The 72089-nt window shown below is 40.6% G+C and overlaps 1 protein-coding gene across 4 annotated transcripts; it reads right to left on the reverse strand.

The window, feature by feature from the left end:
• Nucleotides 1–9097: 9097 nt before the first annotated feature.
• On the reverse strand, nt 9098–56501 carry mxd4.S (MAX dimerization protein 4 S homeolog). 4 transcript variants are annotated; one of them, NM_001090987.1, is given in 7 exon segments: nt 10081–10276; nt 12638–12797; nt 13916–14030; nt 16171–16200; nt 23557–23652; nt 53931–54033; nt 56104–56319. In NM_001090987.1, coding segments are annotated over 7 exon segments (711 nt in total). In that variant the 5' UTR covers nt 56168–56319; the 3' UTR covers nt 10081–10133.
• Nucleotides 56502–72089: the final 15588 nt, after the last annotated feature.

The raw sequence follows: 72089 nt of genomic DNA on the forward strand, positions 1-72089 counted from the left end.
ATGATTCTAGCTTGTTTGTGAATGTCCCCATTAGCACTCATCACTAGAGGATGGCAGTCTATAAATTGCGATTGTGTACTAAATGAGCTAGACAGAATTAAATGTGAACCCATGAAAAACATTTCTAAGGACCAGATTCTTCATGTCTGGCAGTTTCCTTTCCCTATGTTGTAATGTGTATAATGGCATTATGCAATAAGTGCTTTTCAATTAAAAGTAAATGTATAATTCTTTAAAATACATTAAAACCTGACTGTCACTTAGATCAGGTGCACTGGCCCGTGCTTCACTGAGCAATCTCAATCATTGTGATTATGCTAAGAATGTTTGATTTTATACATTTATAAGAAGCACATCGAACCCAACTTCTGTCCATAATAATCAATTTTCTCAATAAAAAAGGTGCCAGGGCTGTTGTGGAGTAACCTGGGGAGTTACAGACTTAGCAGGTGCCCATTATTTTTATATAAAGGAGGAGATTTAACAAATGATCCTTTGGCTGCTGATAGAAGCTGGGCGTTGAATATGCAAATCAGCAGCACTGATAATAAGAATTATTCTCCTGCCCTAATATAGAACCCACTCTTGACAACTACAAGTGATGTTACAGTATGTAGGACCCCAGCATGTTCAAGATGCGAGGTGGTCAGCAGTATTCATACCTTTAAGACAGCTCTGCGGAGTATATTGCAGTTTAGCAAAATCCTAACAAATCACACACACAAGATTTACTGAAATGAACTCCTTTGAGAAATGAAATCAGACTGATGGTAGAAACATGAACACTGGTTGCCATATAATGGAGCCTCAGGACATGTACAGATGTGCTAGACAGAAAACAAAACTCTAGGATCTTATTAATTGGTCCCGAGTAAGGACAACATCAATTCTTTATTATATTTTCATGTCAAAGCACCATTTTATTGACAGCTGTGAGCGTCTGCCAGCACATTGTTGTTACAGCTATAGGCCTTGTGCACACCAGAAACACGTCACAGAGAGACGGCAGTTGCAAATATTGCAAGCAGTTCTTCCCCTGCTATTATAATGTGATCTGCTAAACTGTGTGCAATGAACATTTCGCTTGAATAACAATCACTTATTTAAACTTTTTAAAAGCCATATTATGAAGGATTACTATCCAGCTGGCTAAGCAGCTTTCAAATCTGACCCTTCAGACCAAGACAGCAGTTAATCTGCCCATGTATGGATCTTCCCCAAAAAATCAGGCAGGTTGATGCAGTCCTCTCCCTTTGGACCTGTATAATAAATGATTATGATCCAATCGTTGGCCCAGGTGCCAAATGATTGGATCAGGCCAACTTGGACCAGCGGATCTCCCTTTGGACCTGCATAATATACAAGTGTGATCCGATTGTTGGCCCAGGTGCCAAATGATTTGATCAGACCAATTTGGACCAGCGGATCTCCCTTCGAACCTGCACAGTATCCAATTATCATCCAATTGTTGGCCCAGGTGCCAAATGATTTGATCAGACCAATTTGGACCATCGGATCTCCCTTTGAACCTGCACAGTATCCAATTATGATCCAATTGTTGGCCCAGGTGCCAAATGATTGGATTCAGGCAACTTGGACCAGCAGATCTCCCATTGGACCTGCACAGTATCCAATTATGGTCCAGTTGTTGGTCCAGGTGCCAAATAATTGGACCCGGGCAACTTGGACCAGCGGATCTCTCTTTGGACCTGCACAGTATCCAATTATGATCCAACTGTCGGTCCAGGTGCCAAATAATTGGATCTGGGCAACTTGGACCAGCAAATCTTAAAGTGTATGGCCAGCTTTAGATATGTGGCTCATTTTACCTGGATTTATTGGGCCAATGAGCAGATCACTTGGGGAAGATGTACAGTGTGATTGGCTGCAAACCATGTGCATAAGAATGAAGTAGTAATAACTAGCTAAAATAAAAGAATTTCCCAATTTTTGGTCCTAAAAATCAGTCAAGCATCCCATACTCCATATAGAATTGCATGTAGCTGCCACGTAAGGTCGCATGTGATTAGTCACCAGTGTACACCAGTCCTTAAAATGGCATTTGCTCATTCAGTGATGATTGATGGTGGTGATATGATTGACACAAACTCAAAATAACTTGCATAGTAATATGTGACAATAAAACAATGCTAGCAGTATGCCTTGCTATGATGTGCTTCAGCTCTGTACAAAATTGTCCTCTTTAGTCTACATATAAGTCTTGCACACCCTTGAAGAAATCAGTGCCTGGGTATTTCTGGTTTGGCATCAGAAAAGATACATTTTCGCTTGCAGTAGTGCAACAGTGCATTTGATTCATGATCTCCTGCTAAATCTACAGATCAATTCCAGCTGAAGGAAACCCAAAACTCCCTACGTAAGAATAGTGCTTTTTTTTGTTTTCACCTCGCACTTCTACCGACGGTCTCCAAGTAAACATAGCTGTTCAATGATCTGGAATGAGACGTTATCGCATGCACCACGAGAAATAGTGATTTCTGCTTTAAATATTGCTATATGCCCCGACGAGAGGGTGACTTTTGTAATAATTTAGCATAACACCAGGACCTGGATCAAAGACGGTAACGAACCCCATTAGCATAGTCACTAACAAGGTGGTTGTTCAGCTGCCAAATGTAATGATTGGACACCTTGGTTACATAGCTGAGAGGTGAACCCGAAATTAGGACAAGTGACTATGAAAGGAAAAATAAAGTTATTTTTAGGGATGCACCGAATCCAGGATTCGGTTCGGGATTCGGCCTTTTTCAGCAGGATTCAAATTCGGCTGAATCCTTCTGCCTGGCCGAAACGAATCCAAATTTGCATTTACAAATTAGTGGCGGGGAGGGAAATCACGTGTTTTTGTCACAAAACAAGGAAGTAAAAAATGTTTCCCCTCCCCATATGCAAATTAGGATTCAGATTTGGTTCAGTATTCGGATGAATCTTCCGCAAAGGATTCGGCCAAATCCAAAATAAAGGATTCGGTGCATCCCTAGTTATTTTCTTGTTGGCAAGTTCCATGCCAAGGTAAATGCAAACAAGGTCCTTAAACTGCCACATATAATTCTGACATTGGCAAGCACCAACAAGTTGGTAGAGTAGGAACTACCTTGGGCATTTTTTTTTAAACAGCTAAACATGGCACTCAAGTACAAACAAAAACGCCCTATCAGAATCCAGGATTCAAGACCCAAGAGTACATACTACAGCTACTGGTGAATGGAGATACTTGCAGAGAAGGAAGTGATCGTTAAAGGGGTTGTTCACCTTTAAAGGGATACTGACATGGGAAAACATGTTTTTTTCAAAACGCATCAGTTAATAGATTTTTTTTTTATTCAATTTTGAAATCTGACATGGGGGCAAGATATATTGTCAGTTTCCCACCTGCCCCAGTCATGTGACTTGTGCCTGCACTTTGGGATGGAACTGCTTTCTGGCAGGTTGTTGTTTCTCCTACTCAATGTAACTGAATGTGTCTTAGTGGGACCTGGATTTTACTATTGAGTGTTGTTCTTAGATCTACCAGGGAGCTGCTATCTGGTTACCTTTCCATTGTTCTGTTGTTAGGCTGCTGGGGGGGGAAGAGAGGGGGTGATGTCACTCCAACTTGCAGTACAGCAGTAAAGAGTGACTGAAGTTTATCTAAGCACAAGTCACATGACTGGGGGCAGCTGGGAAACTGACAATATGTCTAGCCCCATGTCAGATTTCCAAATTGAATACTAAAAAATCTGTTTGCTCTTTTGAGAAATGGATTTCAGTGCAGAATTCTGCTGGAGCAGCACTATTAACTGATTCATTTTGAAAAAAACAGGTTTTCCCATGACAATATCCCTTTAAGTAAACTTTTAGTATGCTGTAGAGAGTGGTAGTCAGACAATTTTCAATTGGCTTTGTTTTTTTATTATTTGTGGTTTTTGAGTTGTTTAGCTTTTTATTCAGCAGCTCTTTAGTTTGCATCTTAAGCAATCTGGTTGCTAAGATCAAAATTGCCCAAGCAATCATGCATTGATTTGAATTAGAGACTAGAGCAGGGGTCCCCAACCTTTTTCACCCTTGAGCAACATTCAGATGTAAAAAGTGTTGGGGAGCAACACAAGCATGAAAAATGTTCCTGGGTGCTGCCAAATAAGGGCTGTGATTGGCTATTTGTAGCCCCTATGTGGACTGGCAGCCTACATGAGGTTCTGGTTGGCAGTACATCTGGTTTTCATGCAACCAAAACTTGCTTCCAAGCCAGGAATTAAAAAATAAGCACCTGCTTTGAGGCCACTGAGAGCAACATCCAAGGGGTTGGGGAGCAACATGTTGCTCGCGAGCTACTGGTTGGGGATCACTGGACTAGAGTATGAACAGGAGAGGCCTGCATAGAAAGATGAGTAATAAAAAGTAGCAGTAACAATAAATGTGTAGCCTTACAGAGCATTTGTTTTTTAGATGGGGTCAGTGACCCCCATTTGAAAGCTGAGAAGAATCAGAAGAAGGCAAATCATTCAAGAACTATAAAGAAGAAAAAATGAAGACCAATTGAAAAAGTGCTTAGTATTAGCCATTCTATAACATACTAAAAGTTAAAGGTGAACCACCCCTTTAAGCCATATATTTTGTTAAAATAACAATAATAATAAACCCCAAGAGAGCTCTTCAACATTAACGTTTCCTGTTGGCAGCCAAATGATATCTATCTATCTATCTATAAGGTTGGCATTGATCCCCTAAATAGCAAGACAAAAAAAGATTGGCAGTCAGCGAAACGTTATACAGTGAAGCAGGATGGGGTTCACATGAAGCTAACTGAATGGAATTTAAATTGCAAGCTCTTAGATCAAATGTTCTCGGTCCCTTCTTTAGACATGGTTATCGGACAGGCAACTAGTAATGGTTCATCTCACACAGTCAGGGAAGAAGTAGTAAGAGGCAGATGGAAAGCTGATACAAGGAACACGGGATCAGAGTGTGGCCTCTAAAAAAGAATGGGAGAGTCAAACCAAGTACAGAACTAAAATGATCAATCAAGGCCTTTGCTGGAGCTGGAACATGTACCAACTGGTATTAAATTCATCCTTGGACACAGCATATTGAGAAGCCAAATCAATTCAATAACAGCAGCGATACAATATTGTAGGGCATCTCTTGGGATTCTATTTTAGAGACTGCGCTGAAAAACAACAGCCGACATGACTGATAAGATTGAGTGACAGAAGAAACAAAACAAAGTCATTTGGGGAGGCATATGAAAATGGTACCAAGGCACAATATACGACAAAATTAGAGAGTCCCTGAGACTCTGATTTGGATCTGTCCCATCCCTCCCAGTCCCAAGAAAATGAGAACATTTAGGAAAATATAATAGAAAATCTTTTACATTAAATATACACTACACTTGCTGAATCACTTGTCAGAAAGGTGTTAGTAGCTTCTTCTGCCTTTTTTAACCTTCCTTTGCAAGAGTGGCCTGAAGCAGACTTCCCTAATGAACAAGCCTTAAAGGAGAACTAAAGCCTAACTAAAGAAGTAGCTAGAAATGTTGTACATTATGTTTTGTGCTTCTGTACCAGCCCAAGGCAACCACAGCCCTTTAGCAGTAAAGATCTGTGTCTCCAAAGATGCCCAAGTAGCTCCCCATCTTCTTTTCTGCTGATTCACTGCACATGCTCTGTGTTGCTGTCACTTACTGAGCTTAGGGAGCCACTCACAATATACAGTACACATAGAATAGAAATGTCACAATATAAGGCTGATTAGTAATTAATACAGATAATTACTACATGGCAGCACAGAAACCAGTGCAATTAGCATCAGAATTTAATAATCAGCAAACCTGTAGCATCAGCTTATATTACAGCCAGGGAAGCTCATTTTCTGCTGGATAATTAGTGACGAGCCCTAAGCTTAGCTTCTCAACAGCCAATCAGAGCCCACTGAGCATGTGAGTATCACAGACACTTTCCAAGATGGTGACCCCCTGTGACAAGTTTGAAGTCCTGGATCATTGCTGCTATTGACAAGCTCAAACTTTAGCCTCGTGCAATAAGTTCAGTATATAAAATATGGCAGTTTAACCACATTCATTTTTAGGATTTAGTTCTCCTTTAAGTGTTTGAAGGTCATTGCCCTACTCAACCAGCCTGGCCTGAAAGAACCAGCTTGACTGAAGAGTCTGACGGTTTTTTGCCTAAAACAATGAGCCAAGCCGAAATACATGAAGGTTATTCCATTAGAAATGACAAAAGCATCTCCTTAAAAAAAGTGAGCCTAACCAAAGTGTTTGGAGGTTGTTATGACACATTCGTTACTCCTCTTACCCATTCAGCCTTGCTCTAGCAGACTTCACAAGAGAAACGAGGCCTCGTTACACAAAGACTAAACGACGACTCCATAGTATTGCTACAATTATCATAGATACACATATTAAAGTATACAAAATAAACAGTGCCGCTTCACAGCATTTTTTTTTTTTTTCGTTTTTTCAATAAAACGTAGTTTCTAGTGTGCAGAGGAAACGCAATGAAATATTCTGCAAAAACTGCTGCAAGTTGCAAGCCATGCTTTTGGGAAGATTCAGTGGAAAAGAAACGAAGCCAAAAAAATAACGAATTCTGCTTGTAGTCAAGGATCTAAGGGATTTTTGTTGCTGGAAGAGCATCTCGTGTTTTGGAAAGGAGTCTGGGGGGGTTATGGCTATGGCAAAAATTAAGACGTAATGACGCGGTGTCTTGAATCGAAAACAAAAGTGAAAAAAAATTAGTTATGTTACGTACGAGTTCATTGGTTTTAGCCAAAAAACTGAACTTGGTTAAAGGGGTTGTTCACCTTTAAATTAACTTTTAGTATGATGTAGAGAGTGATATTCATTTTTTATTATTTGTGGGTTTAGAATTTCGATTCAGCAGCTCTCCAGCTTGTAATTTCAGCAGCCTAGTTGCTAGGTTCCAAATGACCCTAGCAACCATTCACTGATTTGAATAAGAGACAGGAATATGAACAGGAGAGGCCTGAATAGAATGAAGAGCAGTAACAAGTAACAATAACAATACATTTGTAGCCTTACAGAGCATTTGTTTTTTTAAGATGGGGTCAGTGACCCCCGTTTGAAAGCTGGAAAGAGTCGGAAGAAAAAGGCAAATAGTTCAAAAACTAAAAAATAATAAAGACCAATTGAAAAGATGCTTAGAATTAGCCATTCTATAACATATTAAAAGTTACCTTAAAGGTGAACCACCCCTTAAATATAAGTAAAAAAACTCAACTCAAACTGGGCCCATTTACAAACATAGGTGCTCAACAGAACTAAAGTGCCTCTTTAAAGGGAAAGTAAACCTACAATTTGAGTGTGTTTTCTATTTATTTTCCCTTAAAAAGATATTGAGGTCTTGGCTTACAGAATGCACGGAACATTTCGACATTTCTGCACATTTGCATTTATATATAATATATGTGGGGCAGTCATATAACTTGCAGCAGTAATGCTAGCACTAGAGGAGCAATTATTGCTGTGCATGAATTCTAAGCAAGCATGGGGCCAGTACCACCTGTAAGTATGAATGCAAATATGAAGAGAATGAATATTCGGAGTGCACAGTAAGCTACAAATGGCCTGAACCCTAATGGAGTGTAGTTGGAGCGATGTGCATTTCTGCAGCATAGCAACACTCTCAGTGCACTTGGCACAGAACAATGTGGGTGCTCTGCACAATAAAAGGGGTTGTTCACCTTTAAATTAAATTTTAGTATGATGTAGAGAGTGATATCCTGAGCCAATTTGCAACTGGGTTTAATTTTTTATTAGGGATGCATCATATCCAGGATTCGGTTTGGGATTCGGCCAGGATTCTGACTTTTTCAGCAGGATTCAAATCCAGAGGAATCCTTCTGAACCGAATACGAATTTGCATATGCAAATTAGATGCGGGGAGGGAAATCGTGACTTTCTGTCACAAAACAAGGAAGTAAAAAATGTTTTCCCCTTCCCACCCCTAATTTGCATATGCAAATTAGGATTTAGATTCGGTTCTGTATTCGGTCTAATTTTTCGCGAAGGATTTGGGGGGTTCGGCCGAATGCAAAATAGTGGATTCGGTGCATCCCTATTTTTAATTATTTAGCTTTTTATTCATCTGCTCTCCAGTTTGCAATTTCAGGTTGCTAGGGCCCTAAATACCCTAGCAACCATGCATTGTTTTGAATAAGAGACTGGAATATGAATAGGAGAGGCCTGAATAGAAAGATGAGTAATAAAAAGTAGCAATTAGGGATGCACCGAATCCAGGATTCGGTTTGGGATTCGGCCAGGATTCAGCGTTTTCAGCAGGATTCGGGCAATCCTTCTGCCCAGCCGAACCCAATCCTAATTTGTATATGCAAATTAGGGGCAGGGAGGGAAATTGCGTGACTTTTTGTCTCAAAAGAAGGAAGTAAAAAATGTTTCCTCTTCCCATCCCTAATTTTCATATGCAAATTAGGATTCGGTCCTGTATTCGGCCGAATCTTTCGGGAAGGTTTCGGGGGTTCGGCCGAATCCAAAATAGTGGATTTGGTGCATCCCTATTTTTTATTATTTGTGGTTTTTGAGTTATTCAGCTTTTTAATCAGCAGCTCTCCAGTTTGCAGTTTCTGCAATCGGGTTGCAAGGGCCCTAAATACCCTAGCAACCATGGATTGATTTGCTTTTTGATTTGAGTGGAATACGAATAGGAGAGGACCTGAATAGAAAGACGAGTAATAAAAAGTAACAATACATTTGTAGCCTTACAGAGCATTTGTTTTTAGATGGGGTCAGTGATCCCCCCCCCCATTTGAAAGATGGAAAGAGTCAGAAGAAGAAGGCTAATAATTAAAAAACTATTAAAATGAAAACCAATTGAAAAGTTGCATAGAATTAGCCACTCTATAACATACTAAAAGTTAACTTAATGGTGAGCCTCCCCTTTAAAGGTCCCTCCATCTGTTCGCATAATGCGACATTTATGTGGACACCATCTCCAAACATGAAATGCAAATTCTCTTCCCTTGACCATAAATGCACAATAGAGAACTGCATGACTGCTAGATGGGTAATAACTCTAATGGAATAGAATAACATCCCGTGAAGTCTTAAGAGCAAACACTTTTTTTTTTTACAGTAAAAATAAAATCTCCTATCAAAGATCACCTTGACATACAAAAAGTCATAGAAACTGAACTTCTTTCTTTTCCCCTCCGAATCCAAGTGCTTAAAATACTGACGCTACAAAATTCGTTTACCTGTACTTCAAGAAAATGTAAATTTTTCATATAGATATATATATATATCTTTGTATATTCTTATGTATAGCTATGAAATCTGACCAGCATTGTACAAATTCTTCTTCATTCTTAAAACTAAATGGTTCTCTGGTAATCAAAAATAATCCGACCCGCGCCTTTTTCTCTGTTTCTGCGTAATACTATATAATGGAATGATATGATTGTAGAACTGGGATGTGTTGAGCTTCTACTTTCTATGTTGTTTATGTCCCCCCCATGATGTCACACCAAAACTCACGGGAGAAGTTAGAGAAGGGAGGGGGGCTCCAAAGCAAGGCCAGTAATATGTAGGGCCACCAATTTAATGGCTCTGTCATAAATCAAGGATGTTCTGGAGTTTGACATCCCTGATAAATATGCTGAGAATATTTTACACATTTACTTCATTGCCTTAGTGCACTATACATAGCAAAGTGAGCTTGGATCAGTCTGCTGAAGGTAAAATGCAAATATCTGATCTGGTTGCTATGGTCTATTGCACATAGGCAACAATGCCCAGCGCTAGTAAATGAGCTCCAGTATAATAGATATTTTTCTGCCCCTGTAGCAAATGCCCTCTCTACCCTTTGCAAAACTGTCAGTTCCACAATGTACTTTTCCTTGTTTTCCCTGTGACAGAATGCTTTGTTGCCATCTGCAGTGGTGTGGTTACATTGCAAGGGGCCTCAGCGAATAAAAGCTCCGTGTCAGGACTGAGCATGTGCAGCCCTTGCCAAGTGAAAGTTGATGTATCAGTAACTTTCTTTCTTTTTTTTTTTAAGTTTTTTTTTTTTTTCTTGTTTTCTCTTTATAAGTGCCTTCAGCTTGGTGGTCCTGGGTTTGGTCCAGTGATCAGGCCACTATGAAAGTCTGGAATTGAGCCTCAGGGAATGTGTATATCCACCACTGCTGGAGCCGCTTTGCAAACTGTAGTTGTCTTCAACGTCACTGCCAATACTGTCTATTTCCCCTGGCGTGAACTCCATGCCTTCAATGTCTACCTCTGAGGAGAGAGGAAACGGAACGTTTCAGGAGTCAAATTTGCATGCATCATTCGTAATATTTGATTAAAGGAGAAGGAAAGCTACCGAGGCAGTTTATTGCCAATAGATTAGCCACAATAGTGCAAGCTATAACACTATATTTATTCTGCAGAATGCTTTACCATACCTGAGTAAACAGCTCTAGAAGCTCTGTTTGTTAAGGATAGCAGCTGCCATATTAGCTTGGTGTGACATCCCTTCCTGCCTGAGTCTTTCCCTGTTCACTCATAGATCTGGGATCAGATTACAGCAGCCAGGGAGGGGGAAGAGGAGGGAATAGGGAGAGAGGGGGAAAGAGAGAGAGGAGCAAACTGAGCATGCTCAAGCCCTAGCCCTGGAGGTTTAAACTGAAAACAGGAAGTCTGATACAGAAGCCCATGAGTACACAATAGAAGGAAAGAAATGTGGTCTTTTGACAGAGGACTCAGAGCAGCATTACTTTGAGGGTTTACTGGTATATTTAAATAGACCTTTCTGATAAAGCTTACTTAATTTTAGCCTTTCCTTCTCCTTTAAGGTAATAGTTGTTGGCAACAGTATAATGTACTCTTAAAGGGGATCTATAGCAAAATGGAAATGTTATATAAGCTTCCTCATACTGAAGTAAGAAACTTTTTGAATACAATCAATTAAAAATTCTGTACTGTTTCTGAAATAATCAAGTTTATCTTCACTATTCCTCTCTTGGGTGTCAGATGAATGATCCAATATATCTTATATGGGGGCTCCTTTCCTAGCAGATGAATTAGAGCTCACTCAAATAACTGATTCCAGTACAAACAAAATGTAACAAAATAACTGCCTTTTGCGCAAATTCTGCATGTAGAGAGACATGATGTCTGGTGATTTTAATAGCGTGAGCTCTAATACATCATCTATGTATTAGATATGTATTAGATATATATTAGATATGTATTAGATATTATAAGATATATTGGATATCTGACATCCAGAGAAAACAGATGCTGAGAGAGGAATAGTGAAGATAAACTTGATTATTTCATAAATGTTACAGAATATTTAATTGATTGTATTTAGAAATTTTCTTATTTCGGTATGATGAAGCATATATTAAATTTATATTTTTGCGATAGTTCGCCTTTAACCTGAGATCTGAGACTGGGGGCTGGCACTTGGTGTTTTGCAGGAAAGCTGAAAAAACACGATGCTGAAGGCTGATTGCGATGAACTGGCTGGCTGCATGTAAATGATTACAGGGCATATTATTAAGTAAAGCAAATCCCCCACATCTGTCATATAGGTATTTTCTCAGTAAAAATTATTACTGGGGTAACACTGCTTGCAATGATTACAAACACATGACTTACAATTGTGTGAAGATGGGTCATTTTTTGCACTCCAAAATGGCTGCTACCAAAATTACAGGGCTGACTGCGTTCATCAGCAATGTATTGCAATGAGCAGGAGTGAAATCATGTAGGTGCCTGTCCCCATATTCTGCATCATTTAGAAGTTGAAGAGGAATTATCATGAAAATTTAATATAAGCTTCATCATACTGAAATAAGAAACTTTCTAAATACAGTCAATTAAAAATTCTGTAAACAAGTTTATCTTCACTATTCCTCTCTCAGCATCTGTTTCTCTTCATTCAGGAGTTGGATGTCAGATATTCATTGACAGTTAGATCCAATATATCTTATAGGGAGGCTCCTTTTGCCTAGAAGATATATTAGAGGTCACTCTATTAAACTCACCAGACATCATGTCTCTCTACATGCAGAATTTGTGCAAAAGGCAGTTATTTTGTTGGATTTTGTTTGAACTGGGATCAGTTATTTGAGTGAGTTCTAATTCATCTGCTAGGAAAGGAAAATATATTGGATCTAACTGTCAATGAATATCTGACACCCAACTGCTGCATGAAGACAGAATGAAGAGAAACAGATGCTGAGAGAAGGATAATAAACATACATTTAATTAATTCAGAAACAATGCAGAATTTTTAATTGATTGTATTTAGAAAGTTTCTTATTTTAGTATGATGAAGCTTATATTAAATTTTCGCAATAGCTCCCCTTTATGATGCAGTGGAGGAAGCAGGCCACAACAGGGTTCTTCTGCCAGAAGTCTTGTCTGTACCATATAACGCCGCATTTTGTACCTAGTGCTGGATTTTCAGTTAGGCAGGTAGTGCAGCATTCCGTTGGGGACAAGTACTTTTTAAAAGAGCGCTTGTGCACCTTAGAACTCTAGCACTTGTAAATTTCCCCCAAATGTAGACTTAGCAACAGCCATAATTCCAAGCACTGTCAGAATTATATAGAGCTACAAATAAGCAGGTGACTAGTTCTCCAGTACCTTGCTCCGAATCTGTGGATATAATGGAGCCCATGCTGTCAGTGCGCATACGTTCCATTCCGTGAATAGAGAGCTGCTCCAAACGGCGTTTGAGGTAGCGATGTTCTCTCTGAAGCTGTTCCTTAACAGTGAGAGATTTTCGGTCCTGTTCTTCTAGTTTCTACCAAAAAAAACAGAGGCAGAACATGATAAGCAGCATATACTGCCAATAGAAGAATAATATAACAAATAAACAAAAACAAAGAGTGGGTGTCATATTTTAAAAAAAAAGCTCCAGGCCTAGTAACACATAGGAACCAATCAGATGTTTGTTTTCAAATTGTGGATCATTAAAGGAACAGTAATACTAAAAATCAAAAGTGTTTTGAAGGAATGACAATAAATAGTACTGTTGCGCTGCACTAGTAAAACTGTTGTATTTGCTTCAGAAACACAATGATAGTTTATATAAACAAGCTGCTGTGTAGCCATGGGGGCAGCCATTCAAGCACAGGATACACAGCAGATAACAGATAAGTACTACTATAGTTTATATAAACAAGCTGCTGTGTAGCCATGGTGGCAGCCATTCAAGCACAGGATACACAGTAGATAACAGATGAGTACTACTATAGTTTATATAAAGAAGCTGCTGTGTAGCCATGGGGGCAGCCATTCAAGCACAGGATACACAGTAGATAACAGATAAGTACTACTATAGTTTATATAAACAAGCTGCTGTGTAGCCATGAGGGCAGCCATTCAAGCACAGGATACACAGTAGATAACAGATAAGTACTACTATAGTTTATATAAACAAGCTGCTGTGTAGCCATGGGGGCAGCCATTCAAGCACAGGATACACAGTAGATAACAGATAAGTACTACTATAGTTTATATAAACAAAGTGCTGTGTAGCCATGGGGGCAGTCATTCAGGCACAGGATACACAGTAGATAACAGATACGTTCAGAAGAATCCCATTGTATACTACAGAGCTTATCTGTTGTGAGTCCTGTGCCTTTTCTCCTTTTTCAGCTTTGAATGGCTGCCCCCGTGGCTACACAGCAGCTTGTTTCTATAAATCTAGAGTTTCTGAAGCAAACAAACCAGTTTTACCAGCGCAGAGCAACACTACATTATATTTTCATTACTTTCAAACACTTTTTTTCATGTTACTGTGCCTTTAAATCCTAATTTCATTTCTAAACCTTGAGCAAACCTCAAATGAACTACTCTGTTACCCGCCCAAGCCCAGTTACCCATCATTCTATCTGAATGCACGTCTAGCTGAAGTACCTTTATGTGCATTTTGGCTCTTTTCAGGAGGCTTAGAGTAGTATGTCTGTTGCTATCTGGCCCAAGAGGCACGAGTTGCTTTAGCTGCTCCAAATATAATCGTAACTTTGCTCGCCTATAAAGAAAACATAAAACAAGAAGACAACGGTTTATCAGCAGGGAGTGCAGAGCAACATTCTCCTAGCCAATGGCATGTCTGGCTGACATTATAAATATACGCTTCATCACAGCACAAGTAATGAGACAGTACAACTGACTGATCTTGCTGCTTGATCTGAAAACCTGTCAATCAGATGGAAAAGGTTATCATGTGGGCAAGTAAGTTGCTAGCCAAGCGACCATTATGGGCAGAATAAGTTCCCTGCTATATGAGCCAAACATTAGCACAATTGGTGGCGAGTAAAAGTCCTGCTTTGAATAAATCAAGCACAACTGGTGTCTCCTAAGGCCCCTATCCTGCCCACATTATAGTGATATGTGGGTCGGGAAAAATCCGAACCGCATCCTACCCTAAACCGCCCTCCCTCCTCAGCCAGCACTCAACTTCCTTTTATAGACCCTCGCCTGACCCACCCTGCCGATGACATCACAAAAGGGGTGGGGCAAGCAGGCGTGCGTCTATAAAAACGTAAGCCGGCAGTGCAAGGTGGTGGGCTGGGAAAACAGGAAGAAGAGCTCAACCCGGACCCGTCCGCAAATGGGGGTGCAAGGTCGGACAAATCCACCCGACCCTTCCCGCGGGTATCGGGCCGGCCCACACATCACTACCACGTAAGGATTCACCCATTGAAAATGAATGAGATTAAAGCAAACCTGTCACCCAGACTTAAAACGCTGTATAATAAAAGTCCTTTCAAATTTACCATGAAATCCAAATTCTTTTTTTAATTAAAGCATTCATAGCTGTTGTAAATTCATTTAAAATTCTCAGCTGTCAATCAAATGTTCACGCCCCTCCTCTATGCCTAAACTTTCACTTTCCATTCAGCACTTCCTAGATGTCACTGCTCTCCCCACATTCCCCCGTTCTCTTTACCATTTAATTGTGTAACCAGGGCATGGGGATGGACATCAGGTCTCCCATTCTGGTGCACAAACAGGATTCTGAGATGATACAAGACTTGCCTTAATAACAGTGTCCACAAAATGGCTGCTGCCTGCTTGCTATAGTTATACAGAGTTTCCAGACCGAAAGAAACAAGATTCAAATAATTTATATAGTGTAATGAAAGTCTATTTTGCTTGACTAATGTGATAAAATAGGATTTGGAATATTTTTTTCGGATAACAGGCCCCCTTTAAGTAATGTTTTTTTAAGCCACTCTATTTTGGGTTGCTTTCCCATTTAGCAGAAGCTGTTGCGGCTTTTCCCGGACAGATTATACCACTTGCTGTTTAACCTGTTAATATATTGCACTGGGATTCATTATAACCCCCCTCCTCTCAGACAGCGAAGGGATTACTTTCTGGTGCCGTAATCCTCTGCCTGTTCAGTGCGTTTTGTCTCTCTCCGAAATGAAACACAAGTCTGAGTGTGAGATGCAAAGGGCACATGAGTCATTCACATGCTGGGAGTGGGGACCAAAATAGATCTGGGAGCAGGAAGCTGTGTGTGTGTATGTGACATTTATAGAATAATATATATACAGTATAATATATATACAGCTATGGGACTACGGAGTCTGAGACAAAATAAAGACTCTATACCAGGAAAGGAAGGCTTTGCAGATGTTGGACTACAATTCCCATCATTCCACTGTTGCTGGCTGGGGAGCAGCCAAAAACTGTCCCCAATTTCCAGACTTCATTTACAGGAACCAGTCTGTCTCCCAACCTGTAATGCAATTATTAGGGTCACTGACCCTAGATAGCAACCAGGCAGCGGTCTGAAAGTTAGAATGGAAGCTAAGATGTAAGAAGAAGTAATAACAATTCTGCATGGGAGCTCATTTACATCAGGGTACTGAGTGGAGCCAAGACAACCGTCTAATTATATTAGACGGATACCCTGTGATGAGATTAAACTGTTCAATAGCTGAAAGAAATTCCCTTCCCTTTTAGATTGTAAGCTCTTTTGCTCAGGGCCTTCCTCACCTTTTGTACTGGTACTGGTTGTTATGTATGTAACTCTGTATGTTATATGTATGTAACTCATGTGTTTTCTTTGTATAAGCACATGCATTTTACAGCGCTGCACAATATGTTGGTGCTCTAAAAATACTTGTTAATAATAATAAATAATAATAATAACATACCTGTGTTTTTCTAATTCATTGTGCGATGACCTGTAGAAAAAGGGAGAAAGTATTATACATTGCAGATTAGGTGAAGGAGATGTGCATGTGTGTATATATATATATATATATATATATATATATATATATATATATATATATATATATATATATATATATATATTGCTATTTATTTATTATTTTCTATTAGATTCTTCTCATCGTTATGTGGCAGTTGGTGTGGCTGGAATGTGGAGTGCATTCCTGTGTATGGACTCAAAGCATGACATTAGAAGGCAGGCATAGGAAGCACAATAAGACATCTAGTATATTATTATAATATTATTAGAAATGCACCAAATACCAAATTGCCTTGCCAAATCATATCTGAACCCTTTAAAAGAGAACTAAACCCTAAAAATGAATATGGATAAAAATGCCATATTTAATATACTGAACTTATTTAACCAGCCTAAAGTTTCAGCTGGTCATTAGCAGCAAAAAACTTGTCACAGGGGGTCACCATCTTGGAAAGTGTCTGTGACACTCACATGCTCAGTGGGCTCTGATTGGCTGTTGAGAAGCTAAGCTTAGGGCTCGTCACTAATTATCCAGCAGAAAATGAGCTTCCCTGGCTGTAATATAAGCTGATGCTACAGGTTTGCTGATTATTAAATTCTGATGCTAATTGCACTGGTTTCTGTGCTGCCATGTAGTAATTATCTGTATTAATTACTAATCAGCCTTATATTGTGACATTTCTATTCTATGTGTACTGTATATTGTGAGTGGGTCCCTAAGCTCAGTAAGTGACAGCAGCACAGAGCATGTGCAGTGAATCAGCAGAAAAGAAGATGGGGAGCTACTGGGGCATCTTTGGAGACACAGATCTTTACCGCTAAAGGGCTGTGGTTGCCTTGGGCTGGTACAGAAGCACAAACATAATGTACAACCTACTACTTCTTAAAGTGGACCTGTCACCCAGACATTAAAAGCTGTATAATAAAAGTCTTTTTCAAATTAAACATAAAACAACTTTTTTATTAAGGAATTCATAGCTGTTGTAAACTCATTTAAAAATCTCAGCTGTCAATCAAATATTGTATGCCCCTCCTCTATGCCTTAGGCATAGAGGCGGGGCAGGAGATTACTTTCACTTTCCATTCAGCACTTACTCAATGTCACTGCACTGCCCACATTCCCCATCTGTGTTTACCATTTAATTGTGTAGCCAGGACATGGGGATGGACATCAGGTCCCCCATTCTGGTGCACAAACAAGATACGGAGATAATACACGGCTTGTCTTAATAACAGTGTCCACAAAAAGGCGCCTGCCTGCTTGGTATAGTAATGAGTTCCCAGACCGAAGGAAACAAGATTCAAATAATTTATACAGTGTAATTAAAGTTTATTTTGCTTAACTAACGTGAAAAATAGGAATTAAAGTAAATTTTTTTAGGTGACAGGTCCCCTTTAAGTTAGTTCTCCTTTAAATCATGTGTGAGATGACAAATGAATGGTAACGATTTTTCTTGTTGTTGTTGGTCAGGTTTGGGAATCAACAAACCTTTTGAGGCAGATTCTGCATTTGGCCAACGCAAGCAACATAATTGGTGCATCATTCTTCATCTAGATCCTTATTATGGATGTGATTGTTAAACCTTCCAATTGGATAACTGCTTGGGCCAATCACATTACATCTTATTTACAAAGCATTGCAAGCCCCAGAAGACTTGAAATGAGCCAGAGATGCTGTGAAATACTTTCTACTCAGGCACAGCAGAGCTGAATATTATTGTACAGGTATGGGACCTGTTATCCAGAATGCTCGGGACCTAGGGTTTTCCGGATATTGGATATTTCCGTAATTTGGGTCTTCATGCCTTAAGTCTACTATAAATTTAAACATTAAATAAACCCAATAGGCTGGTTTTGCTTTCAATAAGGATTAATTATATCTTAGTTGGGATCAAGTACAAGCTACTGTTTTATTATTACAGAGAAAAAGGAAATCATTTTTTTAAAAATGTGGATAATTGGTATAAAAATCCGAGCTTTCTGGGTAATAGGTTTCTGGATAATGGATCAGAATGTTGTCAATTCTATTATTTCCCTATTGCTAAGTCACTAGTTCTGTACAATTAATTCCACTGACATGCCAGGCAGGGATTCTGTGTATGTGTGCAGTAAATGCGTCCAACCGTCCCTACAAGGAGATGCGCAAACATTGCGACATATCCAGTGCAAATCCCATTTCCAAGGCAGCTTGCTTCCAAACACAGCGGGGCTCGTATTCGAGAGCTTCCACGCACCATCTCTACAGTCACACACAAAGATGGCTTGTTTCCCGGAACGCCGTACTATCTGAGAATGCCGAAAATAGAGTGCATGGAAACACTCCTGCTGGCACTGCTGCTTGCAATGGAAATGTACTGCGCTGCTGGGAGCCGCACTTAATGATACACGTCTCCTGTTAATTAATGCCCCAAGGCTTTCAGTTCATTTGCAGTAATTGTCTCTATTATCCACACGCAATGTGACAGTTTACAGTATACTGCAATACCAACACTATGGGGCACATTTAGTGATAGAGTTTTTTTTTACCTCGAATGACTTGAATGCATAACTCCCAACTGTCCCGTTTTTGGCGGGACAGTCCCATTTTTGACAGCTAAACCAGCAGTATCAGGTTGGTTAATGAAATGTCCCAATTTTCTCTTTGATCTCCTGCACTGAACAGCCATAAAAAGATACAAAGTTTCTAAAACGAAATTGGCTTTTGGCAGAGAGCCCAGAATACGTGGCAGGTGCACTTAGATACTTTTGTAATAATTTAAGATAAGCATAGAAACAATTGTAACAATTTAAGATAAGCAGGTCTCTTGGGGAAACTGACTTGCAGTTTAAAGGGCAAGTCACCTTCATTAGCAAATCTGTGATAACACATAAAAACCACAGAAATTACTTACACAACCTGCCACATTTTTTTAAATGAACATGGTTATTAGGGGGTGTGGCCACAAAATTGAGCTTGGCCAAAAAATCTCGCCATGCTCGGCGCAGCAAGTCTTTTTGTCCCTCTTTCTATTTACAAAATATTGGGAGGTATGCGAATAACCTCAAAACTCTAATGTAATCTTATTTATAAAAAAACTGGAACGTCTTAAATTCGAACGAATATTACAGACCTGGAAACTCAAATCGAATTTGAACGGAACTCGATTCGAGTTTATTCTCCGAAAAAAACTCTAATGTCAGGAAGGCTATTAACATCTTCAAATGGGTTGAGGGACCTCTGCCATTGACTTCTACATAAACTCGGCACGTTTTAGCCGGCGACCTATTGAATTAGAGTTACTTTGAGGGTCAATAAATCTCGAATTTCAATATGATTTTTCCCAACTCAAATTTGTACGTTTTGGCCAAAAATTCAAATATGAAAAATTTGAATTCACCATTTGAACCTTAATAAATCTACCCCAATGTATTCCTTGTACCCAGTCAATGCTACCAGCAGATGGAAAAAAATGCATTTTTGGGAATCTGCTGTGTGAATTACAGGCCACAAATGGCCAATGTTCAAATGCCTTTAAAGGCACCCAATCAAAATTTTCCAGCCAGCCTGATCGACGAGCAGACCGATATCCAAGTCTTCTGCCGATCGGTGGCTCGTCATACACGCAGCGAATATTGTAAGAAAATTTGTTTTGTGCGGTATTATCGGTGCGTCTATAACCACCTTAAGAGTTTAATGGCTACACAAACCAAATTACATTGACCTGTTCGCTTCGCAACACATGAACCCAAGCAGCACACTGCTCTACTGATTGACACTTCTAAGTTCAACCCTCAACACACATTCAACCAATATCCTGCCCACAACATGTCTGCTCCAGCCAACAACTCCCCCTGTCAGTCAGTTCATCCAAATGGGGTAACCACAACATCTCACCACTCTCTCAACCACAACACAGACTGCCAGACCCCTCCCAAACGCTAATGGCTTCTTGCATCTCCACATACAATGCGGTTTTAACTGAACACATTTCTAGACATCTCTGTAGATAGAAAGAAATGTTAGAGTTGTTTTGATCTCATAGCAATGAAGAAGACTTACAGTATAACCCAGGTAAGCCAGGGAAGAACAGGAATATGGTGTCCATACTGGAATTTCAGTGACCCGACAGACCAGTCTTTGCCTCATACATTTTGATCCCTTAGGCCGTGAAGTTCCAAATCAGACTGATCCCACCAGAAATTGCTCTATAAAACCAACTTTCTGGTGAGAGTGCTGAATGAGCAACATGTGATTCAAAAAGAGATTCAAAAAGATTTGCAAAAAATTACCCCGCCAAATTTCTGTGGTTTTTATGTGTTATTACAGTTTTGCTAATAAAGGTGAATTATCCTTTAAGCTGCAAGTCACTGTTTCCCCAAGAGACCTGCTTATCTAAAATTGTTACAACTGCTTATTTGAGGTCAAAGAGAAACTTGGGACATTTCATTAACAATCCAATAGTGATGTGCGGGTCATACCCGACCATAACCCGCCCTCCCTCAGCCCGCTTACATCCGACTTCCGAGTTCCTTTTATAGACCGGCGGCGCCCCGCTGATGACTTCACAAAACGTGAAGCCGGATGTCTGAAGCCAGCATTTGAAGGTGCGAAGAGGAGTGCGAGGTCAGCCTGAACCCGCCCCACAGGTATCGGGCCGGCCCGCACATCACTACAATCCAGGGCTTCGGGTTGAGCTGTCAAAATCGGTACTGTCCCGCTAAAAACAGGACAGGTGGGAGGTAGACATCCCATAATACAGTTGACCACACTGAGAATTAGGGGAGTCCAGCAATAAGCTTATTCGGGGGGCCCTGCATTTCTATTCTATCTATACTTCTTGCTCACAGCACCAGGTTTATGTTCGGCACCTTTGGAGAATTCATGATCGTCTATTTATCAAGCACACACATTGCTAAGCTAACAAGTAGGGCAATGCCTTTAGACAACCACGGGACTTCCAATAATGTGAAAACATTTTGAGACACTTAATTTTTTCCCCCTATGCATTTGAAGTTATGCCAGGTTATTCTCTAGGGTTGTTTCAGTGACACTATATAATAAATCTAAGCTCTATATATATATATGTGTATACAAATAGGAGACCTCTGTCTTACAAATCACTTGAGCCCATGGCAATAATACTCATGGTAAGAGAATAAAGGCACAGCCTTCTGTATTTTAACTAGCAGGGCTCTTACCCATGGGTATGATGGTAGACTGTCTGCTGGAGTGGTTTTGCTTGGCTCGGCTTTAGAAGAGGAGGAGGAGTGCTGGAGGAACCCAGAAGGTAAGTGAGCTATGAACATGGGGGCAAAACAATTTTCTCTAGATAAGAGGCACAGAACCACAATCCCAGGAGAAAGAAAGTTCCCTGGCTAGAAGCCTGTATGGATCTAACTGAAGAATAAAGAAGAGAGCCGAAACAGCAGGTCCTAGTGCAACTCTGCATTTTATTCCAATCACTAATTGTGACAACCCAACCCACAGCCTTGCAAAGTGCATTGCTGGACTCCATAAAACCACAAGTGCTGCCAACCAAGGGGATGATAAGAAGGGACACAGAGAAACCTATTCAGTGACCCACCTGCAAATGTCCTACTCACAACCCATCAAATAATAAAATTTCTTTGGTTTGGTTGCAAAAGACTCAACTTATAGCCATAAGCTACGACCTTAAAGATACAGGATGTCGCTTTCATTTTAAAAACCTTTGTCTCTTGTTTACTGGGTCTTCTGTTCAGCCCCCAAAAACGGACATTGCAGCTTCAGGATCAGTGAGACAAGGCACACCAGACCCTGATACTAGGGTTGCCACCTGTCCGGATTTCAACCAGACAGTCCGGTTTTTGGAAGGGCTGCCCGGGTGACAAGTGCCTGTCCGGATTTCCAAGTTAGGAAGTGACATTGAAGTTCCGCCCCCACATCATCCGTGCCGCCCCCTTTCACCCACCCTGCCCCCAACGTCATCCGGTCCACCCCTGACATCATCCCCGCCCCTTGCCCGGTTTCCTCAAAAAAAAAAGGTGGCAACCCTACCTAATCCAAATCCTAATTTGCATATGCAAATAAGGGGTGGAAAGGGGAAAACATTTTTTACTTCTAATTTGTGACAAAAAGTCACGCGATTTCCCTCCCGCCCCTAATTTGCATGTTCAACTTTGGATTCGGTTCAGCCTGGCAGAATCTGCTGAATCTGAATTCTGCTGAAAAAGACCGGATCCCAAACCAAATCCTGGATTCGGTGCATCCCTATTGCAATCTTCCGACCTACAAATAACCATTCGGATTAAATAAAGTAGTTAAAATAACAAATCAGACGATGTCCTGGCCATGAATGGTTTTAAAAAATAGTGGTGAGCACAACTTTCCCTTGTTTGTTACTGGCCATGAAATGACAGACAGCAATCGTATGAAAGTTACGTCCGACAAATTGTTGTGATAGTCACCCGCTAATACTGTCAGTTAGGCAATACATGCAGAGATATTATCGTTAAGCAACAGAAATATTCTAACCTGTCTGATCGACTAAACGACTATGGTACAAAAAATGACGGGACGATCCACACACAGTCTGAAGATCGTATGAACATTCATTTTGTACATCTTTATATCTACGGCCAGCTTAAGAAAGAAGCACAAGGCTGCAAGTTAAGTGCTTTTATTCTTTGCCTTGATAAGCATTCTTATAACTAGCACTCTGCTAATGATTTTTGTTAAAGGGATACTGTCATGGGAAAACAGTTAATAGTGCCGCTACAGCAGAATTCTGCCCTGAAATCCATTTTTTTATATTCAATTTTGAAATCTGACATGGGGCTAGATATATTGTCAGTTTCCCAGCTGCCCCCAGTCATGTGACTTGTGCTCTGATAAACTTCAGTCACTCTTTACTGCTGTACTGCAAATTGGAGTGATATCACCCCTCCCCCTACCCCAGCAGCCAAACAAAAGAACAATGGAAAGGTAACCAGATAGCAACTCCCTAACACAAGATAACAGCTGCCTGGTAGATCTAAGAACAACACTCAATAGTAAAAGCCAAGTCACGCTGAGACTGATTCAGTTACATTAGGTAGGAGAAATAGCCTGCCAGAAAGTGGTTCCATCCTAAAGTTCAGGCACAAGTCACATGACTGGAGACAGCTTGGAAACTGACAATATGTCTAGCCCCATGTCAGATTTCAAAATTAAATATTAAAAAAAATCTGCTTGCTCTTTAGAGAATTGGATTTCAGTGCAGAAGTCTGCACTACTAACTGATGCATTTTGAAAAAAACATGTTTCCCATGACAGTATCGCTTTAAGGACCCAGAATCCGGAAGTGATGGAAATAGTAGGTGTACATACCTCCCAACTGTCCCGTTTTTCTCGGGACAGTCCCGATTTTGACAGCTCAATCCGCAGTCCTGGGAAATGTCCCGACTTTCTCTTTGATCTCCTGCACTGAACAGCCAGAAAAAGATACAAAGTTTCTAACTTAATTGGCTATTGCCAACAGGTGCACTTAGATACATTTGTAACAATTTAAGATCAGCAAAGAAGCAGTTGTAACTATTTAAGATAAGCAGGTCTCTTGGGGAAACTGTGACTTCCAGCTTAAAGGGCAATTCACCTTCATTAGCAAAACTAATAACAAAAATAAATCACAGAAATGTGCTCAAACTTTCATAACTTGGCAAATTTTGTAAAATGAACATTAACATTAAGTAATTAGGGGTTGTGGCCATATCAATGGGCGGGGTCCTCTTTCTATTTCCAAAATGTTGGGAGGTATGGGTTTAGATAGGATCTCTGACCCCTGTTGTCTAAACGTTCTGTAAAAAGGTAACTAGAATCTCTGCCCTAAATTATGGCAGAACTGCTGCTTTATGAGAGAAATGAAGGAAGGAACTATTCGATTATACAGTGGAACACCCATTTTATGTTTTTCCGGGGATGATGTAAAATCCATCAGAATGACGTAAAATCCAGGAAAATGTATTTATCTAGGGATGCACCGAATCCACTATTTTTGATTCAGGTGAACCCCCGAATCCTTTGCGAAATATTCGGCGGAATACCAAACCAAATACTAATTTGCATATGCAAATTAGGGGTGGGAAGGGGGAAACATTTTTACTTCCTTCTTTTGTGACAAAAAGTCAAGCTATTTCCCTCCCCGAATCCTGAATCCGAATCCTGCTGAAAAAGGCAGCATCCTGGCCGAATCCCAAACCAAATCCTGGATTCGTTGCATCCCTAATTTTATCCAAATAATCCAGATTTTTAGAAATAATTTCCTTTTTCTCTGTAATAATAAAACAGTAGCTTGTACTTGATTCAAACTAAGATGAATTAATCCTTATTGGAAGCAAAACCAGTCTATTGGGTTTATTTAAGGTTATAAAGATTTATAAAGGTGGCCATACACAGGGAGATCCGCTATTTTGGTGATTTCGAAAAATGAGTGCATATCTCCCCAATATGCCCACATTGAAATGGGCAATATCGGGCTGATCCGATCGAGGGCTCTACTAGGGCCCAACTATCAGATCAGAATGGAGGCCATACAGGTGATCGGATCGCGGGACTGCATCAACGAACAGATGTGGCCACGATCCAACTGGATTTTTTACCCTGCCCGGTCAGCATCTGGCTGACTTTCGGCCACATATTGATCGGGAAAGCCCGTCGGAGGGCCCTACACACGGGCCGACAAGCTGCCGACGCAGTCTGTTGGCAGCTTTTGGGCCTGTGTATGGGGGGTCTTTAAGGTATGAAGTTCCAAATTATGGAAAGATCCATTATCCAGAAAACCCCCAGGTCCCGAGCATTCAAGATAGTAGGTCTCATACCTGGTGTACTGGAGTAAATTCTGGTCTTAGACACACACAGAGAATGTTTCTATTTTGAAAACAGTATTCTTCATTCTACGGCTCACGGTTAAACTTTTGGATATTTTCTCTTTCCAACCAACCCAATCTCTGCTAAAGGCCCTTCTGTATTGCAGTAGTGTCCTTCTCAGCAGCTTCACCGCACGCTCCTCATCTATTTATAGGTATTACCAGCTCTTAAAAGTAGAAGTTGAAGAAAGTAATTGCCCGCAGCCTACTTTTAGCCATGATTCAATAATAAATGATACAGAATACCACTGGAACATCCTGGCACGAGAAAACGCATGGCCCCGTTTAAAGGCAAATAAGTCCTTTGGGTTTCAGGTCACAGAATAAACATCTTTATTGACATATATCAAAGACCATTGCTCATGTGGATCTATATTTCTTCTATATGGCCTGTGATGCTGCAAAGTAAAACCAACATTGTCATTTGTCCATGTGCATACTTATATCAACAGCATATGCCTCTAGCTAAAAATGATGTTTACTTCCTGGTAATTGTGTGATACAAAGTTACTTCCTGTTCCTGTATGGGGGCTAAACCACACTTCCCTACTATACACACAGCAACAGCTAAAGGACAGTTCATGTAACTCACACCATCAGTCAGTGTCGGACTGGGACACCAGGGACCCACCAAAAACCCTTAGACCAGGGCAGGTCCGGACTGAGAATTAAAAAGGCCCTGACATTTCAGGTACACAGAGGCCCAATCAGCCCACATAGAGGCCCAAACAGCTCCCACCAGCCCACTAAATACTGACTTTCTATGGCACCTTATAGCAGCCCCTCTGGCATTTGCCAGAACCCACAGATTGCCAGTCCGGGCCTGGACCAGGGGCCACTCTCAGTACTATTTTCTCCCTCTCCTCACTCAACCTCTATTCTCTTCTTTTCTTTACATACTATAATCTGGTAGCCAGTTGGGCCAGTCCGACACTGTCATACATAATTTACTTATACCTATTGTAATCATTATAAACATATCCGTTAAATGGAAAATATTCCAAGTACAGGTATGGGATCCGTTATCCAGAAACCTGTTATCCAGAAAGCTCCGAATTACAGAATAGGTGTCTGCCATAGACTCCATTTTATCTAGGGATGCATCGAATCCACTATTTTTGATTCAGGCGAACCGGTTCGGCGGAATACCAAACCAAATCCTAATTTGCATATGCAAATTAGGGGTGGGAAGGGAAAACATTTTTCCTTCCTTCTTTTGTGACAAAAAGTCATGCTATTTCCCTCCCGGTCCCTAATTTGCATATGCAAATTAGGATTCGGTTCAGCCAGGCAGAAGGATTAGGCCGAATCTGAATCCTGCTGAAAAAGGTCGAATCCTGGCCAAATCCCGAACCGAATCCTGGATTCAGTGCATCCCTAATTTTATCCAAATAATCCAGATTTTTAGAAATAATTTCCTTTTTCTCTGTAATAATAAAACAGTAGCTTGTACTTGATCCCAATTAATCCTTATTGGAAGCAAAACCAGCCTATTGGGTTCATTTAATGTTTATATGATTTTCTAGTAGACTTATGGTATGAAGATCCAAATTACAGAAAGACCCCCTTATCCGGTAAACCCCAGGTCCCGAGCATTCTGGATAACAGGTCCCATACCTGTATATAAATACCACACATTGCTCAGAGTGCCTACTACATGAGAACTCAATGGGGCCTAATATCAGAGGGATTTATTCATTCATGGGGTTATTTATTAATGTCCGAATGCCAAAAACTCAAAAATTCAAGGTTTTTTTAATGAAAAAAACCCTTATTTTTAATGGTAAAAAAATAATTTTTTTCAGAATTTATTAAAATCTGACGATGTCTGAATAAAAAAGTACTCCAACTCAAACCTGCCGAGTTCATGTAGAAGTCAATAGGAGAAGTCCCGAAGAAATCCTGATCTGCCCTGGGTTTCGTGCAATAATCCGAAGATTTTGTGGGAGTTTTTGGTCAAATCTGAAAAAAGTCATACAATTCAAATTTTTTTCACGATATTATCAAGTTTTTCCCCAGCACAGGAAATTTTCGGGAAAATATATTGATAAATAAGGGGGAAAAATCAGTGCGGATTTGGTTGGAGTATTTTTCAGAAAATTATCAAAAATTTTCGGATTTTGATAAATAACCCCCCGCACTGTTTAGTGATATACTGACATATACAGTATTTTACATGCCATTCCCAGAGAAGCTTATAGTCTAATGTCTATAATAAATTGCCAAAGAGGGATCCTGTAGATCTAGGCTTGTACAGTAGACTCAGGGTCTAGATTTTCCAAAAATGATTTCCTTTTGCTCTGTAATAATAAAACAGTATATTAGACTTGATCCCAACTAAGATATAATTAATCCTTATGGGAAGGGAAAAAATTGTCCAGAAATTGTAAGGCTACAAATTTATTGTTATTGCTACTTGTTACTGCTCTTCATTCTCCTATTCATATTGCAGTCTCTTGTTTGAATCAGTGCATGGTTGCTAGGGTAATTTGGAACCTAGCAACCAGATTGCTGAAAGCAGTGTTGCCGAATAAATAATTCAAAAACTACAAATAATAAAAAATGAAAACCAATTGCAAATTGTCTCAGAATATCCCTCTCTTCGTCATACTAAAAGTTATTTCAAAGGCGAACAACCCCTATTTTCTAGCAGACATAAGATCCAAATTACAGAAGGATCCATTATCCGGAAAACCCCAGGTCCCAACCATTCTGCATAACAGGTCCTATACATGCACAAATAAATAAGCCCAAAGCCCTCTATAGCTTATCCTCACTGTAGTTAAGTTCCCAAGTTCCAAGTCTGCTGAGCCAGAACCCATCTCCCAGCATGTTACATAAAAACGCAGATATTTCGGGAAACTTCCTTATCTGCACTTTTTTACTGGGGGAACAGAAGCGATGATACATGCGAACAATAGGCGCATTTCTGTACTCAGAGCCATGGGCTCTCTGCCAAAAACTTTAACTAAAATCTTAGGAGATGTAAATCAAATGGAGTTGGATATTTGGTTTAGATCGGACTTCCCTTTCTGCTGACTCTGCACATTCTGGCCCCCTCTGCACATTCTGGCCCCCTCTGCACATTCTGGCCCCCTGCACGTGAAGATGAATTACATTTATCTGGTAAAATGATTTCCATGTGTAAAAATGCAAACAAAAAGAGAGAGGGGTGGTGTTTTATACATTCGAGGGTTTCCAAGCGAGAGCAAAATCAGGGAAAACAATGGCAGGGAAATACAGTTTTTTTCTGGTGTGCAGCTTCAACCTGCATGGCAGCACTCACAGAAACTGCATATTATCAAACAGCCAATGAAAATGCACTGAAAAGGCTTATATTATCCTTTATCAGCGTTCTACGCTTGTTTTCTCTAAGACACCATTTGTAATATTATGCTGGAATTCATGCTGCAATCAGCCCGTTAGAACAGGTGAAATCTGTCAGCGAGTGTTGGTTGCAACTGGATAAAAAAAGTTAGGTTGAGAAATTCAATGTTGATTTTTTTATTTTCTGAGCTGCTTCAATCTTGCAAAATCATTTTCCTCTCAGAGCACAAACTTTCTTTTCTTCACCCATAGCCCTCCTGCAGTGCCATCATTACAGTAAGGCCTAGTGAACACGCTAATGAAGCTTGATTGTTTTAGGGACATGATTGTAAGTTCTTGGGGCCAGAATGATCACTCCCTCATTTCTAGGTGTGACTTTCTTTTTAACGGCTTGCACAGAGCTGTGCGCTATAAATAAATGTGCCAGAATGTTGTACATGGAAAGTATTTATATTTTGCTTCATTCAGCTTTTTTTAAAGCAGCCACTCACTAAAAAAAACAATGGGCTTCATAGAGCCCAAGCACCCAAAAAAATTCTAATTTCTAAGCAGCTTTCCAAGTATAATATTTTCAATGTCATCTATAAATGTAATCGATAATGAAAGCAGCATCTGCTGGAACTGACTCCTGATAGTGTCCTGCAGCGGGTCATGTACCCGCGGTTTCCCCGCAAAAAAAGCAGGTGCCTTGTGGATGAGGGTAGGATTTTCGTGGTGCGGGTATAGATGCGGGTCAGATAGTGGGTCTCATCTAAATTTCTTATCTTATGCTATAGTGTCTATATTTTACAAAACTTTTTTCTGTCTCCACCTACTTCTGATAATGTCACTTCCGGTTCGCAGCAACAACACTTCCTGTTTAATGGTGATTGGCTGGTTGTGGATCGGGTAGCGGATAAGGCCGTTGCGGGCATGGGTCGGGTAGGGGACCCAAGTGGGTAAATATGCGTGTTGTGGTTCAGGTCGCGGGCTGCAGGTTGGGGTCGGGCCCAGGTCTCAAAAATTGGACTCTATCTCCTTAAACAGTACCCCATATGTAATAAAAGACACTATGTATGCCCAGGAGCAGAAACCCATAGCAACAATAAGATGCTTTTAAACAAGTGTCTAGTAAATTCTACCAGCTGATTGGTTGCGATGGGTTACTGCTCCTGGGCAAACTTAGTGCATTTTATTACATAACCCCCATAGTGTCAGAATCCGGCTGATTGGGTTTGGGTCTCATCTATATTTCTCATCTTATGCTATATTGTTTTTATTTTACTCCTTTTAAAATTTTACAAAACTTTTTCTCCACCTACTTCTGATAATATCACTTCCGGTTAGCAGCAACAGCACTTCCTGTTTAATGGTGATTGGCTGGTTGTGGATTGGGTGGAGGATAAAGCAGTTGCGGGCATGGGTCGTGTATCGGATCCAAGTGGGTAAATACGCGGGTTGTGGTTTGGGTCGCGGGCTGCGGGTTGGGGTCGTGTCCAGGTCTCAAAAATTGAACTCCTTAAACAATACCCCATATATAATAAAAGACACTAAGTTTGCCCACGAGAAGTAACCCATAGCAACCGATAAAATGTTAGCTTTTAAACAAGTGACTGTAAATTCTACCAGATGATTGATTGCTAAGGGTTACTGCTCCTGGGCAAACTTAAGGTGGCCATACACAGGGAGATCAACTCGTTGTTGATATCGCCAAATGAGCAGATGTCTCCCCGATATGCCCACATTGAAGTGGGCGATATCGGGCTGATCCGATCATGGGTCCTAGGTCCCAGCAATCAGATCAGAACAGAGGCCAAACAGGCGGTCAGATTGGAGGACCGCATCAATGAAAAGATGCGCCCGCGATCAGACGGGATTTTCTAGACTGCCCGATCGGCATCTGGCCGACTTTCAGCCAGATATCAATTGGGAAAGCCCATCGGGGGGCTCTATACAAGGGCCAATAAGCTGCCGACTTGGTCTGTCGGCAGCTTTTATCGGCCCGTGTATATATATATATATATATATATATATATATATATATATATATATATATATATATATATTACATAACCCCCATAGTGCCAGAATCCAGCTGATTAACAGACCTGCAGACTTCTGCTACATCTATTCACAAATCGGAACAAGAGAACAGAAAGGAATAATCAAATACTGAGAGCAGATAGTGAAGAAGTGATTTCCGGTTTCTAAGACCATGGCGATCCTCCCGTGCGGTTGGCCAATTTTAACAGAGAGTCAAGGAAATGAACATCTGTATCACAGACAAGTGTTAAAAGGCTGCTTGATAGTGGACTAATATCTGTAAAGGGCTGAAATCAGCTTCGGTACAACCACATACCTCCCTCTCATAGATAAAAAGTGTTGAGGTTTCGGATGAACGTGCCTAAACCACTAGATTAGGCTTTGATGTGGGAAGTACATGGCTCATAGGAAACAAGAGCAGGAGCAGTTGTAAATGTAGATAACAAGACTGCAGCAGAACAAAGCTGCTCCCAGCCCATGTGCCAGCAAGAAAATAAATCTATATATAAATATATAATATATGGTAGGAGATACTCTGGCATTGCAACTTCTGTAGGATTACACACACCTAAATATATATTTAAAGGGCATGTAAAGGCAAAAAAATAAAATCCCATTTTTACTTTCTTTAATGAAAAAGAAATCTATCTCCAATATACTTTAATTAAAAAATGTGTACCGTTGTTATAAGAAACCTGACTGTATGCAGTGAAATTCTCCCTTCATTTACTGCTGTAGATAGGAATTGTCAGACGGTCCCTAACTGCTGAGCAGGGAAACAATCATACTTATGAACAGCAGGGGGAGCCCCCGCCTTACTTCCCAGCCATGCAGAACTCAAGCAGCTTTGTTTATGACGATCCCTAAGCAGCCCAGACCACACTGAGCATGTGCACAGTCTTAGTCTTGCAAAGATGTATAACAAAGTTACAAGATGGTGACCCCCTGTAGCCAACTTTGAAATCATTTGTTTGATTAGGCTTGTGGTGCAGTAAGTTCATGTTTATGTTTAGTATACAAAATACAGCATTTCTAGCCTTATTCTATTTTAGACTTTACATGCCCTTTAAGCATAAAAGCTTCACCAAATTAGTAACTCACCAAATGACATCGGTGGCCCAGGTGCTCCTGCCCCAAGCCCTCAGCCCAAGGGAGCGGGCAATCCGTAAACAGATAAACAAAAATGTTGGAGCAAGGCACTCTGATAGGCCACGCATAGATCAGACCAAAAAATGAGTAAAAATATGAAAATGTTATTTATATAAGCATCTCTCGCCTAACGCGTTTCGTGTCACTGGGACACAGTCAAAAGTCATAGGATTACACACACCTGCCACACTTATCTGAGAAGAGGGTACTGGGATTTGTAGTTCTCCAGCACCTGTTATGTAGAAAGGTTATACCACAAGTTGCTTTTTAATGACACCATATAAAATCACACATAAATCCGCATAAGGAATTTTGGCACGTATGTAGCCGTGTAAAAAGAGGTTTTAGCTTGGGAATAGTTTTGTCAATACTGGTGTTATGTTGCACCGCTTTTACACAAGAATTCCTTCCCGGCCTGAACCTGCCCCATTGACTTTAATGGGGGACACCAAGGGGAAACTTTATCAAGGGTTGAATTAAAAATTCTATTTCGAATTTTCGAAGGTTTTTTTGGTCAAAACTCTCAAATTGTGAATTATGCAAACTCGAGTCGAGTTTAAATTCGAATTTCGAGATTTGTCATACTCTGGCTCTTAAAGAACTGGAATTCGACTATTCGCCACCTGCCGAATTACTGTATAAGTCAATGGCAGAGGTTAAGGGATCAATTTGGTGATGTTCGGTGATGGTGCATCCCTAATTCATTGTTCTACTTGCAGCTTGCTTCAAAAAGCTAATCACTGATTGGTTGCTATGGGTAACTGCCCGTGGGCAAATTTGCCCAGTGTTGATAAATGAGCCCCAAGTGTGTTTATGTGTTACTGTGTTTGGGGAAGGTTCCATTGGGGCACCTGGGGGCAGTTTCTCATGACCAGGCCCGGACTGGCAATCTGTGGGTTCTGGCAAATGCCAGAGGGGCTGCTATAAGGTCCCATAGAAAGTCAGTATTTAGTGGGCTGGTGGGGGCTGAGTGGGCCACTGTGTAACTGAAATGCCAGGGCCTATTTAAATTCTCAGTCCGGACCTGCTCATGACTGTCACATTACAGCCCTTACCATAGTCTTCACAGAATGTTACTGCTCCGTCACAATATGCCAAACAAGTACCCACCTGTTTGGGCAATATCGGGCTGATCCGATCGTGGGCCCTAGGACCCAACGATCGGATCCTGGGAATGGGAACGGGGTTCGGATCGCGGGACCGCATCAACGAACAGATGCGGCCGCAATCCGACGGGATTGTTAGTCCTATCCGATCGAGATCTGCCCGACTTTCGGACAGATCTCGATCGGGGAAGCCCGTCGGGGGGCCCCATACACGGGCCAATAAACTGCCGACTTGGTCTGTCGGCAGCTTTTATCGGCCCGTGTATGGCCACCTTATGTCTAGCTGTGTGCAGCTTTCAAATGGGCGTCGCTGACCCCTTCTGAAAAACAAATGCTCTGTAAGGCTACAGATGTATAGTTATTGCTAATTTTTATAACTCGTCTTTCTATTCAGGTCTCTCCAATTCACATCCCAGTCTCTTGTTCAAATCAATGCATTGTTGCTAGGGTAATTTGGACCCTAAAATGCAAATGGAAGAGCTGCTGGATAAAAAGCTAAATAACTCAAAAACCACAAGTAATAAAAAATGAAAACCAATTGCAAATTGTTTCAAAATATCAATCTCTACATCAAATCTCACAGATGAACAACCCCTTTAAGGGACAATAAATATCGTCAAAATTAAATATAGAGAAAAGAGTGGCCCAAACTGAACAAAAATTCTCTACATTCTCTAAAAGCCAAAACTGAAACTTTGTAGTAGAGCAATAGTGGGAGACCTGCAAGATGGCCTAGTCTAGAGATTGCAAACATGTTTTAGGCTTAGCTTTATTCTATGGATTAAGTTCCCCTTGAATGGCCAAAGAGGGTACAACAACTCTACCGTCAATATGTTTTACATCACAATGGCACTCCAAGTGCTTGGGCTGAATACGGTCTCTTTTGAGACTGCAGTGGCGTTGGCATAATTAAGGGGCATGGGTGGGAGTCACGTAACAGACATAACAGTGCACTATTTATGTGCTTGGATTATAAACTTGCACAGTTTTTTCCCCCTATGGATAAGTTTTTTGTTTATAAGTGCTTGCTTTTTATTTGGCAGCCAAAGCCTGGCCATCTAAGTGAGTCGTCAGCTCCAACTAAAAACAATGGTGCCAAGTGATGTGTGAATGTCGGCTATTCATCCCCGCGCTGAATTACAATTCAAGGCCGATCTGAGAATTTCTCTATGAGAAAACTATTAAAGAGGCAGGCGAAACACAAACCCACAGTCTGAATGGCAGTAGCACCACAAGGAACGGCCTCGTAAACACACCACAATGTGTTTGTCTGTCTTTTTACTATAGGGGGGGGGGGGCTCTCTCTAAATAACCTGCAATACAGAGATGTGCCCAGAGGAACCAAATGTGAATATAAGCAAAATATTTACACTGTATCGTGTAACTTGAGTATATGAACATCACTAAAAGGCCTCAGGAACATATTGCTTTGTACTTGTGCCTTAAAGGAATTGTTCAGTATGAAAATAAAAACTGGGTAAATAGATAGGCTGTGCAAAACAAAAAATGTTTGTAATATAGTTAGTTAGCCAAAAATGTAATGTATAAAGGCTGGAGTGACTGGATGTGTAACATAATAGCCAGAATACTACTTCCTGCTTTTCAGCTCTCTTGGTTTCCACTGATTGGTTACCAGGCAGTAACCAATCAGTGACTTAAGGGAAGGCACATGGGGCAAAACTGTTGCTTTTGAATCTGAGCTGAATGCTGAGGATCAATTACAAACTCACTGAACAGTTATGTCCCATGCGGCCCCCCTTCAAGTCTCTGACTAACTCAGAGTTAGAGAGCTGAAAAGCAGCAAGTAGTGTTCTGGCTATTATGTTACACATCCAGTCACTCCAGCCTTTATACATTACATTTTTGGCTAACTAACTATATCAGAAACATTATTTATTTTGTACAGCCTATCTATTTACCTAGTTTTTATTTTTACACTGAACTGTTCCTTTAAAGGGGTTGTTCACTCTTAAATTAACTTTAAGTATGAAGAGAGTGATAATCTGAGACAATTTACAATTGGCTTTCATTTGTTACTATTTGTGGTTTTTGGTCGAGTCCTGCAGCGAGTCGGGTACCCGCAAAAACCTGCAGCACCCTACAAGTTCCGGGTGCGGGTATAGATGCTGGTCGGCAGTTCTGCGGGTTTGGGGGGCGCGGGTCAGGCCACGGGTCTTCTCAATAGCGATTTTTACTCCTTTTTTCTGATCACGCCTACTTACGATAATGTCACTTCCGGTTTACAATGACAGCACTTCCTGATTCTTGATGGTCAGCGGGTCCGGGTTGCGGATAAGGTACTTACTGGTCGGGTAGCGGGTCCAAGCGGGTAAGAATGCGAGTTGCGGATTGCAGGTACGGGTCTGGTACAGGTTCCAAAAAATTAACCCGGACAGGACTCTAGTTTTTGCGTTATTCCTCTTTTTATTCAGCAGCTCTCCAGTTTGCAATTCAAGCAATCTGGTTGCTAGGGTTCAAATTACCATAGCAACCATGCATTGGTTTGAATAAGAGACTGTAGGAAAGGCCTACATAGAAAGGCCTTTGAGCCTTACAGAGCATTTGTTTTTTTAGATGGTGTCAGTGACCCCCATATGAAAGCTGAAAAAGTGTCAAACGGGAATGCAAATAATTTGAAAACTATGAAAAAAAATTAAAGCTTCCAATATGCACATTTCTATTCTCTGCACTGCCGGTTCTGACTTCTAAATTCAGCAATCAGACCTGGAGTACTGTGACATGAAGCTATACAGTCGAAAGGGATTAAGAATGACCTTAGGCACAAAGGTTTTTTTTGGTCGATGTTGCCTTAAAAACCACTGGATGGAATTTTTTGCTCTCTACACACACTGACTCTGCAGTGTCTAGGGGTGGGGGTAATTCGTTCATAAAGCGTAATAAAAAACAAATCCAAATTACATACTGTAAACTTACTTAAAGGGGATATAAACTCAAAAAAAATAAAGTTTTGCCTAGTGAAAAAAAATGTAAATCTAAGATACTTCCCTTTAAAGGAGATCTAAACCCTTAAAACGGAAAATATTGCCCTATTTTACATACTGAACTTATTGCACCAGCCTAAAGTTTGAGCTTGTCAATAACAGCAATGATCCAGGACTTCAAACTTGTCACAGGGGGTCACCATCTTGGAAAGTGTCTGTGACACTCACATGCTCAGTGGGCTCTGATTGGCTGTTGAGAAGCTAAGCTTAGGGCTCGTCACTAATTATCCAGCAGAAAATGAGCTTCCCCTGTAATATAAACTGATGCTACAGGTTTGCTGATTATTAAATTCTGATGCTAATTGCACTGGTTTCTGTGCTGCCATGTAGTAATTATGTGTATTAATTACTAATCAGCCTTATATTGTGACATTTCTATTCTATGTGTACTGTATATTGTGAGTGGGTCCCTAAGCTCAGTAAGTGACAGCAGCACATAGCATGTGCAGTGAATCAGCAGAAAAGAAGATGGGGAGCTACTGGGGCATCTTTGGAGACACAGATCTTTACTGCTAAAGGTTGTGGTTGCCTTGGGCTGGTACAGAAGCACAAAACATCATGTACATTTCTAGCTACTTCTTTAGTTGAGCTTTAGTTCTCCTTTAAATGTGCATTTCATAATTTCAGTGTAAATATATCTGCTACTGAGAGCAGCATCTGACAGTCCATTTCTCTCCTCCTGGTGGTTCTGACTTTTGAAACAATGTATGGATGATTAACAGGCCTATGAAGAAGCATGAGACGCTGTTTTTTACTACATTGTTTCGAGAGACAGAACCAGCAGTGCAGACAGGAACTTTGCATAGCGAGCGGCTGTATATATGAGCATTCATATTTGGGTTGACAGCAGTGCTCATCACCTACTAGGAACTGTAACATTTGGCAAGGGAGAGCGAGTGCAGTGCATGGCTTGGAATCCCGTGTTTAGGGAAAGCTGATTTGTTGCAGATGCTGCTCTGAGAAGAGATGGTCTCGGCGGTGCATGTAAATAGCTTCCATACCCGCAGGCGCCATTCATCATATAGACTTGATTCTGCAGATTTTATATTGGGATTTTCAGCATGCGCTGGCAAAAAGTGTAGCAGAACATATTTGTTATAAAGAAGGAGAAGTAAACAATGGGATCTGGATCATTTCCTCACAGGTCCACAGTATGAGTGTCAGCGAGGGGACAAGCAGATGCTGGCAATTTGACTCAATGGCTTCTCCCTGGCCTCTGATGCATTCAATGGGGAGTGCAGGACTAAATGAAATTCATTCTTTAAAAGTGGCCTGTACTTACAATAACACATGCTGAATGCAGGAGGAGCACTAAATGCTGCGTTCCGCCTGCGTTAGGTGCTTACAAGCATTGTCATGAGTATGTAGCCATTAGTGATGTGCGGGTCGTGTCCTTTAAAGGGATACTGTCATGGGAATGTTTTTTTCAAAATGCATCAGCAGAATTCTGCCCTGAAATCCTTTTTTCAAAAGAGTAAACATATTTTTTTTTTATTTCATTTTGAAATCTGACATGGGGCTAGACATATTGTCAGTTTCCCAGCTGCCCCAGTCATGTGACTTGTGCTCTGATAAACTTCAGTTGCTCTTTACTGCTGCACTGCAATTTGGATCAGCACATCAGCAGAACAATGGGAAGGTAACCAGATAGCAGCTCCCTAACACAAGATAACAGCTGTCGGGTAGATCTAAGAACAGCACTCAATAGTAAAATCCAGGTCCCACTGAGACACATTCAGTTACATTGAGTAGGAGAAACAACAGCCTGCCAGAAAGCATTTCTCTCCTTAAGTGCAGGCACAAGTCACATGACTTGGGGCAGCTGGGAAACTGACAATATGTCTAGCCCCATGTCAGAATTTAAAATTGAATATTGCTCTTTTGAGAAATGGATTTCAGTGCAGAATTCTACTGGAGCAGCACTATTAACTGATTCATTTTGAAAAAAACATGTTTTCCGATGACAGGATCCCTTTAAGTTAAATGGCCGAGACACTCTCATTGGAAAGCACAGAACAGTGTATACGAAGGTTCTCGTCCACACACCACCTACCTAAATTCTCCCAGAATGCTCTCTGGTCCCTGGATGTATGGCTTAACATCATCATAGCATACAATAGTAAAAAGACAGGAAAAGCACTTGGGTATATTATTTATTTTCTTCAAGCCACCATTTGACTTATGCACTGAATTCCAAATGCAGTTTTGGGGGACTGAATCCTCCATTCGTCAGGTATAATTAGTAACAACCCACTGATCCCTTCCCGTATTTTAAGTTTATGCTCCCTCAATGGGATCAGGTGACAATACCTTTCAAAAAAGTCTCAAATTGCATATCTGTGTAAACTACAAATCCCATGATGCTTTGTGAATCTTCACTAGACTGTTACCCCCAGTTGTTTCCACACTAAGACTTCTCTCTTTGGTGAAAAAAAGCCTTAGCTATTGATATTTAAAGGGCATGTCAAGGCAAATAAAATCCTGAAGAAGGGAGGCTGTGTTCCCCCCGAAACGTTGATTGTTGGTGGCATTAATAAAAGGGGCACAATCCCCGACTGCAACATTGGTGTGTGCGGACCGTTTTTTGAAATTGCACAGCAGTAAGGAGACCGGGCTTGGTCAACGGAGAACCAGCACCACCACGCAGAATAGTGGAAGGAGGTGTGCGGTAATACAATATTTCAAGGCAAATAAAATCCCATTTTTACTTTCTTTAATGAAAAAGAAACCTGTCTCCAATATACTTTAATTAAAAAATGTGTACTGTTTTTATAAGAAACCTGACTGTATGCAGTGAAATTCTCCCTTCATTTACTGCTGTGGATAGGAATTGTCAGATGGTCCCTAACTGCTCTGCAGGGAAACAATCATACTTATGAACAGCAGGGGGAGCCCCCGCCTTACTTCCCAGCCATGCAGAACTCAAGCAGCTTTGTTTGTTTCCCTGTAGAGCAGTCGGCGACTGTGTAGAGATTTGTATTGGATTTTATTTTTGCCTTTACATCCCCTTTACCGTTTCCAACTCCAGCTGCAGGGACAAAGATTATGGAGCCAGATTTAAACAGATAAACTGGGATTCTATTTGGAGGATTATTTTGCTGCAGCCACTGGATCTGCAGAGTTAGAGAAAGTTTGTATTAAACAATTCAAAAACTATAAAATCCACATTAGATTACATGACAACACAGGACCCAGTGCAGCCTGTATATTCTGATTATTAATCAGTCTTGTTGTATCGGCTTCTGGCAGATATTATTTGACTTTTTTTTTTACTTTATTTTGCTGTTTTGATCATTTATGACGATCCCTAAGTAGCCTAGACCAGGGTTTGGATTAAGTTCAGTGACAACTAAGGATTTGGCCAAAGCTGCAAAACAAGCCTTGGATCTCCCAAATCCTAAACGAAATAATACAATGACTGTATTATTTATTACATGCCTTTGTCTAAAAATGATTCAAACATACAAAGCGACATAGTAGCTGAGCTACAAAGAAGACACATGTACATCAGTAAATACATACTATATAACTATGCTTCTACTAGGAAGCCTAAATTCAGACACATGCCCCCTACACCTGTTACAAAATGCTCTTTAAAATCCCATAACCCTCCTGCACCATATAAACAGCCACATGTTGCTCGTTACTCTGGCTAATTAATGTTAGGCTTAGGCTGTTCCCTTACAAAGCTCTGGGCTCCAATACAGGAGAATTTATTACCTATATATTTCTCTGTTATGCCACATTCCACCCTCTCTTACATCATTATAGGGTGGTCAGCGTCAGTTACAGTTGCTTAAAGGGGAACTATCACAAAAATTCTCTATATTCTGTCTTCATACAGCAGTTGGGTGTCCGATATTCATTGACAGTTAGATCCAATATATCTTATAGGGAGGCTCCTTTCCTAGCAGATGTATTAGAGCTCACTCAAATAACTGATTCCAATACAAACAAAATCTAACAAAATAACTGCATTTTGCACAAATCCTGCATGTAGAGAGACATGATGTCTGGTGATTTAATAGAGTGAGCTCTAATACATCTTCTAGGCAAAAGGAGAAGATATATTGGATCATTCATCTGACACCCAACTGCTGCATGAAGAGAGAATGAAGAGAAACTGATGCTGAGAAAGGGATAGTGAAGATAAACTTGATTATTTCGGTAACAGTACATAGCGTTTAATTAACCATGATTATATATAGAAAGTTTCTTATTTCAGTATGCTGAAGCTTATGTTAAATTTTCATTTGTGCGTTAGTTCCCCTTTAATAAGCATCGACATCCCCTTTAAACTCAGCACGTCCCCAATCGGAAATGTCACCAGCATCTGTGCTTCTCTGTTTGGAGTGGAAAAAGAAAGAGAGTATAAAAAAAAACGATTTTGGCTGGCGTTCTCCTTAATAATACCACAACAATGAGACAGAACAAAATGTCCCAGTTTGACACTGAATGGACTGCAAAGCTGCCCAAAAAGCCCCAGTGCAGAGCCACAAAGAATGCACTCACTGAGACCCCCTTAATAAATGTGTAATATGGGCTTCATACCCCTGCCTCAATATACAGGTATGGGACCTGTTATCCAGAATGCTCAGGACCTGGGGTTTTCCAGATAACAGATATTTCCGTAATTTGGATCTTCATAACTTAACTCTACTAGAGAATCATACAAACATTAAATAAACCCAATAGGCTGGTTTTGCTTCCTATAAGGATTAATTATATCTTAGTTGGGATCAAGTAAAAGCTACTGTTTTAATTTTACACAGAAAAATTTGGATTATTTGATTATAATGGAGTCTATGGGAGACAGGCTTTCCGTAACTCTGAGCTTTCTGAAAAACAGGTTTGCGGAAAATGGATCCCATACCTGTAGGTGTATGTGTGCAGATCATAACTACATTCATACATACAGAATATAGGCCAAGATAGCAAAACCTGATTTCTTTGTGTATTATTTACATATATAGTAATGGGTATGGAGTGAATAGTTCCTACTATATAAAAATGCACCATTGGAATGGAACTACATGTAACCTTCATGTACTTAAATCTTTATGTACTTAAACTGCCTGCATGGAAAAACAGACTGCAGCCCTGTTTAAAGGAGAAGTTGACTTTTAGGATAACTTTTAATATGTTGTAGAATGGCCAGTTCTAAGCAGCTTTACAAATTGTCTTCATTATTTTGTATAGTTTTTAAATTATATGCCTTCTTCTTCTCACTCTTTCCAGCTTTCAAATAGGGTCACTGACCCCATCTAAAAAAACAAATGTTCCGTAAGGCTACAAATGAATATAGTTACATTTTATTACTCATCTTTCTATTCTATTCAGGCCCTCTCCTGTTCATATTCCAGTCTCTTAGTCAAATCAATGCATGGTTGCTAGGGTAATCTCTGCAGTAGCAACCAGATTGCTAAAATCACTAATTGGAGAGCAGCTGAATAAAAAGCTCAAAAACCACAAATAATAAAAAATGAAAACCAATTGCACATTGTCTTAGAATATCACTCTCTACATCATACTAACAGGTAATTTAAAGGTGCACAACTCCTTTAAAGGGCATGTAAAGGCAAAAAAATAATATCCCATTTTTACTTTCTTTAATGAAAAAGAAACCTATCTGCAATATACTTTAATTAAAAATGTGTACCGTTTTTATAAGAAACCTGACTATATGCAGTGAAATTCTCACTTAATTTACTGCTGTGGATAGGAATCTTCAGACTGTCCCTAACTGCTGAGCAGGGAAACAATCATACTTATGAACAGCAGGGGGAGCCCCCGCCTTACTTCCCAGCCATGCAGAACTCAAGCAGCTTTGTTTGTTTCCCTGTAGAGCAGTCGGCGACTGTGTAGAGATTTGTATTGGATTTTATTTTTGCCTTTACATCACCTTCCAACTCAGCTGCAGGGAAAAAGATCATTTAGCCAGATTTAAACAGATAAACTGGGATTTTATTTGGAGGATTATTTTGCTGCAGCCACTGGTTCTACTAGGAAAAGTGCAGAAGTGCTGTTGGGGCTCCGGGCAGCTAGGTTAGGTATAGGATCTGGGTTTTTTCCCTGGAATGTGATGGGAGTTCTACATCAGAAACAGCTGAAGGGCCTCAGGTTGGGGTTTCATCTTGTCCTACTGTTTTACTTGCTATTAGGTGCCTACAACTGCTGCTCTGCGGGGATCTTTAGAGTTGCAGTCATAGGGTGGGACAGGAGCCAAGGAAAGGCCATGCAGAAGAATAGATGGGGGTAAAGCATGAATGCACCACTGCACTAAAGGTGAATGCACAGCAGCCAGTGGCATTTAATCATGGCAGTCATAGTCACAAGGCTCTGCTAACCATCACAATGAGCCTGTGTTCTTTAGAGTAGACAGAAAATCTGACAGGCTACATTGGCTACATGAGGATTCTGATGACTGAGGCCTTGTAGAAGAAATTGGCACACAAGCGAAATAGATTTCTAACAATTAAGTCACCATATAAAGTCAGTAAAAAAAAATGTGGCTGCTAATGAGAATATCCCCTAAATGCTTTAAGGAGAACTAAACCCGAAAAATGGATGTGGCTAAAAATATATATCATATAGTGAACTAATTGCACGAGGCTAAAGTTTGAGCTTGTCAATAGCAGCAATGATCCAGGACTTCAAACTTGTCACAGGGGGTCACCATCTTGGAAAGTGTCTGTGACACTCACATGCTCAGTGGGCTCTGATTGGCTGTTGAGAAGCTAAGCTTAGGGCTCGTCACTAATTATCCAGCAGAAAATGAGCTTCCCTGGCTGTAATATAAGCTGATGCTACAGGTTTGCTGATTATTAAATTCTGATGCTATTTGCACTGGTTTCTGTGCTGCCATGTAGTAATTATCTGTATTAATTACTAATCAGCCTTATATTGTGACATTTCTATTCTATGTGTACTGTATATTGTGAGTGGGTCCCTAAGCTCAGTAAGTGACAGCAGCACAGAGCATGTGCAGTGAATCAGCAGAAAAGAAGATGGGGAGCTACTGGGGCATCTTTGGAGACACAGATCTTTACTGCTAAAGGGCTGTGGTTGCCTTGGGCTGGTACAGAAGCACAAAACATCATGTACAACATTTCTACCTACTTCTTTAGTTAAGCTTTAGTTCTCCTTTAAATATGGCCTGGTTTGGTATCCCTGCCCCTGGGTTGCACTGTGGGACACTGCTGTGTGATTGATGATCACTAACTGCTTTGCAGCCCAGCCTTGTTTTATTGCGTTGCCACTAGAAAGTATATTTATAGCTGCAAATGTGCTACATGTTGTGTTAAGTCGCAACAGTGATAGATATAATGACTCTGCTTTACAGAGAAACTCGTTGGTAACAAAGGATATGTTACTGTAGTACAAATAAACATGTATTTTTCCATCATTTATATTGTGCTGATGTTATCAATAAAGGCAAATACAGGTATGGGACCTGTTATCCAGAATGCTCGGGGCCTTGGGTTTTCCAGATAATGGATCTTTCTGTAATTTGGACCTTCATACCTTAAGTCTACTAGAAAATCATGTAAATATTAAATAAACCCAATAGGCTGGTTTTGCTTCCAATAAGGATTAATTATATCTTAAGGTGGCCATAGACTCAAAGATCCGCTCGTTTGGCGACATCGCCAAACGAGCGGATCTTTCCCCGGTATGCCACTAACTGCATGGCTATATCGGGGAATTACGATGCGCAAAGGGGCTCCGACGGGTCGGTCGGGTAAAAATCCAACCTTCCCGATCGATATCGTCGCCAGATATCGATCGGGAAGACCCGTCGGAAGCCCCCATACACGGGCAGATAAGCTGTCAAATCGGTCCAAACGACCGCTATTGGCAGCTTTATCTGCCCGTGTATGGCCACCTTTAGTAAAAGCTACTGTTTTATTATTACAGAGAAAAAGGAAATCATTTTTAAAAATTTTAATTATTTGGTTGAAATGGAGTCTGTGGGAGACGGCTTTTCTGTAATTTGGATAACGGGTTTCTGGATAACAAATTAATTGCAAATCACTGTGCCTAAAGTGACAGACTCTGCATCACTGCTCTGCATTACATAACAGTTCCCTGGTCCCAAAGGATTTGGCTTTTCCAGCTAAATTGTGTTTAAATCACTAACAGGCTTAGAGCAAGGCACTGGAAATGGGAAAACGGGTACAGACGTTGGGCATTTTAGTGGGCAATCTTTTTCCTTTTTTTGATGTGTGTCACTGATAATATGAGAAACGTGAACATTCTTATTTTGCCGTGTCCTCAATTAGGGATGCGCCGAATCCAGGTTTTGGTTCGGGATTCTGCCTTATTCAGCAGGATTCGGATTCGGCCGAAACTAATCTGAATCCTAATTTGCATATGCAAATTAGGGGCAGGGGAAATCACGTGACTTTTTGTCACAAAACATGTAAGTAAAAAATGGTTTCCCCTTCCCACCCCTCATTTGCATATGCAGATTTGGATTTGGATAGGTTCGGTATTCTGCCAAATCTTTTGCAAAGGATTCGGGGGATTCGGGCCATCCCTATCCTCAATACAGTACTGGTATGAGAATCTGAACCAGAAACCCGATATCCAGAAATATAAAATAAAGCAATGCCCAGGGTAGCAGACCCTGTAGAGTTGCCAGACCCTGCGGCTGGAGGAGGGGAATGTGAGCACTGGAGCTGTAGGGGGTCAAATTGGGGCATGATGAAAAATAAGTCTTATTTGCAAAGTTTGGGGCCTAAAATCTTGTTTGCTGTGACATCTAATTGTGTTATGGTATTTATGCTATTTAAACACAACTTCTTCTCTTTTAACTGATTTGCCTCTTCTCTGCAATAATAATAAGGCATTGCTTAAACTTGATGGTAACAGAGCTGCCATAAACCCATGCAGGCTGCGTTTTGTTATATTTATTGTTTGTAGCCTAAAGGAATGCGGCTTCCAAGCATTGCATATAACAGAACCCTTATATCAAATTTATAAAATATCATTTTTTAATGAAATATCTGTCATTACAACTGTAAAAATATCACAGAATATTCCCAATTGTAAAGACATGGGGAGGCACATTTATCATGGGTCAAATTTTTTTAAACTCCCTTAAATTCGAATGAATTCGAAATTCGACTTGCCGAAATGTATTAAAGGGGACCTAAGAAATAATTCCAAATTCTTTGCTATCAAGTTAGTTGAGCAAAATAAACTTTACTTACACTATATTTGTTGTTTAAATTGTGTTTCCTTTAGTCTTGGAATTACACAATCACAGCAAGTAGACAGGCACCATTTTGTGGACACTGTTATTGAGACAAATTGTGTATCACTCCCAAAATCTTGTGCATGCACCAGAATGGGGGACCCAACGACCATGTGCAGTGCCCTACACAATTATAGAGCCTGAGAAGTGAAGGGGAAATTTGAGGAGAGCAGTGACATGTAGGAATTGCTGAATGGAAAGTGAAAGTAATTGACTGCCCCGCCTCTATGCCTGAGGCTGGGGAAAATAATATTTGATTGACAGCTCAGATATAACATCTTAATAAAAGGTATGGATGTTTTAACGCAAAAAAGAATTTGTGTTCCATGTTTCAATTGCAAAGGACTTTCATAATGCAGCTTTTTATTTGCAGATGACAGGTCCGCTTTAATTAAATGGAATAATTAAAACTCAGCCAAATTTAAATGAAGTGAAAACTTGGATCGAATTTGATTTGGAAAAAAAATTCAGGAAGGCTGCAAACATCTCCAAATTGATCCCTGGACCTCTCCCATTGACTTAAATGTAATTCGGCAGGTTTTAGGTTGAAAATCGTCAAATTAGAATTTTTAAAGGGTATGATAAATCTTAAAAATCGAATTTGATTTTTTTTAAAAACTGTAATTGAATTTGGATAATTCCCTAGTCAAATTTGACAGTTTTGACCATAAAAAAAATTCAACCCTTAATAAATCTGCCCCCAAATGTGGAATATCTCTGGAATAACAACTGTACCAACATTGCAGTTATGGTCTAGCTGGCGGTGGCTGGGTTCACAAAGGTGCAGTAAAAGTGACAATGCAGATCTATTTCCACAAAAGTCTCCGTTACAAAAAAATGTCGTGATTGCACTAACAAATGCACAGACATATTTTATAGCATTTTGTTTACCTCTACCAACAACTCGGTACAAATTTTTGTGGGTGCGTCAGTTTCACAAACATCTTTATTTTATTTATTTTTTGCCACAATGAAAATATTTGGGAAAAAATGTTGCTACGTTACTAAGCCAGAATAGAAAAGACGGTTTAGTGCAATAATTGAGTTGCAATAAAGACCAGTTTTTACCATTTATACAATACCTTAGCATTTTTGTTGTTGTTACAACAAATTCCAGCTGCCTGACATTAATTTATTGTACTTACAACACTTTTACAATTTATTTTTTTTTAAATAATGTTCAGACAATTGTGAATCTGTTGTTTAAGGATTTAACATTTTACTGCACAACAAATTAATCTTAAAGGGCATGTAAAATCTCTTTTACTGAGGGGGAGCCACCATTTTAGGCATCCCCAGTGAAATAGATCACTAAGCGGCTTATTTATTAAAGTCTGAATTCTAAAAAATCAAAAAAATTAAGTTTTTTTACTTTAAAATTAGAATTTTCAGTGGGGAAAAAAACCTCAAATTTTTTCAAAATCTATTAGACCCCAAGGCTGCAAAAAGTCATCATCCGAAAGTACTCCATCTTCAACGTGTCGAGGTCCTGTAGGAGTCTATGGCAGAGTCCCTATTTGCAATTTGAAGATATTATTGCCTGTGCTGGGTTTTGTACAATAATCTAAACATTTCAGGCTTTTCCGCAGATTTCATGAACAATTCTAACTCTTCGGGCATCAAATCTGAAAAATTCTGATTTTTTGAATGAGAATCAGAAAAAGTTGCGTTTTTTGTAATTATGAATTCCCAGACTGGAGGAAACAAGATTCAAATACTTTATATAATGTAATTAAAGTTCATTTTGCTTGACTCATGTGATAAAATAGGATTGTGAATCTTTTTTTTGGGTGACGGGTCCCCTTTAAAGATGGATTATTAAAGGTGACATTTTAACTACTATTTTGCTCCCTTTGTTTGCTCCGTGTTTTGTTGGATAAAACAGAAATTTGGAATGAAATGGGAGGGAAGGTGGTGTAAAGTAAACTGAAACCAGTGCTGAGGTTTATGAATTTGTCCTTGGTTTCATTTCCTGCATAAACAAAGTGTACCCCAGTTTTAGGCTAACACCACAATTAAAGGAAAACTATACCCCCAAAATGAACACTTAAGCAACAGATAGTTCATATCATATTAAGTGGCATATTAAAGAATCTTACCAAACTGGAATATATATTTAAGTAAATATTGCCCTTTTACATCTCTTGCCTTGAGCCACCATTTTGTGATGGTCTGTGTGTTGCCTCAGAGATCACCTGACCAGAAATACTGCAGCTCTAACTGTAACAGGAAGAAGTGTGGCAGCAAAAGACACAACTCTGTCTGTTAATTGGCTCATGTGACCTAACATGTATGGTTTCTTGGTATGGTTGTGAGTACAGTGAATCCTACGATCCCAGGGGGCGGCCCTTATTTTTTAAAATGGCAATTTTCTATTTATGATTACCCAATGGCACATACTACTAGAAAAGTATAATATTATGAAAATGGTTTATTTACATGAAGCAGGGTTTTACATATGAGCTGTTTTATGCAATATCTTTTTATAGAGACCTACATTGTTTGGGGGGTATAGTTTTCCTTTAAGAGATGGCACCCGGCGAACTCCCAGCACCTCTAAAATCCCCTGTTGGCTGTTGGTAGGATGCTGGGACTTGTAGCAAAATCAAGCAGCCTGTAGGATACATATAACTCACAGGCTTATTGTATTTATACAACAACATGGCGTATCAAAACTAAAACATGAGCTGGGTGGGTGGGTGGTGGTTTACTGTAGTGAACACTAAACATTGGGTTTTGTAGAATTCTACTTCCCACCCATGAACTTGTTGACATTTCTCTATTGTAGCATATAAGACAGGCTGTAGTGTAGGTTACACAGCCGTTACATAACACTTGCAGGATGTGTATGCAGAGTATGCTAGAATGACCTCGGCTACCCCCAGGGGCAAAGCAGCGTGTGCAGAAGTCATAAATAAGCAAGATATTCCGAGCACTGAGTAAGCAGCAAGATACCCCTACAGGGAGCTCTGGCCGTGCCTTTGAATTTTCCCTATCATTTTACCCTTGCAAACAATGAAGCCTGATGTTCTCTGCAGAAAGCGCTGCTCCCCGGGTCTGAAACTTAGCTCTGTGTGTACGTGCACAGCTCACTTAAAGAGACAGGACTTCTTAACTCCTGCAGGCTAACGCAATGTTGAAAAGAGATGTTTTCCAGTTGCTTAGTGCATGCCATATATTGCATCTCTCTATCCCAGGAATGGGGGGGGGGGAAATGTTGCCTAGGGAAATGCATGTAGTCAGCCACCTATTCATACTATATTTCTGTTAATGATCACTAAGTGATTTAAAGGGATAGTTTGCCTTTAAAAGAGAAGGAAAGCTTAAGAAGTAGCTAGAAAAGTTGTACCTTATGTTTTGTGCTTCAGTACCAGCCCAAGGCAACCACAGCCATTTAGCAGTAAAGATCTGTGTCTCCAAAGATGCCCCAGTAGCTCCCCATCTTCTTTTCTGCTGATTAACTGCACATGCTCTGTGCTGCTGTCACTCACTGAGCTTAGGGACCCACTCACAATATACAGTACACATAGAATAGAAATGTCACAATATAAGGCTGAGTAGTAATTAATACAGATAATTACTACATGGCAGCACAGAAACCAGTGCAATTAGCATCAGAATTTAATAATCAGCCTTGTAGAAGGCCCGGACTGGCAATCTGTGGGTTCTGGCAAATGCCAGAGGGGCTGCTAGAAGGTCCCGTAGAAAGTCAATATTAAGTGGGCTGGTGGGGGCTGTTTGGGCCTCTGTATGGACTGATTGGGTCTCTGTGTACCTGAAATGCCAGGGCCTATTTTAATTCTCAGTCCGGACCTGCCTTGTAGCATCAGCTTATATTACAGGGGAAGCTCATTTTCTGCTGGATAATTAGTGACGAGCCCTAAGCTTAGCTTCTCAACAGCCAATCAGAGCCCACTGAGCATGTGAGTGTCACAGACAGTTTCCAAGATGGTGACCCCCTGTGACAAGTTTGAAGTCCTGGATCATTGCTGCTATTGACAAGCTAAAACTTTAGGCTGGTGCAATATATAAAAATATGCCATTTTTAGCCACATTAATTTTTACAGTTTAGTTTTCCTTTAAAGGGGCCCCATTTTAACAACAAATTCAAATGATAAATTTAAACCAACTTCACGGCTATTTTTATCCTGGGCATTTTATTTAAAGCAGATGTCATCCTCGCCCCACTCGGCCTGTTTGCTATCAGTTCTGGCGTCTGCCGTCTTTTATCTGTGGTCTAAACCTAAGCAGACATCCGCCTTGTCTACTGTGTGGAGCACCAGTGAACACAAGTTTATGATGACTTACCCTCTAACTATCACCCTGCTATTTTCACCATTGTCCCAAGGATCCCTTGCAGTTGCCCAGGACTGTTCACATAGTACAGGTATGGAATCCGTTATTCGGAAACCCATTATCCAGAACTCTCCAAATAGTCTCCCATAGACGCCATTATAATCAAATAATCCACATTTTTAAAAATGATTTTCTTTTTCTCAGTAACAATAAAACAGTACCTTGTTCTTGATTCAAACTAAGATATAATTAGTCCTTATTGGAAGCAAAATCAGCCTATTGGGTGGATTCTGTCATGATTTTTATGATGTATTTTTTATTTCTAAATTGAACTGTTTACACTGCAAATAATTCACTCTACAGCAGTGATCCCCAACCAGTAGCTCGTGAGCAACATGTTGCTCTCCAACCCCTTGGATGTTGCTCCCAGTGGCCTCAAAGCAGCTGCTTATTTTCGAATTCCAGGCTTGGAGGCAAGTTTTGGTTGCATAAAAACCAGGTGTACTACCAAACAGAGCCTCAATGTAGGTTGACAATCCACATAGGGGCTACCAAAGGGCCAATCACAGAATATATTTGGCAGCCCAAGAACATTTTTCATGCTTGTGTTGCTCCCCAACTCCTTTTATTACTGAATGTTGCTCACGGGTTCAAAAGGTTGGGGATCCCTGCTCTACAGTATATAATTTCATTCAAGTGTATTTTTTTAGTGTAATATTGGTGTGTAGTTGCATCTCAGGTCATTTTGCCTGGTCATGTGCTTTCAGAAAGAGCCAGCACTTTAGGATGGAACTGCTTTCTGGCAGGCTGTTGTTTCTCCTACTCAATGTTACTGAATGTGTCTCAGTGGGACCTGGATTTTACTATTGAGTGCTGTTCTTAAGGTGGCCATAGAGGTAGATATCCGCTAGTTTGGAAATGTCGCCAAACGAGTGGCTCCCATCCCGATATGCCCACATTGAATCGGGCTGATAATCATAATGGATCAGAATCGGGCAGTCTGCAGCTTTTATCGGCTCGTGTATGGTGGCCTTAAGATCTACCAGGCAGCTGTTATCTTGTGTTAGGGAGCTGCTATCTGGTTACCTTCCCTTTGTTCTGTTGTTAGGCTGCTGGGGGAGAAGGGAGGGGCAATATCACTCCAACTTGCAGTACAGCAGTAAAGAGTGACTGAAGTTTATCAGAGCACAAGTCACATGACTGGGGGCAGCTGGGAAACTGACAATATGTATAGCCCCATGTCAGATTTCAAAATTAAATGTTAAAGAATCTGTTTTCTCTTTTGAGAAACGTGGGTCAGCACTATTAACTGATGCATTTTTCCCCATGACAGTATCCCTTTAATGTTTACCTGATTTCCTATTAGACTTAAGGTATGAAGATCTAAAATACAGAAATATCCATCATCTGGAAAATCCCAGGTCCCGAGCATTCTGGATAACAGGTCCAATACCTGTATAGTAAAACCATACATTGGCAATATGCAGTATTCATCAGAAATGTGACTACACAATGCATATGAAGATTTCCTGGACAGCTGCAAGGGATGCCAGTGAAGGTGGCAGTGTGGGGCTCAAAAGGGGAACTACCGCGGAGTAAATATTTGTACCATATTTGCACACCCAATGCATTGCGATGTCCTACTCCTTTAATGGCAATATTAATACTGTATACACACACATAAAAATAACGCATGCAGTGTTATGTTATCTATACAAAGTGTGTGTGTGTGTGGAAGCATTTACAAAGCATCTTATTTAGCCGTGCACAAATACAGAAAGGAATACTCATATATTAAGTAAAGTGAAACAAAGTATTGCGGTGGCTCCACTCACAAGAGCTTTCAATGTCATATATGTCTAAGCAAATTTTCAACTGGTCTTCATTATTTATTTTTTTATAGTTTCAGAATTATTTGCCTTTTTCTTCTGACTCTTCCCAGCTTTCAAACGGGGGCCACTGACCCCATCTAATAAAACAAATGTTCTGTAAGGCTACACATTTATTGTTATTGCTACTTGTTACTGCTCTTCATTCTCCTATTCATATTGCAGTCTCTGGTTGCTAGAGTCATTTGGAACCTAGCAACCAGATGGCTGAAATTGCAAACTGGAGAGCTGCTGAATGAAAGGCTAAATAACTCAAAAAACACAAATAATAAAAAGTGAAAACCAATTGCAAATTGGCTCAGAATATCACTCTCTACATCATACTAACAGTTAATTTAAAGGTGAACAACCCCTTTAAAAAGGGGCACATTTAAGAATATAGGTGCCAGTGCAGATACGCCAATAACGGCTAATCAGATACAATCACAAGTCTTTGGCAGCACAGAAAACATCTATACCAACTGCCAATTGGTTGCCAAAAGTCACTGCCTGATGCTAGCATTAAAGCATAACGCATTACAACTACTACTGCTACTAAATCACCATGAAACAAGTAGCAATCACATTTTTCCAGCCAACTTTGCATATTGTGGCACAACAATTGCACATTGGGGTGTGTGTGGGGGGTTATATATATATATATATATATATATATATATATATATATAGATATATATATATATATATAGATATATATATATATATATATATATAGTAAATAAAGTACCCCCTCTTGTAAAATATAAGGATATTATAAGTTGGACTTATAGTCAAAAGAGTCAAAAGTCAAAAGAGTAAGCAAAGTGATTGGCAGAATTCTCCCCCCAGGTAGTGCAACCTCTTTTTAACCCCCCTTATGCCACAACAGTAACAGTCCAAGAAAGATGCTCCATTTTGTGCCCATTTAAAGGAAAACTATACCCCCAAAATGAATACTTAAGCAACAGATAGTTTATATCAAATTGAATGACGTATTAAAGAATCTTACCAAACTGGAATATATATTTACATAAATATTGCCCTTTTACATCTCTTGCCTTGAACCACCATTTCGTGACTCTATCTGTGCTGTCTCAGAGATCACCTGACCAGAAATACTACAACTCTAACTGTAACAGGAAGAAGTGAGGAAGCAAAAGGCACAACTCTGTCTGTTAATTGGCTCATGTGACCTAACATGTGGTTTGTATGTGTACACAGTGAATCGTACGATCTTAGGGGGCGGCCCTTATTTTTTAAAATGGCAATTTTCTATTTATGATTACCCAATGGCACATACTACTAAAAAAGTACATTATTATGATAATGGTTCATTTACATGAAGCAGGGTTTTATACATGAGCTGTTTTACTCAGTATCTTTTAATAGAGACCTACATTGTTTGGGGGGTATAGTTTTCCTTTAAGGATTCTTAAATTTAAAGGAACAGTAACATCAAAAAATAAAAGGGTTTTAAAGTAATAAAAATATAATGTAGTGTTGCCCTGCACTGGTAAAACTGATGTGTTTGCTTCAGAAACACTACTATAGTTTATATAAACAAGCTGCTGTGTAGCCATGGGGGCAGTCATTCAAGCACAGGATACACAGTAGATAACAGATATGTACCACTATAGTTTATATAAACAAGCTGCTCTGTAGCCATAGGGGCAGTCATTTAAGCACAGGATACACAGTAGATAACAGATAAATACTACTATAGTTTATATAAACAAGCTGCTGTATAGCCATGAGGGCAGCCATTCAAGCACAGGATACACAGTAGATAACAGATAAGTACTACTATAGTTTATATAAACAAACTGCTGTGTAGCCATGGGGACAATCATTCAAGCACAGGATACACAGTAGATAACAGATAAGTACTACTATAGTTTATATAAACAAACTGCTGTGTAGCCATGGGGGCAGTCATTCAAGCACAGGATACACAGTAGATAACAGATAAGTACTTCTATAGTTTATATAAACAAGCTGCTGTGTAGCAATGGGGGGGAGCCATTCAAATGATAAAAGGCTCAGGTTACACAGCTGATAGTAGATAAACTCTGTAGAACATAATGGTGTTATCTGTTATCCACTATTTAACCTGTGCCATATAACCTTTTTTCAATTTCCGCCATTGCTACACAGCAGCTTGTTTATATAAACTATAGTAGTGTTTCTGAAGTAAGCAGATCAGTTTTACCAGATACATGACTACATGATATTTTCATTACTTTAAAACACTTTCATTTTTGATGTTACTGTTCCTTTAACTTACAAAGTGACTGCTTGTTTACAGCAGCTGATATGGCTGTACTACTTGCATCTGAGCAGTGAATGTGGAAGCAGCTCGCCAATGAGCTTAGGAAGGGTTAAAAAGTAGTATACAAGCACGACCAATCACAGAGCATAGATGCACAAGCAGCAGGTTTAAATGGGAAGTGAACGCTTTAAGTGTAATCAGCATTGGTCTGCGGAGGGAATAAAAACAGGACACAGCTCACATGATCCAATTGAAAGTCATAGACGCAGTGTTGGTTGATGCAGAAGCAGTCTGCACAAGGGGTTAAGGCTGCACGTGGGGTTAACCTTTGGAGACAGGACTAGATTAGTGTAGATGAGTGTAGCAAGCAAGGCAAGTCTGCTGTGTGTACGCGTGGCAGTGTTTATATGAGATCAAAACAGAGCCAAGCCCAAGCAGAGAAGAGAAATGGCGTCTGCACACAGCACCACCCCCACTCATTTCACGTGATTTGCAGCCCCCCTGACCCACTCGTGCTCCCCTCCCAGAGCTCTCTGCTTACCTGTTGTTCTGAGATTTCCTAGACATGGAAGAGGCTGCTTTGGTTTTGTCCATGGAGTAATCACTGTCAAAAGGTAAAACTGATGCATAGCCATGTTCTGCTTCTGCCACAAAGAAAAAAAGAGGAAGGAGAAGGGAGTCACTATTTAATAAAAAATATATAAATGCTGTATACTAAAGCAAAAAAGTAGCCCTGTATGCACCCCCAAAATCAGCCTGTAAGGACACTATGCTTACTCCCAGTAATAGGACAAAGTGAAGCTCAGGGCAGTGTCTGTTTTGCAAAGAGATGTGACCCACACTCATGTAACATCAACACACAGACATGGACACAGAGAAATGTAAGCATGACCCACAGACGTGTAACTTGAACACACAGATATGAGCATGAAAACAGTGAGATGTAACCATGACCCACAGACATGGACACAGAGAAATGTAAGTATGACCCACAGACGTGTAACTTGAACACACAGATATGAAAACAGAGAAATGTAAGCATGACCCACAGACGTGTAACATGAAAACACATGCATGAAAACAGAGAAATGTAAGCATGACCCACAGACGTGTAACATGAACACACATACATGAAAACAGAGAAATGTAAGCATGACCCACAGACGTGTAACATGAAAACACATGCATGAAAACAGAGAAATGTAAGCATGACCCACAGACGTGTAACATGAACACACATACATGAAAACAGAGAAATGTAAGCATGACCCACAGACGTCTAACATGAAAACACATGCATGAAAACAGAAAAATGTAAGCAAGACCCACAGACGCGTAACATAAACACACAGGCATGAACACAGTGAGATGGATCCATGACCCACAGACGTGTAACATAAACACACAAATTATAACATGAACACAGTGAGATGGAACCATGACCCACAGACGTGTAACATAAACACACAAATTATAACATGAACACAGTGAGATGGAACCATGACCCACAGACGTGTAACATAAACACACAAATTATAACATGAACACAGTGAGATGGAACCATGACCCACAGACGTGTAACATAAACACACAGTCATGAACACAGAGAAATATAAGCATGACCCGCAGACGTGTAACATAAACACACAGATATGAGCATGAACACAGTGAGATGTAGCCATGACCCACAGACATGAACACAGAGCAATGTAAGCATGACCCACAGACGTGTAACATGAACACAGAGAAATGGAACTATGTATCACAGACGTGTAACATGAACACTCAGAAATGAGCATGAACACAGTGAGATGTAACCATGACCCACAGACATGAACACAGAGCAATGTAAGCATGACCCACAGAAGTGTAACATGAACACACAGTTATGAATATGAACACAGAGAAACATAACCATAACCCACAGACATGAACAACGAGCAATGTAAGCATGATCCACAGACGTGTTATATAAACACACAGATATGAACACAGTGAGATGGAACCATGACCCACAGACATGTAACATAAACAGAGAAATATAACCATGACCCACAGACGTGTAACATGAACACACAGAGAAATATAATCATGACTCAAAGACATGTGACATGAACACACAGACATGAACACAGAGAAATATAACCATGACCCACAGATGTGTAACATGAACACAGACGAGATCAGAAGCGTAACACACACACATAAATCTGCTTCATGTCTGCATCAGTGTGTAGGGGCTGACGTTTATGTACGTGAGTGTATGAAAGTTTACATACAGTATGAGAGCAAGTTGACGTGTGTATGAGCTATAGTGTGTGTGTGTGTTGCACTGGTGTGCATGTGTGCATGTTTATGTGTGCATGTGTGTGTGTGCATGTGTGCATATGAGCAATAAGAGCTGTCAGAGGACATGGCAGGAGTATAAGCTGAAGTCTTGCAAGAATACACAGCGTGCAATAGCCATGATTAGTGAGCAGTTCTGTAGCACAGGTAGTGAGGCGTGTATGGTCCATAATTAGAGCTGGTTTGAAATACACACAGTCTGCAGGCAAAAATAACATTCACTCCTGAGAAGTCCAGCTGCTGATGGACTACAACTCCCAGCATGCCTCCAGGTGCACAGGTTGAAGCTCCCTGGCCTAAGCCCAGTGCCCACCCATAGTGTATAGTGCTGTGTTCTTGCCTCAGACATTCAGTAATGTGCCAAATACCTCGGTCTCTTCTTTCCAAATATTCAGCTGCCTCCAGGAGGATTAACAGAGAGTTCAACTCCATATTTGCTATAGAAATAGATTTATACACAGGCAGGTCTTATGCTGCTGGATAGTGACAAGAAGAAAAACAATAAAGTTGTTCCCTTGGAACTCGTGCAGGAAAAGGGCTGAAAAAAGCAAATGAAGTGGGAACCAACTACAAAGAGTTCAGGCGCTTTGGGGACTTCTTAGTCCATATAAACGACAGAGCAGCCTCGATTGACACAGGTATACGGACAGCAGGGCCAACCAATGAAACAGTGGTGATTATACAAAGGCGTGTCTCATTCTTTTCTCGCAGCCAATCGTCGAGCCGTGCATCATGTAGAAAAGGCGGGGCTTCGAGAAAGGGGTCTGAGAAAATGTTGACAGATCCCAATCAACTCACCCAGAAGGGGAGATGGTAACGATTGAGATGCCGAAGCCTAGCAACAGCACCAATGCGCACGCCCACCGCAGTCGGGATTGGCCGAAATCATGCATGTTAAGTAGCTGCTCAGCGATGATTGGCCACGAAAAGCGATTAGGACAGAGAGAGGCAGGGTTTGCTCATGGGCAATGACCAATGGGCGCCGTTGAACTTGACGTTGCTGTGAGGAAGAAGAGAGGAGTAAAAAAAAAAAACTCAAGGGAACAGTTAGGGATCGCGAAAAAATATCAAAGCTGTATCAAACGCGTACAATAAACTGTGTGAGACACCTTATGTCAAAAATAAAGTATTGATGTTTTGTTTTTTGCTGTAAACTAATATTTGCATTAGTAGAAAGTAGTTGGGTGAGAGTTTTTACATTGTCCCTTGGTGTGACCAGATCCCTTGAAAAATCAGGGGCGAATCTAACAAATTCACTGATTGTTAAAAAAAAAATAGCTTTTTATTGGAACAAAATGCCATTATGCCCGTGTAGCTGGCTTTTCCTAGCACATTAAAAACTGCAACACATCACAATAAATGTTTTCTGCAATGGCCTCCCAACTTTTCCAAAATGGCTGCCTCTAGCACGTACCCATAATCCCTGTCCTGTAGTCTAGGGTTGCCACCTGGCAGGTATTTCACTGGCCCGGCCGGCATACCTCCCAACATTTTGGAAGTAAAAAGAGGGACAAAAATGTTTTTCACACTTAGAACAGCAAAATGTTTGACCACGCCCCTTTCTGTGGCCACACACCCTAATTACCTTGTTCATTTTACAAAATTTGGCAGGTTATGAAAGTTTGAAAATACTTCTCCTTATCTAAACTGTTTTTTGGTGTCTCAAAATTGTTACAAAGTATCTTATTTGCACCTGTTAGCGGTTCTGGGCTCTCTGCTAAAAGCCAATTAAGTGAGAAACGTTATTTATTTTTCTGGCTGTTCAGTGCAGAGAAAATAGGGACTTCCCAGTACAAATGAGGGACTGCGGGTTGAGCTGTAAAAAGAGGGACTGTCCCTCCGAAAAAGGGACAGTTGGGAGGTATGGGCCGGTAATAATGATGGTTTGTCCCAATGTTATTAATAGTAAAAAAAGATAAATATTTAGGAAGGCCGGTATTTTTTTCCAGAAATGGTAGAAACCCTAATCACAATAAATATTTTCTGCAATGGCCTCCCAACTTTACCAAAATGGCTGCCTTTACCATGTCCTCCTAATCCCTGCCCTGTAGACGGTTGCCAGCAGGCAGGTATTTTACTGGCCTGGCCAGTAAAAATTATGGTTTAACCCCATGCAGGGGCGATCCGCGTACTGCGCTTTCTGCACTAGCAGAGCCGAATTTCCGGTTTAAAGTTACAGGAGGCGGCTTTTTGCCGCCCCTTGTAACTGGCCGTTCACTGCCGACTGAGGCAAAGTGCCGCTCACCTTGCCTCATGGCAGGAACGGCCTTGCCCTAGGGTTGCCACCTGTTCGGTTTTGACCCGAACTGTTCTGTTTTTCTAAGGCCTGTTCGGGTCTCCAGTTTCTCTCCGGTTTTCAGCCTTGTGAAAACCGAACACTAATCTGTCCAATAAATTATCAAGTGAGGTTAATATTTTATTACAGAGCAAAAGAGCAAATCAATCAAAAGTAAGAAACTGTATTTCTAAATTAACATTGCTGTCTTTCAGAGCTTTCTGGATAACTGATTTCTGTATAATAGATCCCAAAGGATTGGGCTTACTCATCAGCCAGAATATAGATAAGAGATAGGATTGCCACCAGTGTGATTTTGAACTGGACATCAAATCTTTCTGTTCGGTTTACAACATTGAGAAAACTGGATGGAAAGCTAGCTAGTTGCGTCTAAAGGTGGCCATACACAAGAAGAAAAGAAGAGTCACCTCGCACACCCTGGCCTTCAGCAACTCTGCCAGGTGCTCAAATACCAGGAGGGATCGGCACCCTCCTCAACCAGTAATAAGGAAATGCATCGTGTGCAAATAAATCTTTGTAAGGGTTTTCCCTGCTTGATCGTGTCCAGTGTGCCATTGCCTTTCTTTTTCCATACACAAGAAGACCCACTCGTTTGGTGATGTAGTGAAACGAGCGGATCTCGGTGGGCTATATACACCTGGCCAACTTTCGGCCAAATATACACCCACACATGGGCCAGTAAGCTGCCGACTCGGTCTGTTGGCAGCTTTTATCGGCCCGTGTATGGAGGCCTTTAGTGATGCAATAACCCCACCCTAGCATCAAACCTCCACCAACTTCAATGTGTCTGCCTCTCATGTCACCACTGCTCCACCCCCTTTGTTCGGGTTTAGGCACCAGCAAAAGTGGCAACCCTACCTTGCCCCCATGTTATAAATAGGGGAAAAAAGATAAATATATAGGAAGGCTGGTATTTTTTACTAGGGTTTCCAACTTTGCTGCTAGCTAAACCCAAACACGGGGGGCAGGGCAGATAACATTGGGGGTGAGGCAGTGATGTAGGAACAGGCATGATGACATCAGAGGTGGACAATGATGTTGGTGGAGTTATGACACCAGGGCAAGGTATTGCATCACTTAGATGTAACTTGCTGGATTTCTATCCAGTATTCTTAATGTTTTAAAGTGTTGATGCCCAGTTCAAAACCACACAGGTAGCAACCCTATCAGCTATATTCTGCTTGATGATTAAGCCCAATCCTTTGATTACAGGTAAGAGATCTATTATACAGAAATCAGTCATTCAGAAAGCTCTAAAAATACAGCAATGCTAATTTAGAAAAAAACATTCTTATTTGTGATTGATTTGCTTTTCTTTTATATCTGTATTAATAAGAAATGAACTGCACTTAGGGTTGCCATCTGTCCGGTATTTTACCGGCCTGGCCGGTAAAAATGAAGCTTGATTCCAATGTTATTAATAGGGGGAGATCCATAAAACTATAGGAAAGCCGGTACTTTTTTCAAGAAAAGGTGGCAACCCTAACTGTACTTGATAGTAACTAAGCCATGTTGAGGTGAGTATCTTAGTATTTGCTTTTCATGTATTGCCAGATTATTGTTCGGGTTTAATAAGGCGGAAAACCGAACAGAAAGTTCAGACCTGAACAGACCTTACAAAAACCGAACTGTTCAGGTTAAAACCGAACAGGTGGCAACCCTACCTGTAGACTGTGCTGGCATTTCCCACAGTAGCTTTGGGGGCACATTGAAGTAAATTTTGGGTATCTGGCCCGGTAGTACCGAATGCCATGGACCGTTGGATGCAGATAAGTGCTGCCATGTGTTAGGTTTTTAATTGGACAGTCTGGTTTTTACACAAAAGAAAGCTGGTGGCTTCATTTGGGATTGGGTTGGTGGAAGATTCCAATAGTTGTCACAACTCTTGGCCTTGGCCTCCAGTCCAAACGTGCATATAGGGTTGCCACCTGGCCAGTAAAAATTATGCTTCATCCCAATGTTATTCATAGGAAAAAACTGCAAGAATACAGGAAGGCCGGTATTTTTTTCCAGAAAAGGAGGCAATCTTACTTGCACACCTAAGCCAGAACCAGGGCCTGGCCACACATCTCTTTTTTGTGGTATAAATTTTGGCTGAGATACCTTATCACAGTGATCTCCAATCAGTTGTTCATGAGAGTATGTTGCTCACCAGTACCTTGGATGTTGCACCCAGTGGCCCCAAAGCAGGTGCTTCATTTTGACATCCAGGCTTGGAAGTTCTGGTTGCATGAAAACCATGGATACTGCCAAACAGAGCCTCCTGTAGCTGCCAGTCCACATAGGGGCTACCAGCCAATAACAGCCTTTCTTAGCACCCCAGAAACCCTTTTCATGCTTGTGTTGCTCCTCAGACTCTTTTTACAGCGCAGAGTAGTGTTAAAATATGGCTGTAAAGGATAAATTTCAAGGCCATGCTGATAGAATTATGGTGAAGTGGCAGCTATACAAAGAAATATGGCAACACAGCAATGTTTTTATGTCCTAGGAATAACAATATTTTCTTAGAAACACAGTATTTTATATTGGCACACCTGGTCAAACTTTCCGACTCCACTCCGTATACAGTAGAGGCATTGGAATCTGGGCTGTTGGGAATTATTGCAATCCAATTTGCTCTGTGGCTAAAATAAGTTGGGCTTGAAAGTTAGTTTACTTTTGGTGGAATGCTGGGAATTGTGTTTTTGACATCTGCAGGGCTTCAGGTTGCCCTTTCAATAACTCTTTTTAAAGGAACAGTAACACCAAAAAAATGAAAGTGTATTAAAGTAATTCAAATATAATGTATTGTTGCCCTGCACTGGCAAAAGCTGCGTGTTTGCTTTAGAAACACTACTATAGTTTATATAAACAAGCGTGTGTAGTTATGGGGGCAGCCATTCAAGTCTCAGGTCAGGCCCGGATTGGCAATCTGTGGGTTCTGGCAAATGCCAGGGTTGCTGTTGTAGGGTCCCATAGACAGTCACTATATAGTGGGCTGGTGGGAGGCTTTTCGGGCTTCTGTATACTTGGAATGCCAAGGACTGTTTTGGATAACAGATGACACCATTATGTTCTACAGAGCTTATCTGCTGTGTAACTTGACCTTTGAATGTCTCCCCCCTTTGCTACACAGCAGCATATTTATATAAACTATAGTTGTGTTTCTGAAGCAAACACAGCAGTTTTACCAGTGCACAACCTTTATATATAATATATATGTAATATATCCTTAAAGGGCACTTACAGTCAAAAAAAATTTTTCCTTACCACTGGTGTGGGCTAACAGAGCCGCAGTTTGATTAGGGAAAACCATAGCTTCATGTTTTTTTCTTTTTTCTTTTTAATTGTCCCTATATAACGATTGAAAGCTGCACCACTTTGCTTAGTGTCACAAGATGCCCACCCACAACCGGACCTGCTTTCTGGTGCCGGGGCATAGCACTCTAATGTTTTCTTTTTTTTCCCAATAAAGCTATTGTTCCCCAACCGGAGTGTGGGCTTTGTTAGCTTGTACCTCCAGTGGGAGAAATAATTTTTGGACAATAGGTTCCGTTTAATATCTAATATCCTCATATCTTACAGTCAGGGTATATAATTGACTATATAATTTACAGATGTGAACATGGTATCTGTAATATGAGTTATAGTCAAACTTCCCTGGCCTGTATAACTCATTCTAGAGCCTTGTGCCTTGAGGTTCATGGTGATATATTCTCTACTGGTGTGTTTAAACTTGTGGAGAAGCTCTCAAACCCTGCATTTGATGTTGACAATGAGTCACCTGAGTCATCATTAAAATCAATGACAGGCTCCCTGGTAGGATTGTGTGTTATGAGCCTTGTATTTATGGATGCTCTTCTATGGCATTGTTATAAAACTCCACAATACAGAAAATCTGGCAAAGTCGTAAGTGTGATGGACTGTGAGTCTGTTTTCAGTAATAGGAATCTTTCTAACTGATATAGTTTCTCAGGAGAGTAGGTTCATAAATACTTGTCATAGTCAAGGCTACCTGCTTGCATTACCGTTCCCAGTAGACAGTTACAACAAACATAATTGTACAGTGTACTGGGAACTGTTTATACTGGTATACGCCAGGCCATCCCTGGTTTTAAGATGTCTGTCATCAAGAGCTTTGACCTTCTGTTACTGGGATTATGACATTTCAGGGGAGATGGATAATGAAGTTTAAAGTGGACCGGTCACCCAGACACAAAAATCTGTATAATAAAAGTCCTTTTCAAATCCACACATTCCCCCGTTTTCTTCACCATTTAATTGTGTAGCCAGGGCATGGGGATGCACATCAGGTCCCCCATTCTGGTGCACAAACAAAGCTGAGATAATGCAAGGCTTGTCTTAAAGGGAATCTGTCGTCATTTTAAACTTTTTTTTTTTTTTTTTGCATTTTTATAAAAAACACACATCCATAAACACTGTCTGGCAAATAAAATGTTAATCCACAAATCCATGCATAAGTTATTTTAGTTTGTATTTTGTCATGGGGGCTTCCATTTCTGCTCATTACACATTCATCCTGTGCTGCTCTAACAGCAGGCACAGCATTACCTGTGTGCTTGGAGGCAGCCACTCTGTAATGAAAAGCCAGGTCCCTGCACTACGACATGAGAATCTAGCTGTACACTCCCCCTCCCCTCTCTGCCCATGTGTGTGATGTTTGGAGGAGAGAGGTCACATGGTTTGCAGGGAAGCAATTACTTTCACTTTCCTACGTCCTGCTCTACAGCTGCACTAGCAGCCCCTCCTCCCACAGACACTATCAAAGCTCCTGCCGTTCTGTAAGTTTGATCTCTGCTTTCCTTTGGAGGGGGGGACTTTCTCTCCTTGCTGCCTTCCTAGTTAGTTTTACTGGTTACTAGATGAGGTAAAGGAGCTGTGAGTTCCCTCTGCTATCCACTTCACACACACACTGCGCTCCTTTCCTGCCTGCAATACTTCTTTTTTCATTAACTACTTACTGCCTCCTTTTCATGAGCTATTTTAACCCTTCCTAGACTTCCTCCTAAGTTTTCCTGGTTTTCAAGTATGTCCTTATTTTATCCTTTTTTTCTATTCCCTGTCATCAGTCCTGGGAGTGTACTCCTGTGTTTCTGCCATTCATTTTTGTGTAAACAAATATAATAAACTATCTATATAAAATATTTTTTCCAGTGCCCAAAATGAATTGTGTGTGTGTGTGTGTGGCTTATCTTGATACCTGACTATTGTACAATTGACAGGCTCAGCAGACAAGGCTCTATTTACATTACAGCAGCTTGTAGGAGGGAGGGGTAATGACATCACTCCAACTTGCAGTGCAGCAGTAAAGTGTGACTGAAGTTTATCAGAGCACAAGTCACATGACCTGAGGGCAGCTGGGAAATGTCAAAATGTCTAGCCCCATAGCAAATTTTAAAATTAGATATAAAAAAATCCATTTCTTGTTTTGAAAAACGGATTTCAATGCAGGATTCTGCTGTAGTAGCACTATTAACTGATACATTTTGTAAAAAAACATTTTTTTCCACGACAGTATCCCTTTAATAACAGTGTCCACAAAATGACTCTTGCCTGCTTGTTATAATTATGAATTCCCAGACGAAAGGAAACAAGATAATTTATACAATGTAATCAAAGTTTATTTTGCTTGACAGCAAAATCCTTTAAGGCCCCCAAATATTGGTAATAACACATTTTTCAAAAACATATACTAAAAGTGCTTATCTGTTAGTCCCTCGCTGAGCCCCCTTTATATCCTAAGCAGTTGTCTTCCTCTATAGTTTTGCCCATGCCTCTACAGTTAATAATTAGTATATCCTTCTTCAACTTCTCTTAATAGCTACTGTTTATTTTTTTTTGGCATGTGTCTGTCTTGTGGTATTATTAAAATTACTTTTTAGCCTTTGTTGGCTGGTATTAAACCCTCAAGGCCACTTTTGGATGCCCCAACTTGCTGGTTTTTTAAATTAAATATTGCTATTTAGAATGACAAGTCAATCTTAATATAATACATAATATACAAGTTAGTATAAAACAGAAAGCATTTCATAACCTGTTCTATAAGTATCTCTAATATGTTTTAGTGCAGAACGATTGGTAACATGTGGAGACATGTCCAAAATCGTCACTTGCCAGAAATGAGAAAAACAACAATGTTTATACAAAAGTTTAGAGAAGTGAATCTCTGAATGGGAAGTAATATATAACTTGGGAAAATTGGAAGAAATGTATGAAAAAAGTGGGAGAAATTGGGAAAAAGTATATATTTATATTCCAGGGTATGATCAAGTGTGGCTTTAATAGATCTAACTATTGGTACGTATGTTACTGTATATTCATCTCAAAGGAGCTAAATGCTCTTTCAGTCTATATACTGTAAAGATATCTCTCTATGTATACTATATATTCTGTGTATGTGTATATATATATATATATATATATATATATATCGAAACGTTGCTACTGAATGTGCGCTTGTATGGTGATGTATACTTTTTTCACAATATAACCTTTTTGCATTAAATTGTGAGTGCTGTCCATTTTTTGAACTCTATATATATATATATATATATATATATATATATATATATACAGTCCACCAAAGAGCCAGATAATGAAAATAATGTGCCTGGGTGCAGCATCAATAAATAAACTCTAAATCCAGCGAATAACATCCACACTCTTAGGTCTTAAAAATAGTAGAAATGTATTGTTCAATCACGGTATATACAGTATATCTCATACATAATCTTGCCAATGTTTATTAAATGCAAAACAACAGTTTAGTGGTATTCCTGGAACCTGTTCTCATACAGATCTCATCCCCAGAGTGCAAGGCCCTAATTCTAGTTCTCCAAGGGGATTATCTCTACCCAAAGCAATGCCTATATACAGTATATGAGTTCCTATGGTGGAAAGTCATGCCTGGGTGCAAACCCATCTTCTCTGAAATGTTGACTGCTTAGCCAATTTAAGCAACACTTTGGAGCTACCCCTCACACTTGCTAGTGATGATGTCCCTCCTCCCCCAAACTACACAGATGTGTATCACTAACCTCAGGGTCTTTATCTCTAATTGAGGTCTAACTTTCCCAGGTTCTTGGCATTAACTACCCTCCTCCATTAAGTGGAGTCCAAAAAAGACTCCCCTTTTTATAAATTAGAGAATACCACCTGACATCACTGGGGCAATCGAGAATCACCACTTTACACAGGGGAACATGTCTTACCCCTAGATGCCCTACTCCTTGAGCAATCCCCTTTTCCCATAGAAAGGGAAGGATACATCCCTAAAAATACAAAAAGTGTTTTTTCTTTGCCTACGATATTCATCACTATTCATAGACTTTCTAATGCTCATTTACCAACAGCGGTCAAAATTGCATGGGTGCTGTAATTCATAGGAACCAATTTATATATTTGCAGTCATTATTGAATTGTCAGAGCTCAGATTTGAGTCCCATGTCACATTCTCTTAGGGGCCAAGTTGATGCACCTCACAGCATTATGTCTGTCTGTTGACCTAAAGACTGTAAGCTATGATCAATGTGCTGCAGTGAGACTAATGAAGTGTCACATTTTCACAAGGTCAAAGACATCTGGTCTCTCAAGTAAACAAGTCAATGTTTTCACTCTTCAGTTTCAAGTCATTATCCTGTTTTCTGTCTTTCTGTTTCAGTTCAAGTCTCCTGCCCTATAGAACAAACAGATGGAGCCCAAGAGGAATGCAAGATTTTATTAGCTACATTTTTAAATATTTAAAATTTTACATATGTGTGTGTAGGAATAATCTGAAATATCAGATGTAACCAGTACTCTGTATAAACTGTTTTTCATGATTGCCTCGTGCTTTGTTTGTTACGACATGCTTGAATCTATATTTGACAACAATTAACATAATAATTAAGGGGCAGATTTATCAAAGTTCGAATTGTAAATTCAAATTCGAATTTTCCAAATTTTTTTTGGTCAAAATTCACAAATTCGAATTGGGAATAATCCAAACTCAATTGGAATTTGTAATTAGAATAATTAGAATTTGACTACTCGCCACCTAAAGCCTGACAAGTTCATGTATAAGTCATTGGGAGAGGACCAGTGACCCATTTGAAGATGTTAATAGCTTGAAAAAACTTGATTCAAATTTAGTCGAATATGAATTGAATCCGATTTGAGTTTTCAAGTCGGTAATATTCGTTTGAGGTTTAGACGTTCAAATTGTTCCATAAATAACCTCCCAATCGAATTTCGAGTATACTGTATTCTAATTTATTAGAGTAAAAAAAATTCACATTAATTCAAAATTTAACCATTGAGAAATGGGCCTCCAATTGTTTTTACTGCAAGGACCAAAGGTCAAAGAAAATGACTACATTGTTGGGATTATTTGCAACCACTGTCCACAGCACGAGGTTTACAAACGGGTGTAGAATTATAACCATTAAAACACCATGCACAAAGTCCTTGGGTTCATTGATACTGGTGCTGTATGCCAGTTTGCCAGTTGATCTTCTGTAGTGCATGAGCTGGGACATTTCTGAGCCAGAATTTTCCACAACCAAGAAATAGGATTTATAGCATCATGATCTTGTATATAAAAATGAACAGATTTTTATAGATTTAGCGGCCTTTTGTCGAGGATTCCAGCCTTAATAGCTAATTTGGGATTTTGATAAGGAAATGCTCTCTACTTAAATTAAATGCTTAGTAAGGCCAATTTAGTAGGCATTGTCTGATTTTTTTCTTTTACTCAGCAGAAAATGTGTTTGCTATATTTTCCATTAGAACAAGATACCGCAGCAGGGTAATTCCCAGCAGAGCAGAGCTTACTCTAAACATGCTTAATTCCTACCACATGTGAGCCTGATCAGTCTTGCTTCACTGCTCCCAGGGCTGGCTCAGGGCTTGTGCTAGTGAAGAGACTAAACCTCCTAGCTTAGGCCATGGCATACCCCTGACACAACACAAACCTGGATAGAGATCTCTATTGAAAGCAGCTGTGGCACTGCCCCAAATTGCTCCAACCCCGTTAAAATAAAAAAGAAATGCAGACTTGCTTCTTGTTCCTTGAGAAAGCCTTCAACAAGCTGTATTTTCTTTTGTTGCAATTAAATTGTCCAGTGTTCCTAAATGAGCTCCACTATATTTGCTAATAATGACAAGACACAGAGGCAGCCAAGGGGGCTTAGAAGTGGCTCTCCAGGTCAGCTTCTACTTCCTAATACATGGGAGGCAGACCCTGAATCAAGCCCAACAATGAAGAAAGGTATCCAACGTTTGACCCTCTATCCAAACCTATCTGGGTTTCTCATAAACAGCAGCCATATACAGTAAAATATTTGCCATGTTTATTAGTAGCTAATTTCACAGGCTTCTTTGCACATAGTCCTTCCCCTGTATTTGGTGCCAATGGCAATTGCACATGCAGAGTGGGACTGACAGTCTGACGTCACTGAAATGTGCATACTTGATTTTTGCCTGCAAATCATTGGAAATTGTCAGAACTCAAGGGAATGCATAAGAGTGCATAACGGGAGATCAGGGGACAGTGCGAAAATCTGGTAACGCCTGAAAAATTCAGGAGGGTTGGCAGCTCTGCATTGGTGAGAAGAATGACCCCATTTGCACTGACACTTCAACACGCCGACACTTTCATTTTGCACTTTATGCTCTTCCCCAGCCAAACTGATTTTATGATGTTTATCTGTTTATTTATTTTCCTTTTGGAGTCACTGGCACTTCTTAAATTTTTAGCACTTATTGGATTGGTGGAATAGGCCTCTAGGGTCATTGCATTAGGGGGTTGGCGTGTGGCCATTAGTTTTCTGGAAACCTTTTCAGATGTTGATTTATGGTCCAGATCCCTTTTCCTTGGACTGGATTGGGATGGATCAAGGGACCCCCCATGCCTTGTGGTGAAGGGCATAAGGGACGCATTTTAGGACATCATCAGAACACATGCTCATGTGTGCGCTCGCCTCTTATTTTACTCAATGATCCAAAGGCGCTGGAGTCCCACCTCCGTGCTGCCCACATATCCTGTTGCAATCTCCCTCCTCGTGGCTCATTCCACAGCCCTCCCTCCACGGTCCTCAGCCCTCAGTACAAACGCTCTCCATCCTCAGCCCTCCCTCCTCAGCACTCCCGCCTCAGCTCCTAAGCCAGGCTGATGGCTGAGGAGGGAGGGCTGAAGATGGAGAGCATTTGTACTGAGGGCTGAGAAGGGAGGGCTGAGGACGGAGAGAGTTTATACTGAGGATCGAGGAGGGAGGGCTGATGGCTGATGCTTGAGGAGGGATGGCTGAGGTGGAAGAGCTGATGGCTGAAGGCTGAGTAGGGAGGACAGAGGACACAGGACGGAGTTGCGACTGCAGCCTTTCAGGATGGGTGAGAGAAAAAGCAGGCAATGCTACATTCCTTAGGAGGAGATTGCATGCAGGCCTTTTTGGCTGGTGTAGTCAGGGATAAAGGGGCTTCCCCTAGCTTCAGTGAATGGAAGTCTGAAAAATCTTTTTCGTTGCACCAATTGGCCGGTGATGTTTGGATCCAATTGCAACCTTGCACTTTTGTGTGTTTTTGCACTGGGTGGCATGTTTGCTAAAACCCCTTTCTGTTCCACCCACGATATGACTTTAACATGGTTCCCACAGGGCTCCGAGGGGATACTGGTTGAGGTGACATTGCCACTGACAGTAATCCTTTTAAAAATAAACAGGTCCTACAAAGACTGACCCCAAGGGGTTTCTGATACTCAAAATTAATGGTAAAAACAAAATGAAGAAAAATTCAGAAGGCCGCATCCAAAGTCACTCCCCATACAACATGATTAATGTTACTTTTAAAGGTGAACTTACCGTCTTGTTTACTCAAATATCATTTGTTTCTTTCAGACATTATTCTGCTCCCGGATAGCAAAATCTGTAGTGTGACATTGTCTTGATGCCCTCTGCCAATATTCTATCATCAAAATACCTGACTTTCAATGTTAAGGTGAAGAGGGGTGCTGGTTAGGACTGACCTACTTTTAGAAAACTGATAAATGAGTCTTTAGATCATTGGACATTTGGTCTTCAAAAATGCAAGGATATCACTTCTGTCAGGCATCTGAGGCATGAACCATTCATCATACAGCTGCATGTGCCATGAAGATTTATAATACAGATTAATAACTAAATTGCTTAAAATGGCAGTGTGTTGTATTAAAGGCAAAGCAAAAGTTTTAGTTCCATTTATGGTATTAAAGGGACTGCCTTTGAGCTCTTACAGTGCTATCACCTGCTATCCCACAGTCACACTCCCTTCCCAGAGACTATTATCCACTGTTACTATAGGCACCATCTCTCCGTACTATACCTGCTATCCCACAGTCACACTCCCTTCCCAGAGACTATTATCCACTGTTACTATAGGCACCATCTCTCCCTACTATACCTGCTATCCCACAGTCACACTCCCTTCCCAGAGACTATTATCCACTGTTACTATAGGCACCATCTCTCCCTACTATACCTGCTATCCCACAGTCACACTCCCTTCCCAGAGACTATTATCCACTGTTACTATAGACACCATCTCTCCCTACTATACCTGCTATCCCACAGTCACACTCCCTTCCCAGAGACTATTATCCACTGTTACTATAGACACCATCTCTCCCTACTATACCTGCTATCCCACAGTCCACACTCCCTTCCCAGAGACTATTATCCACTGTTACTATAGACACCATCTCTCCCTACTATACCTGCTATCCCACAGTCACACTCCCTTCCCAGAGACTATTATCCACTGTTACTATAGGCACCATCTCTCCGTACTATACCTGCTATCCCACAGTCACACTCCCTTCCCAGAGACTATTATCCACTGTTACTATAGACACCATCTCTCCCTACTATACCTGCTATCCCACAGTCACACTCCCTTCCCAGAGACTATTATCCCACTGTTCCTATAGGCACCATCTCTCCCTACTATACCTGCTACCCCACAGTCACACTCCCTTCCCAGAGACTATTATCCACTGTTACTATAGGCACCATCTCTCGCTACTATACCTGCTATCCCACAGTCACACTCCCTTCCCAGAGACTATTATCCACTGTTACTATAGGCACCATCTCTCCCTACTATACCTGCTATCCCACAGCCACACTCCCTTCCCAGAGACTATTATCCACTGTTACTATAGGCACCATCTCTCCCTACTATACCTGCTATCCCACAGTCACACTCCCTTCCCAGAGACTATTATCCACTGTTACTATAGACACCATCTCTCCCTACTATACCTGCTATCCCACAGTCACACTTCCTTCCCAGACACTATTATCCCACTGTTACTATAGACACCATCTCTCCCTACTATACCTGCTATCCCACAGTCACACTCCCTTCCCAGAAACTATTATCCCCACTGTTACTATAGGCACCATCTCTCCCTACTATACCTGTTATCCCACAGTCACACTCCCTTCCCAGAGACTATTATCCACTGTTACTATAGACACCATCTCTCCCTACTATACCTGCTATCCCACACTCACACTCCCTTCCCAGAGACTATTATCCACTGTTACTATAGGCACCATCTCTCCCTACTATACCTGCTATCCCACAGTCACACTCACTTCCCAGAGACTATTATCCACTGTTACTATAGGCACCATCTCTCCCTACTATACCTGCTATCCCACAGTCACACTCCCTTCCCAGAGACTATTATCCACTGTTACTATAGGCACCATCTCTCCCTACTATACCTGCTATCTCACAGTCACACTCCCTTCCCAGAGACTATTATCCACTGTTACTATAGGCACCATCTCTCCCTACTATACCTGCTATCCCACAGTTACACTCCCTTCCCAGAGACTATTATCCACTGTTACTATAGGCACCATCTCTCCCTACTATACCTGCTATCCCACAGTCACACTCCCTTCCCAGAGACTATTATCCCACTGTTACTATAGGCACTATCTCTCCCTACTATACCTTCTATCCCACAGTCACACTCCCTTCCCAGAGACTATTATCCACTGTTACTATAGGCACCATCTCTCCCTACTATACCTGCTATCCCACAGTCACACTCCCTTCCCAGAGACTTTTATCCCACTGTTACTATAGGCACCATCTCTCCCTACTATACCTTCTATCCCACAGTCACACTCCCTTCCCAGAGACTATTATCCACTGTTACTATAGACACCATCTCTCCCTACTATACCTGCTATCCCACAGTCACACTCTCTTCCCAGAGACTATTATCCCCCTGTTACTATAGACACCATCTCTCCCTACTATACCTGCTATCCCACAGTCACACTCCCTTCCCAGAGACTATTATCCACTGTTACTATAGGCACCATCTCTCCCTACTATACCTGCTATCCCACAGTCACACTCCCTTCCCAGAGACTATTATCCCACTGTTACTATAGGCACCATCTCTCCCTACTATACCTGCTATCTCACAGTCACACTCCCTTCCCAGAGACTATTATCCACTGTTACTATAGGCACCATCTCTCCCTACTATACCTGCTATCCCACAGTCACACTCCCTTCCCAGAGACTATTATCCCTTACTGACATTAGTCATTTATATTAAACAGTAAATAATAACATGTGCACAGAAAATTCTTTAATGGAAGTATTTCATGCAATAAAAATAAATGAGTGATTAATAAGTTAACGAGCAGTTTTAGAAGTGTGGTGTAATTTCTTTCTGGTGCTGTGCCATGTTTGTGACCATGAATATGGCAGTGATCCACAGAGAATTTCTATGGTGTGCTTTAGGGCTCTTATACACGGGCGGTTTTACCTGCGCTCCCCTGCGTTGTGATTTCTTCCGTTCAGGGGCAGGGGAGCGCAGGAGTAGATGCACACAATTATTGTCAAGGGGGCTGTACTCACACAAACACATGTAAGCGCCAAACACAGGTGGGATGCAGCATTTTGCATTTCACCTGCGTTCGGCACAAACACGCGTCTGTACAGCCCCCTTGACAATAATTGTGTGCGTCTACTCCTGCGGTCCCCTTCGGCTGAACAGAAGAAAGCACAATGCAG

This window comes from Xenopus laevis, chromosome 1S (assembly GCF_017654675.1).
Source record: "Xenopus laevis strain J_2021 chromosome 1S, Xenopus_laevis_v10.1, whole genome shotgun sequence".
In the NCBI taxonomy this organism is placed as follows: Eukaryota; Metazoa; Chordata; class Amphibia; order Anura; family Pipidae; genus Xenopus; species Xenopus laevis.

Coding starts and splice junctions, on each gene's coding strand:
- mxd4.S (XM_018235417.2), bottom strand. CDS start 56,167: ATGGAGTTGAACTCTCTGTTAATCCTCCTGGAGGCAGCTGAATATTTG. Junction 54,034..56,103: donor TTTGGAAAGAAGAGACCGAG/GTATTTGGCACA, acceptor TCTTTGTGGCAG/AAGCAGAACATGGCTATGCA. Junction 14,031..16,170: donor AATGAATTAGAAAAACACAG/GTATGTTATTAT, acceptor TTTTCTTTATAG/GCGAGCAAAGTTACGATTAT.